The 58,707-nt window shown below is 33.0% G+C and overlaps 2 protein-coding genes across 2 annotated transcripts in view; one reads left to right on the forward strand and one right to left on the reverse strand.

The window, feature by feature from the left end:
• Window positions 1–1,128: 1,128 nt before the first annotated feature.
• Window positions 1,129–26,587, forward strand: LOC120349486 (cilia- and flagella-associated protein 58-like; the record flags this gene model as incomplete). Its single annotated transcript, XM_039419809.1, is given in 6 exon segments — window positions 1,129–1,307; window positions 5,286–5,458; window positions 15,725–15,887; window positions 19,602–19,826; window positions 20,721–20,831; window positions 26,409–26,587. Coding segments are annotated over 6 exon segments (858 nt in total). The 3' UTR covers window positions 26,544–26,587.
• Window positions 26,588–37,439: 10,852 nt separating this feature from the next.
• Window positions 37,440–58,707, reverse strand: part of LOC111047472 (anoctamin-7-like) — a 197,005-nt gene continuing 175,737 nt past the window's right edge. The window contains 9 exon segments of the mRNA XM_039419695.1: window positions 37,440–37,679; window positions 40,117–40,248; window positions 42,207–42,431; window positions 44,017–44,222; window positions 46,736–46,829; window positions 47,294–47,422; window positions 48,874–49,040; window positions 52,311–52,506; window positions 53,667–53,887. Of these exon segments, the coding sequence (XP_039275629.1) occupies window positions 37,440–37,679; window positions 40,117–40,248; window positions 42,207–42,431; window positions 44,017–44,222; window positions 46,736–46,829; window positions 47,294–47,422; window positions 48,874–49,040; window positions 52,311–52,506; window positions 53,667–53,887 (1,610 nt within the window).

Consider the following 58,707-nt stretch of genomic DNA (forward strand, 5'->3'; position numbering starts at 1 on the left):
TAATCACAATAAATTGAGATTGATTCCCAGAGGAATGCAAAAATTCCCCACACAAAGGCCCAGTTGCACAAAAGCCGGTTAAATTTTAATCCTGATTAATTTCACGTGAACCAAATCAGAGAAGACCATTTCAAGATGGATCTACTGGAATTACTCAGGATTGAAAATAACCCGGCTTTTTTGCAACCGGCACTAAGTACCTGATTGAATGATTACAAAAGTTCAACAGCTGAGTCATAATTTTGACACAGTCCCACACACATGAACTCGCCCACTCACTTCCATCACCAACAGACGACGAAATAATTATTATCAGCTGTTTTTCCAAGGATGATTAATAATTATCCTTTTAATGTCCTTCAGCGAGTTTTCCCAGGGATGAAACCTGGTGCAATCGATTTTTTTTATTATAAACCTACTATGTTCTGAATTTCGTGAGAATCGTTAGAGCCGTTTTCGAGATCCGGTGAAATACAAACATAGAAACATATAAACAGAAATTGCTCGTTTAATAGTATAGGATAATGTGAAATATTACGTTTTTGAACAATTTTCAAAGACACTACAGTCTATTTTTTGAATATTAGTTATTAAAACTAATACTCACTGTGGGGCGCTTTCGGATTTTTTAAATCCATTTTCAACACTCTTCTTTTGTGAAAAGGCTCATCTATTTCACTATTTAAAAAATCCGTAAGCGCTCCACAGTGAGTCTCAGTTTTAATAACTATTATTCAAAAATTAAGACTGTAGTGTAGTTGAAAATAGTTCAAAAAAAGATTATTACTTGCAGTTCATCATGGATAGTGGAATATTTCTTCCATGTTTAGTTTTGAAGCATTTAAATTTAAAAATCTAGTTTGTGAAAATAATCAAGGACTAAACATTTTGTAAAGTGAACAACTAGAAGACTAAATAGCCTTAACCTATTTCGGACTATGTGTAACTTCATCTAAACTTTGGAGAGGAATAGCACAAGGTTACCTTATTTTTTCTCTCCCTATCATTTTGATGATGTACTTATTGTATGAATCAATAAAGAATTTGTTTAATAACATAACTATGTTGTTCAATTTTTTCAAGGTTTGGAAAATTGGAAAAATAAACTAGAAAACTCTCTTTGTTCAGCGTTTAGGAAGGCACAGACAGAGAAAGAATGCTTGAGAGCGGACGTACAGCGTTGGAGAGACGCAGTGAGAGATAGCAAGAGAGCCGCCAACCTCCTGCAGGAAGAAGTCAAGGATATTAAGCACTCCATGAAAGAGTGTGACTTTGAAATAAATCGACTCAACGTTGAGAAGAAACATGTAGGTTTTTTTTCAATTTCTCGATACGAAATCTACATCTCATTCATTCATTTATTCATTTACATACATAAATATGTGGAGACAAATATCTTATAACATCAATAGAAGTAACTACTTTTTAATAAGAGTAAAGATTCTTTCATGTGGAGACAAATATCTTATAACATCAATAGAAGTAACTACTTTTTAATAAGAGTAAAGATTCTTACATGTGGAGACAAATATCTTATAACATCAATAGAAGTAACTACTTTTTAATAAGAGTAAAGATTCTTACATGTGGAGACAAATATCTTATAACATCAATAGAAGTAACTACTTTTTAATAAGAGTAAAGATTCTTTCATGTGGAGACAAATATCTTATAACATCAATAGAAGTAACTACTTTTTAATAAGAGTAAAGATTCTTTCATGTGGAGACAAATATCTTATAACATCAATAGAAGTAACTACTTTTTAATAAGAGTAAAGATTCTTTCATGTGGAGACAAATATCTTATAACATCAATAGAAGTAACTACTTTTTAATAAGAGTAAAGATTCTTACATGTGGAGACAAATATCTTATAACATCAATAGAAGTAACTACTTTTTAATAAGAGTAAAGATTCTTTCATGTGGAGACAAATATCTTATAACATCAATAGAAGTAACTACTTTTTAATAAGAGTAAAGATTCTTTCATGTGGAGACAAATATCTTATAACATCAATAGAGTAACTACTTTTTAATAAGAGTAAAGATTCTTTCATGTGGAGACAAATATCTTATAACATCAATAAAAGTAACTACTTTTTAATAAGAGTAAAGATTATTTCATGTGGAGACAAATATCTTATAACATCAATAGAAGTAACTACTTTTTAATAAGAGTAAAGATTCTTTCAAAGACTCTTTCTTCACAACTTTTTCCTAAAGACATTCTCTTCGAAAATTCTAATAAAACAAAATACCTACCTACTCATTTATCCTTGATATCGTTTTGTGAAAGCAAAGATTAATTAAATTTTTTTTAGTTCAAGTCACTTACTAAACTATTATTCTTGCTTATATTATTTTCAATTCATTATTTTATAAGTGATTTTTAGTAACTAGATTTTTCATTGTATCTAGTGTCAATAAAGAATAGTTATTCCTTTTCTTATCGATTGTCAGAAGACTCCTCCATGCACACGGACTTCGTCGTCCAAGCATGGAGTTATTCATTTACTTTCTACTTGTTACTTTCCTTGCCCTATTACCATAGGTAAGGAAAGTATTGCTTTCCAAAAAAAATTAAGGTACCCTAATTTCAAGTTTTGTATACGTTTCAAGGTCCCCTGAGTCCAAAAACATGATTTTTGGTGTTGGTCTGTGTGTGTGGTGTGTGTGTGTGGTGTGTGTGTGTGTGGTGTGTGTGTGTGTGTATGTGTGTATGTCTGTGAACACGATAACTCCATTCCTAATCAACCGATTGACTTGAAATTTAAACTTAAGGTCCTTATGCCATGAGGATCTGACAATAAGAAATTCAATAAAATTGAATTCAAAATGGCGGAAAAATGGCGGAAAAATGGCGGATAATTACTAAAAAACCATGTTTTTCACGGTTTTCTCGAAAACGGCTTCAACGATTTTCTTCAAATTCATACCATGGATAGCTACTTATAAGCCCTATCAACTGACATGAGTCTCATTTCTGGGAAAATTGCAGGAGCTCCATAATATTCTTCAGAAAATTGCGGATAATTACTAAAAAAACAAGTTTTTCACGATTTTCTCAAAATAACTTGACCGATTTTTTTCAAATTCATACTCTGTATAGTTATTTATCAGCTCTATCAACTGGCATGAGTCTCCTTACTGGAAACTAATGGGGGGTCCACCCCATCAATGAGAAATGGACTTTGTAACCTCCTTCTCGTGCATGAAATAGGTAGGTAGCGCAGTTCATAAAAAGAACACATAGTCGAGATATTTCATATGTAGAACAGCTGTTTTGACGACTTTAAAAAATTTCGACTAAAAAAAAATCTTCGAATTTCACATTCTACACAAAGGAAAAGTACTCTGAAAACAATTATATATACACATATACAAAAGTCTGATCGTAGTTTCAAATATGAGCAAGGAAAGTTGTGTGAGTGTACCACACCAGATTTTTTTTTATTATTAATGTTACAATCTAATGTATCGCCTTTATTTTGTTCCTACATACTATGTAATATGTATAAAGTTCTTGGAAAAATTGAATTGAATTGAAAAACTGATTCGATTCAAAAAGTGTTTTTGAATGCTTATACTCGTGAAAAAAATTAAAAGAATATTTTTAAACCCCAAAAATATTATTATAATGATATAAAGATGGCGCTATCCGTTTTGTTGAATGATAGACAAGGATAGCAATAGCATTGATAATCAAACGCTGTCATTATAATGTGGACCTCACTATAGTCTACTTGGTAGAAGCATTTATAGATTTTATGTCACTTTGAAACAAATATTACAAAAAATCCAAATATCTCATTCCAATATTTCAAACAAAATATCTTCTTTTTTTCTATCCCATTTCGGTTTCTACTGTTCCTTATATTCTGATCCACTCTACCTTTTTGTTTGAGAATATTATTTTTCCGAATCTTCATGAACAAACAAAAACAAATTCAAATTCTCTTTTAAAATTTAGGAGAGGAATCGTTCTGAGCTGAGAGCTTCTGTTTTTGTTTTGTGTTCGAATATGTTGCAAACTTATTATTTTTTGCATAACGGTGTGCATGATATTCATCTAGTTCTTCTATAAGTCTTGCTTCAAAGTAATTCGAAATTTTCAGTGTGATTTATTCTATACTATTATAGCCTACTAGTATTTATTTATTGTCTTATCTTAGCAAGAAAATGTACTACCTAATGACTTGATTTTTACTGTACCTACCAGTATTTATTCAATATGAGTACCATAGGCTAATATTATTGACCAAGAACTCATCATTCTAATGGAAAGTGTTTCAAACCTGTATACAAAAATTCATATTCACAATTTTTTATTCTAAATACGGTACAGTAGGCTACATACTATACCTTTTCAATAATCACGTTTCTTTTATTGAGGCATCGTTCTTAGTACACTTAAAATAATAATTCATAATTAGAATAATGAATTAATAAGTCTGTATTGAATCTATTGGTTAAAGGTTGTGCAAAGGCTGAAAATAAAGTTTTCCGATTCGTAAATCATGAAGCTATCAAAATGGAAAAGGTTTCCCAGGAAAACATTCTTTTCCGATCATTACTTTTTGAGATAAAAGCGTCTAAAGTTTAAATGTTTGGGACAGAACATTTCAAGTCCGGTAAGAGATAAATCCATGAGATCTAGAGGATAGATTCTTCATGGTATTGTTGATCTAGTAAAACAAAAGTTTTCTGGAAATATTGGTTTTTGAGAAAGTTATTGAATTTACCAAAAATGACAAAAAATAACTCAACTAAAAGTTATTTTTGGTCATTCTTAGTAAATTGGATAACTTTCTCAAAAATGTAAATTCTCAGAAAATTTTTGTTTTACTAGATCAAAAATTCCATGAAAAATCTATCCTCCAAATCTCATGGATTTATGTCTCATCGAACTTGAAATGTTCTGTCCAAAAATTTAAACTTTATGCGCTCATATCTCAAAAAGTAATGATAAAAAAAAAGTTTTTCCTGAGAGAACTTTTTTATTTTGATAGCTTGATGATATACAAATTGAAAAACGTCGAAAAATATCACCAGTAGTAAGTTCATTTTTAGCCTTTGCACAGCCTTAATTATCCATTATATTCAATAAGTGTCCCAGAAACCGGGGCTTAATGTATTAGGTATATGTTTAATACATCGCAATCTCATCAGTGGGTGATTCTGAAATACTGATTTATTCTATCAAGAGTGTCAATAATAAACATGAGACTAATAAGTGTCAATAATAATGAGAAAAATAAACAATTTTTCCTCCATTTTGCAGGTAATGAATGAGAAAATCGCCATCAGTAAACAGCTTTTGAACTCCACACAAGAAAACGACCTGCTCAATGAAAAAGTGAAAATATTTCAAGCCACTATTGATAAAGGCAAAACCCTCTACGCCAAACGTCTTCACGATATTCGACTGTTGAAATTCGAAATAGAGCAGTTACGGTAAGAGCCACACATTCTATTATTTTAAAATGTGTTTAAAAACTTACCTTTTATAATATACTGAGTGACCCAGAATAACGGGAACTTTAAAAAATGAATTTATTTATACTGATGTAAAGTTCAAGACTTGCCATCTGAGAATTATTAATAACATCTATCACTTTTTGACAATTACTTCTTCAAGATGGCTTCCTCCTGCATGAATACACTCTAGAAATCTATTATATAGGTAGGGGATAGGAAATTCACGAATGACGCATCATCTCGTCTGAACTACTGGACTGATTAACATGAAATTTCGCATATCGATTTCTAATTCACTGATGATAGTTATATGGGTTCATTTTGAATTAGAAACTAGTAGTTTTAAGATTATTGGTTTTTGAAAGGTCCTCTAAGTCATTTGAAAGTGTTGAAGCAATTAAAGTCTTCTATAACAATTATTATTAAACGAAAATCCCAATTAAATGCTGTAAATCACCCCGAAGACTTCTGCTACTGCAAATATTGACAACAGGGCAAACAGCTATATGGAAATTCGATGAGGGTTACTGTACAAAAATTATTTGTCAGCCTTATTTATTATTAAATTATAAATTATTTTAAAGCATTCCTGCTATGAAATTACTGAGATATTGCAATTATTCAAATGCTAATGAATTAATTATTATTAACGAAATACAAATTAAATGGTGCAATTCACCCTGTTGTCAATATGCTGTGCACCCTGTTGTTCAATGTTTGCAGTATCAGAAGTCTTCGGGGTGAATTGCAGCATTTAATTTGGATTTTCGTTTAATAATAATTAATTAGCATTTTAATAATTGCAATATCTCATTAATCTCTATCTGTAGACTGGCTGGCCGCTATGGCTTCGTATAAAATGAGCGCTGCTAACCAGAGATTGTCAGTTTGGTGTAAGGGTAAGCATTCATGGCCGGCAATTAGGAGGTACTGGGTTCGATTACCGGGCTGACAAATAATTTTTGAGTAGTAGCGCTCATCGAATTTCCATCTGGCTGTTTACCCTGTTGTCAATATTTGCAGTAGCAGAAGTCTTCGGGGCGATTTACAGCATTTGATTGGGGTTTTCGTTTAATAATTATTATTTATTAATTAGCACTTGAACAAATGCAACTTACAATTTATTTCCAAACACCGGAAATAAATAGACTGTCTAAAGACTGTCTATAGAATGTCTATAAATAATTAGACTGTCTTCTATAACAGTTTAATTAGGAGTAAACTTGAATATTGTAGTACTCTTTGGCTTCTATAACTAGAAAAATATGTATCCAAGATTGAAAAAATTCAAAACTATTTTTTAAGATACGTTTATTATAAAGTCAATGGTTTGAGTTGTGCTATAGAGATTATCCAACAATGTTATTGAGAGAAATTTTTTGGTCCTGCAAAATTATTTATTTAATATGTGAATATTTCCTATTTTAGTGATAATAATTAGAGATATTTTCTCTTTGTTTAGTTTTGAAGCATCTAAATTTGAAAATCTACTTTGTGAAAATAATCAAGGAGTGGAAATTTTGTGAAGTGAACAACTACAAGACTTAACCTATTCCGGACTATATGTGTAACCTTATCTAAATTTGGGAGGGGAATAGAACAAGGTTACCTTTTTTTTCTCTTCCTATTATTTTGATGATGTACTTATTGTATGAATCAATAAAGAATAAAGAATAGAAATAAAGATTTGTAGGTTTGAGTAGTTTGAAGCTAAGAATGAGGGTTGATTTGCTATGATACTACATTTAAGTTGTGCAATAATCTATTGGATTGTCCGAATTTGCTTGAAATGATATTTTTGTGGTAGCAAGGTCTTTAGCGCTCAAAGTTTATAGAGAATTATTTTATTTCATATTATAAAACCAAATACCACTTGCTTTCAAAATTCATAACTTTTCTATCCTTTATTCATAGTATCAGATTTATAGTAGCCTACATCATCAAAATGTTAGGGAGAGAAAAAATGAGGTAACCTTGTGCTATTCCTCTCCCAAATTTAGATAAGGTCACACTTATGCCTGAAATAGTACTCGTAATATTGTGAAATATAGTAAGGTCCACGTTATAATGGCAGTGTTCTATTAGCAATGGTATTGTTATCCTTGTCTATCATTTAACAAAGCAGATACCGCTATCTCTTCTTGCTTTGCTCTGTTGGCAGATCGTTGCTGTGCTACCAATTTTTCCTTAAACGGTGGAATAGCATTTAACACCTATCACCCTAAGGATAGTTGTCGGCTCCAATAAAATAGATTCTTGATAAACTGTGAACGGATCTATTGCCTATGAATGAGAAATCCAGTTTCACAGCAAATAACTTATAATCTTCAGATGAAAATACAACAAATACACAAGGAGAATATGTCTTAAGCCTAATTATTTCAGAGTAACTACGAACTAAAATACTTATCTAGTTTACAGTTGAAACACAGTGGCTATTGCTTGACTACACTAATAGCTATTATGAACAAAACAGAACGTAAAAATTTATATAAAACTCATTTAAAACATTAATAAACGAAAATGATTTAGAGCAAAACTCCACGACAACACTTGTAGCAGCCATTTTTCAGAAGAAGGACGGAGGACAGGAAAAGACATAAGTTGCAAGTCACGAAGCAACGCCTCGTTCAGTTCGATTTTACAGACACGTCACAAAAAAAATTATAACTTATAAGTTAGAATTCACATTCTACATCTGTTCTCAATAAACTATTTTGAAAATGTTATTTTAAATTTTTATATATATCTCGATTTAATAAACCATTTATCCAGTAATTTGTTAACCCTGCCTCGGTGACACCATGGAACAATGCAACAAACATTTACGATATAATTCTCGTCAAAAAGTTTGTCTGTCTATTGATAACTCTGACATTTACTATAAAGTTCCATAGATCTCGAATTGAAGATTCGATTCAATGTGAGAAAAAATGTAATATTACAAATACCCCCCTCTTGACATAAAAAATTTTACTGTTTGAAAATTCAAAGAAAAAATTTACATTGACCCTAATGAAAATTGTTGAAATTTAATTCGAGAACAGTACAATTTTTTCTAGAAAAACATTACATGTCATCCAAAATATTGAAAAATTATTATTAAAATTCATCAATAGATTGGTTATATGTTCCAAACAATATCTCAAATATAGAATATCAAATTACTTTGATTTAGCTTTATAATTTAAAGGAAATATCTCAACAGAAAGTTTAATATGTAAAGAATGTTTTTTTTTTTTTTGAAATGCACATAAATTTAATGATAGAAAAATTTAATTTTATTGCATAAAAAAAAATTTAGTATGTTGAATAAAAAAATGTATTATTATTATTTATATATATATTTTTTTTTAAATATGGATGAATTGTTACATTTAATTTTCACATAAAATTTCAATAAATCAAAAAAATGTTCATTTCTTTCACTTTGACGCGGTTGATTTTATTGATGCACATTTTGGAAAACAGTCCGTTAAGGCACTCAGTATGATTTTCAGTTAAGTGTGACTCCAATGTGATGACGTTAAGTGTTGGGCTGATCTGGATGCACGTAGTGTTGGGCTGATACTTGTAGTCGACTGATGCATATCAAACTCGATACAGGTGACATTCTCAGGTAGCATTGCTTCATGTTTGTAGTAGACGGCGGCTGCATACCAAACTTCAATACAGAGTCACATAAATTTTGTATCATATTTGTAATATACAATGTACATTTCAGGCTTGAAATGACAATGTAATTCATTTTTAAAGAAAGAGATAGACGCTGCATACAGGATTAATTTAGGTGAGGATTAATTTAGGTAAGGTTTGGTTTTTTGATATTTTCAGCTTTCAAGGTTTAGAGTTCTGCATACAGGAAAATATTAGGAGAGGATTTTTTGAATCAATTCTTTCATGATACTGTGACTGTGTTCTTCTGAATTCAAGTTGTGAATGTGAACATGGATGCAATTACCTCCAGGTAATGCAGTAGTGTTGAAGTTTGAGATACAGAGTCAGCAATAAGCATTGGCATTGCTATTGGCGTATGCTTTGGTGTCGGCTTTGGCATCGGCGTTGATATTGGCATTGGCGCAGGCATTGGCATTGGCGCAGGCATTGTCATTAGCATTGGCGCAGATTTTGGCATTGGCGTAGCTATTGGCATTGGTGCAGCATTGACATCAGCACAGGCATCGGCGTTGATTTTGGCGTTGGCATCAGCATTGGCGCAGGCATTGGCGTAGCTTGTGCATTGGCGCAGGCATTGACATCAGCACAGGCATCGCGTTGATTTTGGTGTTGGCATCAGCATTGGCGCAGCATCGGCGTGATTTGGCATTTTGGCGTAGTTATTAGTGTTGATTTTGTTGTAGGTATTAGTGTAGGCATCAGTATTGGCGCAGATATTGGCTTCGGCGCAGGCTGGCATAGATATGCGTTGGCATCAGCACAGGCATCGGCGTAGATTTTGGCGTAGTTATTGGTGTTGACATTGGCGTAGTTATTGGTGTAGGCCGCAGCGTGTGATTTGGCGTAGATATGTCACACTAGTTCGAAAATCACCCAAATGTTCTTAACACTCTTCATGGCGTTCACTTGTTACTGATTCGAGATTCACATGATAACTATTTCAATGTTAATGTCTGTGCTGTACCTGTTATCTTAAAATGCTTATAAACTAAAAAGAAAAACTTGATTAGGCTATCAATACAATCTAATACACATGAAAATTATTTTAAGTATCTATGAAATTGAAATTTGTTAACATCTTATTATACAGTCAGCAATACATAAATTGTGAAATATGGACATATCAATGATAAATTTAAAAAAATTCATTTTCATCTATTCACTGTTCAAATATCAAAATTGTAATTCATTTTTAAAGAAAGAGATAGACGCTGCATACAGGATTAATTTAGGTGAGGATTAATTTAGGTAAGGTTTGGTTTTTTGATATTTTCAGCTTTCAAGGTTTAGAGTTCTGCATACAGGAAAATATTAGGAGAGGATTTTTTGAATCAATTCTTTCATGATACTGTGACTGTGTTCTTCTGAATTCAAGTTGTGAATGTGAACATGGATGCAATTACCTCCAGGTAATGCAGTAGTGTTGAAGTTTGAGATACAGAGTCAGCAATAAGCATTGGCATTGCTATTGGCGTATGCTTTGGTGTCGGCTTTGGCATCGGCGTTGATATTGGCATTGGCGCAGGCATTGGCATTGGCGCAGGCATTGTCATTAGCATTGGCGCAGATTTTGGCATTGGCGTAGCTATTGGCATTGGTGCAGCATTGACATCAGCACAGGCATCGGCGTTGATTTTGGCGTTGGCATCAGCATTGGCGCAGGCATTGGCGTAGCTTGTGCATTGGCGCAGGCATTGACATCAGCACAGGCATCGCGTTGATTTTGGTGTTGGCATCAGCATTGGCGCAGCATCGGCGTGATTTGGCATTTTGGCGTAGTTATTAGTGTTGATTTTGTTGTAGGTATTAGTGTAGGCATCAGTATTGGCGCAGATATTGGCTTCGGCGCAGGCTGGCATAGATATGCGTTGGCATCAGCACAGGCATCGGCGTAGATTTTGGCGTAGTTATTGGTGTTGACATTGGCGTAGTTATTGGTGTAGGCCGCAGCGTGTGATTTGGCGTAGATATGTCACACTAGTTCGAAAATCACCCAAATGTTCTTAACACTCTTCATGGCGTTCACTTGTTACTGATTCGAGATTCACATGATAACTATTTCAATGTTAATGTCTGTGCTGTACCTGTTATCTTAAAATGCTTATAAACTAAAAAGAAAAACTTGATTAGGCTATCAATACAATCTAATACACATGAAAATTATTTTAAGTATCTATGAAATTGAAATTTGTTAACATCTTATTATACAGTCAGCAATACATAAATTGTGAAATATGGACATATCAATGATAAATTTAAAAAAATTCATTTTCATCTATTCACTGTTCAAATATCAAAATTTTAATCCATTCTTCAAATAGAAATAGAATTTCATAACACCCTGTATCATTATCAAAATTGTAAAAAAACATCAGATTATCACAACAAATTTAATTTCAATACATATTTCAATAATTTCAGACGATGGTCTTCTATTCACAATCATTTCATAATATATCTGCATTTCATTATCATTTAATATAACATTTCATTTATAGCATGTTCATTTCACATTATGATTTATCATTCAGGGTTTCAAAATTATTTAGTTTTAATTTTGTTCAAAATTGTATAAAAAGCAAATTATTAATATTGTTAATCATCGTTTGTTGGATACTATAGTTTATTTCGACTCTTCAATGTTCTAAACACAAACTACATTTCATGACAAAACTTTACTATCAATCATTAAACAAGAAACCATTCAAACATCAATAATATTTTGCTTCAAAGGCAAACAATATTCATAAGTAATCATCATTTTGCATCTATGGCAATCAACATAAGTAATCAACACAAAAAATATTATCTCATTACTGCCTCTCTAAGTCATAACCTCTGTTATTCCTTCTTTAGGCAATAATGGGTTTCCATCTCAAAAAACAATCACATACCAGCAAAATTCTAATCAACAAACCCACTAAAAATTCTACATACACTTCAGCATCCATTTCAAACGATAATCAATCATATCAAAATTTATAGAACAACAGTTTTAAAATTTTGAAAAAGATATCAATCACAAAACTTATTTCAATTAATAATATAACAAAACGTTTTAAATTGAACAATTATTTTTTAATAATTTAAAATTTAAAGACTGTATAATAAGTACAAACATTTCAAGATTATAATACAAAGATGATCAAGATGAAATATGGGTAAATAAGTTCCCTAAAAAATACAAACAAGAGAAAAAGAAAACTGGGTAAATAAATTCCCTAAAACAATACAAAGAAGAGAAAGATTAATTAGAGCCTATCCTACATGTCAGTACTGAACTTTCATGAGGAAGTATATTTAATAAAATATACTACTATGGAATTTTGTAAATTCCAAGTATGACTCTAATTTGTTATAATTGTGAGCTATCACTCCCACAAAAACAACTGGTGAAGGAAAAAAATATGTTGACTATTGTGACTGGGTGGAAAGTTCCTAGATGTCTGTAAGGCAATGTGATAGCAGACTCTAGTATCGGACCACAAAAACAAAAGTATGCAAAAGGTTTTACAAACATTTTGTGTTGCAGTCATAAGGTTTTTATATCGCAAACAAGTAGGTCAGATAATCGAGTCCAGCCATATGTGGTTCACGCCCACACCTCTAAAAAAATCACACCTACTTGTCTACCAAAAATCCAAAGTATTGGACAGCAAAGAAAAAATAAAATGCAAAATGGGTTAAAAGCCAGAAGAAAACTATAACCTAATTACATATGGCTTATGGTACAATATGCAATGAAAGATGAGAACATGGGACATAACTGCTCTGAAAACCTAATTACCTAATATAATACCTAAAAAAAATAGACATGATTAAAATATGTAATACATGATGAAAAAATATACCACAAGCAAACAATTATTTACACTACAATGGATAGATTTTAGAAAAGTTAAGTTTTATCAACAATCTAAAGATTAGGAAAATAAGCTACTATTTTAACTTCCAAAATTATTTCAGAAAAAAATACAAATTTAAATGACTATGGACAAGATGGTTAAGATATGCATCATAGAAGAAATTTACTGAATATTACACAAAGACAGGAAAGAATTGAAATTGAAAAGATTAAGGGCCAAGAAAAATAGGCTACAGGAAAGAAAAAAGACACAATTATGGACTCTTACCATACACTGTGTAGCGATTATGCTATTCTGAATCCCGGCATAACACAGGATTCCTAATCATTGTGTGTTGGGGAATACCCTTTCATCATGTGATTCATTGTCATCATCTTGTAAGTAAGCAACTTGAAACAACCTTTGAACACTAACACATCAATGGAGACTTTGCGTTTCGTTTTCTTCAAGAACATGATATTATTCATGGGTTCATTTGTTTCAACAAAGCTGTTTTGCCTACAAAAGTTAGTCATGTTCACTGAGAATGCATGCATACACCTTTTCAATTTTCAGTTGAAAGTTGAACTCATCAACTTGACTCAAAGCAACATTCATTTTGTTTACATTGTTCCTAACCTCCACAGAAACCTGTCTCATGTAATCATTCATTTATTTACTGTTTTCCTAACTTTCGATGTAGTAATCTGATCCATAGAAACATTCGATTTGTTTACTGTTTTCCTAACCTTCAATGTAGCAATAGTACTTTCTTGATAGTTGACTTTCAATGAAGACAACTCCCTACCTACTTCTTTACTCAATTCTACACTTTCACTATGGTTGACTTTTTCAACAACAGTAACTAGGCCTACATTGTCAGAAACTTGAATGAGTTGATCTTGTAACTTAACACTACTATCATCCTGCTTCAATTTGTTTTCATCTTCATGATTATCTTTCACTGTTTCATTTGCATTTCCAATAGAAGGTTTATACTAACCTGCTCTAGTCTAATGCTAGTACATTCTTGCTTCATATCATCAAACCTAGCATTTTGATTTTTAAACATTTGGTCTAACTCAGCATTTTGCTTATCAAATTAGCATTTAACTCATCAAATCTTTGTGTTAAGAATGCTATAAGATTCAGATCATTTTTAATGTTTACCATTTTGTAATATGCACTGATTCATTGAACTTGATCTCTCTTGAACCGACTTCCCACTCAGCAACAAACCATTCATAACCTATCAAGATATCTATCCACTAATAATTTCTATAACCAGGGATTTATGGTGTACCATTGGGACATATTTATTTTGTAATTCGGTCCCACCACAGGGCGTACCATTTGCCGTGCTACCAATTTTTCCTTAAACGGTTGGAATAGCATTTAACACCTATCACCCTAAGGATAGTTGTCGGCTCCAATAAAATAGATTCTTGATAAACTGTGAATGGATCTATTGCCTATGAATGAGAAATCCAGTTTTCAGAGCAAATTAACTTATAATCTTCAGATGAAAATACACAAATACACAAGGAGAATATGTCTTAAGCCTAATTATTTCAGAGTAACTACGAACTAAAATACTTATCTAGTTTACAGTTGAAACACAGTGGCTATTGGCTTGACTACACTAATAGCTAATTATGAACAAAACAGAACGTAAAAAATTTATATAAACTCAATTTAAAACATTAATAAACGAAAATGATTTAGAGCAAAACTCCACGACAACACTTGTAGCCAGCCATTTTTCAGAAGAAGGAGGAACAGGAAAAGACATAAGTTGCAAGTCACGAAGGCAACGCCTCGTTCAGTATCGATTTTTACAGACACGTCACAAAAAAATTATAACTTATAAGTTTAGAATTCACATTCTACATCTGTTCTCAATAAAACTTTATTTTGAAAATGTTATTTTAAATTTTTATATATATCTCGATTTAAATAAACCATTTATCCAGTAATTTGTTAACCCTGCCTCGGTGACACCATGGAACAATGCAACAAACATTTACGATAATAAATTCTCCGTCAAAAAGTTTGTCCGTCTATGATAACTCTGACATTTACTATAAGTTCCATAGATCTCGAATTGAAGATTCGATTCAAATGTGAGAAAAAATGTAATATTACATCGTCTTTTAACAATGTAGAATTAAAATTAATTAACAAAATATTTCATATCAATCATGAAAATTCATTGTGAAATTATTGAGAAATATGATTCTTGCTTAATAAAATATAATTGATAATTTTGACGAGAATAAACAGTTAATATTACATCAATAAACCTGCATCAGCTACCGTCTATAGAAGGCATTGACAAGACAGAAGATCGGCAACATCTTCGTATTTGTATTGTATTTTGACGTTTGTTACAACACTTTGTGTTTCGGACAATAAAGGATTATTGATTGATTGATTGATTGAACAATGTTCTCCTATCTTTCTCCAGTGCCATATAACGTGGACCTCACTAAAGCAGGTATCTCGTGCTCCACAAGACTCAACCTATTTCGGACTATGTGTAACCTTATCTAAATTTGAGAGAGGAATAGCACAAGGTTATCTTATTTTTTTCTCTCCCTATCATTTGATGATGTACTTTTTGTATGAAACAGTTCTAACCCTTGCAGAGCACGGTTACTACTAGTCACAGATCATTTTTTAATAACTGTTCCTTGAATTTCCAATATTTTGTTTGTAGGAAAGAGAAAGGTAACTTGTCCAAAGCACTGAACAACACCACAGACTTCCGTTCGGAGATCTATCACTTGGAGAGAGACCTTGCCAAAGAGAGACTCAAGTCTAAAGCACTAGAGGAGGAACTCCAAACACCCCTGAATGTGCATCGATGGCGGAAGCTTGAGGTATTCAATTGATTGTCCATAGAATTATCATTGATTACATCTTAATCAATCGAGATAAACTGTAATGGTGATGATTATTAGAATACATTTATTGATTGGGTTCATTTAAACAGGTGTAGAATTGGGAATTTTTCATTCAGCCTCTTGTGCTCATTTAGTTGAATTTTTTTGCAGTGAGAAATTTATTTTTCTGTTGAAAAATAATTTTCTCACATTAAGATTTTGCTAGCTTGCGTCCGGGAAGACTAAAATTTTATGCAGGGTTGAGGTATTCTCACGGAACTGTATTTCCGTTAGCGATGGAAAATACACGAGTATTTGGGAATATTTCAAACTTGCATTATTAATTTCCTTTCCCACAGAATTATGCTCCACGTGGACCGTTGTCTCGTTGGTGGAGGGGAACATAATTTGCGTGGAAAAGTTCAGTTCCAATCAAGTCGCGGCCGGAATAACATTGAAATCGGGCCTCGGGCCTCGAAGGCCCAGAATGAACGTGTTCAAATTTGGTGAAATACATTACTTTTAGCCGTGCATTATGTTGAAGTAGTTTATTAATTATTTAAAGTTAATGTGTGAATGTTTGTTGAAGATTTATATTAGTGAGTCGAAAAACCATTAGTGTTGTGAAGATTCCAATTGTGATGGATTTATAAATTGAACGGTTGTGAGTGCCATTATATTTTTTTCTAACTCATGTTAAAATCCCTATATTGACCCCAATTATTCATTGTAGTAGTAAAATGAATGAAGATCACGCTACCTTTGTAAACAGTTAGAATTCCCTACGAACAGTTAGCAAAATATTGCAGGCAGTTTCATAGATATGATCAATGAAAATGTTCTATGATTTTTGCCGCCATCCAAAATGGCGGCTGATTGAAGTTTTAAAAATGAAAACTAGAACTTCAATCACCCGCCATTTTGGATACAGGTGTAATAGAACATTTTATTGACGTCATCTTTCTTGTTTTGAGAAGGCCTTTAAAATTATGTACCACACAATGGGTGTTTACATTTGAAATATTAGAGTTACAACCCCTAAGTCACCCCCTTATATGAGAGGTTGAAATTCAGTTGTACGTCAAAGGTAGAGTAGGATACATTATTTTTCTCATTCTTCAGGGAAAAATAATATCATTATCAACTCTGCCTTCTTATGCTCCTCGATGCGAGAAATCCGAATCTGCAAACGGATTAGCTAAATTCTTTCCCGTTCAGGAGATATGACTCCTTAAATATATTAAAAATGCAAATTGGTCATCACATTATTTCTTTGATATTTTGGGTAAAGATAATATAATCATCAACTATGCCTTCTTATGCTTCTCAATGCGAAAAATCCGAATCTTCGAACGGATTAGCTGAATTCTTTACCGTTCTGGAGATATGACCCTTTAAATATACTGAAAAATGCAAATTAGTCAATACATTATTTTTTAATATTCTAGGGGAAGATAATATCATTATCAACTCTGCCTTCTTATGCTCCTCGATGCGAGAAATCCGAATCTGCAAACGGATTAGCTAAATTCTTTCCCGTTCAGGAGGTATTACTCCTTAAATATATTGAAAAACGCAAATTGGTCAGTACATCATTTTTCTCATTTTTTCGGGAGAGATATCATTATCAACTATGCCTTCTCATGCTCCTTGATGCGATAAATCCGAAACTGCAAACGGATTAGCGAAATTATTTCCCGTTAAAGAGATATGACTCCTTGATTATATATTAAAAATGCAAATTGGTCTGTACATTATTTTTCTCATTTTTTCGGGAGAGATAATAACGTTATCAACTATGTCTTCTTATGCTCCTCGATGCAAGGAATCAGAATCTGCAAACGGATTGGCAAAACTCTCCCCCGTTCAGGAGATATGACTCCTTAAGAATATATTGAATATTGGTCAGTACATTATGTTTCTCATATTTTGGGGGGAAAATTATCTCATTATCAACTATGCCTTCTTATGCTCCTCTATGCGAGAAATCAGAATCTGCAAACGGATTGGCAAAATGCTTTCCCGTTCAGAAGATATGACTCCTTAAATATATCGAATAATGCAAATTGGTCAGTGCATTATTTTTCTCATTTTTTTTCGGGAGAGATAATATCATTATCAACTATGCCTTCTAATGCTCCTCGATGCGACAAATCCGAATCTGCAAACGGATTGGCAAAATTCTCTCCTGTTCAGAAGATATGATCTTTTTAATATGAATGTAAAACGCAAATTGGTCAGTAGACTACTCGACCAATAAATTATCCTGAAAGTTACAGTATTATGTCTATAACAGTCTCCAACTTATTGAAGGGTTCCCATACATATGACTCATTCTAATAAAAACAATTATAAAAGTTTTCAAGTTGAAATGTTATTTCAACTTGAAAATTACCTATGGTCGAAACTATTCATTGAAATATTTCCAAGTTTTTAATAAAAAGGTACATAAAGTTTTTATATGGTTTTCATTTGAATCAAGTAGCCTATATAAACGAAGTGATTTTATATGACTCACTCTGTATATTTTTCTATTTTTCTTTAAAATTCTTTTCAGGAGATCATTCCCTTGTTTTGTTGTGATGTGAATGCATTAGAATCGTATAGGAGGGTTGAGTGGGAGAGAGGGCCGGCTGAGCCCTAACTTCCCCTCACAGGTTGAAAAAAAGGCAGCCTATCTATCTATCGATCTTTATTTCTATCAAACCCAAGCAACCTAGAGTTGATACAGAAGATTCAAAGTCTCCAAAAACGTCTGTTGAAAATTGAATTTATCTATAATTGGATAAATTTGATTCTTGAATACTTGCCTATAGATAGTCTCTTGAATATTGAGCTAAATATTCAATCTTGAGTCCATAAAAATTGTGGAATTTTCTGAAAAATCTCCACTGAAGCTTAATGCTATACATATCCTAATAGTATAATGTAATATGTATTATTATAATTCAAATCAAATCAAATTTATTTCGCCACAACAAAAATAATAATCCTCAATACAAAGTTGAAAAAAATAAATATTGATCAATATTTAAATTTACACGAAAAACAACTTTCTCAAAACAAAATAACATGTTTGGCGCTGCCTGCAAAACCAAAGTTTAAGTGCTGGCAGCGAGTATCGATATTAATTTTCTATATAAAATATTTCAATGAAGAAATGAATAGATGAAGCAAGAATTAATATACATATGAAAGGAAATATAAATAAACATAGTATGAATGAAAAGGAAAAGTAAATTCAAAAGTGTAATTTGAAGCACTAAAATATATAAGTATAGCCTAATTACTTAATGATGAATTCCATTATGTGGCTTAGAAGATAAATATTACAATATTATCATATTAAATATGATAATATTGTAATAATTACAAATTACAAATTACAAATTACAAATTTTTGTGGTCAGAAAAATAAATTAAAAATCACAGAGTAGAAGACAGAGAATGAATCTGAGAAAATATATTTGAGGTTTGGAAGAAAAATGAAAAGGTAACTGCAATAAAAGAAATATAGGATAATTAAGTGTCATCATCCATTCATCCATTCATAAGTTATCATCCATTCATCTTTTCATTCTTCTTGTTTCCATTTTATATTGAGTTGACGTTTCATACATCACTACTGTAGAGCTTTGCGCTATCAAGTGATTTCATGTGAAAATTGTGTAATAAATGAGTACCTATTGATAAATTCTTATTTATTTTCAGGGATCCGACCCAAGCAAACTAGAGCTGATACAGAAAATTCACATCCTCCAGAAACGTCTGGTGAAGGGAATTTCAACGATAGAGGAGCAGGAAAAGAAGTACGTAGAGGTAGAACAGAAGTACGAGGTGTTGAAGTTGAAATTCTGTCGTCAGCCGACTCCTCAGGCCTCTCAACAACTCTATAAAGTCCAGCTCATATTGAGGAAGAAGATACAAACTATCAAGGTATATGGTCAAAATCAAGCACCAAATAATACTAGTAGTTCTGTGTACAGTAGACCTCACGCAGATTTCTCATCCACAAGTATCTAATGTCACACCTGTTCTAGTTGATTCAGTTGATTCAGTTGTTCACAAGTGGATCATAATTTACTCTTAAAAACTGTTATTTGTTTTCTCCAAGATCAATAGAAAATCTGGTGTGGCGCACTCACACAACTTTCCTTGCCATTATAAAAATTGATCACCTGACGCTAGTGTTCCCGCACATCTCAAGTCTACTATTCAAAGATCCAAGCCAGCTGGTGACAGGGCAATAACGCTGGATACACACGAGGTCTGCTTTCTCTTCATAGTGAATCATTTAATAGAATCGACAGTTTGCTAACAGTTTGAAATTGAAATAATAACATTTTTTAGAATTTCGAGCTTATTTTGAACAATCCACAAGTTGACATGTTTTGATGCGAACAAACGAACACAAGAACAAACACAACCCTACTCTCTCTTATTTTATAGATTGATTAAAGGATGTAATCAATAAAACTCAGTTCACGTTTGAATTTTTATCCCATTTGACAATTTATCCAGTTCCGTGATAATCTTTCCATCTGATAAAAATATTTCTCTACTATTTTAATTTTTTTTCAATCAAGAATATTATAATTTCTTCAGCACTATTAAGTTCATTCAATCATCTTTTATTTTATTTTCAATCACCTATTGAATTTGTTTTTCAAATGTGAGATGTGAGAGACCTGAATTCAAACATTTTAAGTTTATTTATTTATTTAATATCAGTTTGCAATCCCTGTCTGTCATTAGGCAAAGCAGATAGCTTTATCACAACTTGTTTTTTTATTCAACTTTATCAAATAATTTTTTTTCCAAAATTTCCAGAGACTCACAACCAAAGTAAATGTTCTGGTCTCTCGAAATACGGAGTTGAAGCATAACTTGGAGTGCGCTAACACCGAACTCAATAATTTGAAGAAATCCTATTTTGATCAGGTAATAGCTAGATGATATTTCACTTATTACAGCTCTATTATGAGTTCCACGTTATAATGGAAGTAGAGAAAGATAATGGAGTAACTGAAATTGAAAGAATGAGAAGTTGATATTCTTTCAATTATGGAGAAGTACCACAACACCTCATAGGCCTACCATACAATCAATTTAATAGAATAATGCATTATAGACGGTAGCTGATACAGGTTTATTGATGTAATATTAATACTGTTCATTCTCGTTTAAAATAATCAATATTATATTTTATTAAGCAAAAAATTATATTTTTCGATAATCTCATATGAAATCTTTATGATTAATATGATATATTTTGTTAATTAATTATCAATTCTACATTGTTGAAAGACGGCCTGGCAACAGAGCAAAGCAAGAAAGGTATAGCGCTATAAGTTTTGTTGAATGATATCTCATATCAAATATTTATGATTAATATGAAATATTTTGTTAATTAATTATCAATTCTACATTGTGGAAAGACGATCTGGCAACAGAGCAAAGCGAGAAAGAGATAGCACTATCCGCTTCATTGAATGATGGACAAGGATAGCAATACCATTGCTAATCAAACACTACTATTATAATGTGGACCTTACTAAATGTTGAATGATTATAGGCTATACTATACATTGAATACATGAATTGCTTTTCAACAGCTATACGTTTTCTAATACACTATTTCTTCTCCTCTTCACTATGTTGAATAGTAACACTCATATATACTTTGAGTATATACTTTATACTTTATACTTATTACTTTCAAACACTCTCATCTATCTTCTCTGTTACACTCTACCTCCTCCTTTCAACTATTTAAAATAATGATATTAAACTTTGAGTAGAAGCATATATTATTTTCAACACTCCACTACCACTAGTAGTTCTGTGAACAGTAGACCTCGCGCTCAGTAAGTTACATTGACCCGTTGTTAAGTTTTCTCAAAAATTAATAAATAATTTATCAATATAGAATGTCTAGAAAAAATCAATATGGTCTGATCAAAATTATTTTTTGTCTAAAAAATAATTAATATGGAACATACTGTTAATCAATATTCCTCCATTGTTTAAAACGATCTGGTAACGTTGCAGTGCTTGGAAACGATAGCTGTATCTGATGTATTAAATAGGTACTGGTTATTGTTGTTGTTCAAAATATTATCAATCACATTCTATCCGTCAAAAGAATAAGTATATATTCTCCAATGATTAAAAAATGAATTTGTATGAATGAAGATTAAATATTCTGTTAATGAATCATTTCTCTACATTGTTAAAAAACGATCTGCCAATGTTGAGGAGCTGGAAAAGGATAGCGCTATTTGCTTTGTCGAATGATAGACAAGGATAGCAACACCAACGTTCTAAATACTGCCATTATAACGTGGACCTCACTATACAGTTATATTCTATTTTTATCATTCTTCTTAGTGAGGTCCACATTATAATGTGTAATGGTGGGAAAATGAAAAACAAGAAATGATCGTACTGGTTTTGATAATTAAAACAAAACAATAAATTATTTGTACAAAAAAAAATTAGAATTATAATTATAAATATGAAATAACAATAAATAGATAAATATTCAAGGGCTACTCGCTTGGCTGCTAGGAAGATTAAATTTGTTGTGGTTATGGAAAAATTAAAAACAATGACTCAGTAGTCACCTACCTTTTATGATAATGGCCCCCAATTTGGCATCCACTGGTTAATCGCGACGTTAATTATTAATGAAAAAAAAAAAAAAAAAACTGATCTAATGAAGTGGGTTCAGATCCCTTCCTATTCAATAATACAATTCTCTTTAAACTGCCCGAACTGTGACAGGAAAACTGTATTATAGAACAAGAACAAAATCTATCCCCTTCACCAGAACAGCCGGACTTTAACTCTCAGTCCTAACGAACGAGCTCACACACTACTAGTAAAATTTTTGGGTATTAATATATAACTCAGTCAATGCCAACATGAAGCCATTTCAAATACATATTTTATCAGTCGCACAAGCGAGCACGTTTGTTTTCAAAAACAAAAGAGAAACTACAATAATTTTGATAACAAGTGAAATAAACAATCTTTCTGTCGATGACCAACTGTTCAAAGGCAGAAACACCGTTCATTAAACTTTTCGTAAAATATAAAACTCTAAAATCTGATCAATATGAGATAAATATATGAATCATATATATGTCCCATATGACCAGGTGACAAATGTCAGTGCAGAAAGATAAGAGAACAGTGTTGCCGATTCTCCGCCTTGTCACAGCAACGCCAACGTTAATTAAATACTGTCATTATAACGTGGACCTCACTATATGTTCATCTTTCCTCATTCGGCTTATTCAGAGTATTTGTTTCATTTTGTAGGTATACTTTTCATATACCTGTAACCTGTATTTATTTAGTCATTTATTTACAACTATTACACTTATATGAGAAGGCTCAGCAGGCATATGCCCAAAACGGTTCCTTCTCAAATTTATACTACAGTAATTTATTATGATAGTCATAAAATAGAATGAAAATACAATAAATTACCTACTGATTTAATATTAGAGACAGAAAATAAATTTAAGGCTGTGCAAAGGCTGGAAATAAACTTGATACTGGTAATATTTTAAAGTTTTCGATTTTTATACCATCAAGCTATCAAAATGAAAAAGTTACTTTTTGCTTTTAGAAAGAACGACTAGCAGTCAGATATTTTACAATAAATGAATTAATCACTCACTGTGACAACGACATCTTTCGGCAGTTCCGCCATCTTCTTGGTTGTCAACAATGATTAATTCATTTATTGTAAAATATATGACTGCTAGTCGTTTTTTCTAAAAGCAAAAAGTGATTTAATAATAAGCAGTTTGTGATCGAAAACAACATTGAAGAATGAAAAAGTTTTTACAAGAAAACATTTTTTCTTGATCATTAATTTTTGAGATATGAGCGCCTAAAGTTTTAATTTTTGGGACAGAACATTTCAAATTCGGTGAGAGATAAATCCATGAGATTTAAAGTATAGATTCTTCATGGTATTGTTGATCTAGTAGAACAAAAATTTTCTTAAAATATCGATTTTTGAGAAAGCTATTCAATTTACCAAAAATTACTTTTAGTTGAGTTATTTTTGTTTATTCTTGGTAATTTGAATAACTTTCTAAAAAATTGATATTTCAAGAAAAGAGAAAAGCCAAATAAATGCGGTCCAAATGAATGTCTCCGAAGAATAGTTGGCAAAACAAGACGAGACAGAGTGAGAAAATGCATAAGGGAAGAATTACACATTAAAGCGGTTGAAACAACAATCGATGAACGGATACTCTCCTGGTATGGACATCTCCTGAGAATGGACGAAAACAGAAAGCCTTGCCAATACATGGAGGCCAGGGCACAAGGCAGACGACCGACAGGAAGACCTCGGGTGACATGGGAGGCAACTGGGGGACACGGATAGCAGCAGAAAGAGGCAAGACCGTGAATCAGTTGAAGAGAATGGCTACGGACAGATTGATTGATTGATTGATTATTGATTTTTATTATGACGTGCTAGGTCTCGATAGACCCGTTGCACTAAACAACAGTACAATACAAAACAAGTAAACAAGATACAACAGTATTCAAATGAACAAGAATATAAGTATTACAAATTAAAACAGTTAACTGTTGGAAGTTAAAATAGAATTAAATTAGATAATATAAATTAAGATAAATAGATAATAAAGATCATGTTAAGAAAAAGAGAGAGTAGAGAATGAAATAAGGAGAAAAGTAAGAGAGATGAGAAAGTAGAAGAAGAAGAGAAATTGAAGAAATGATATGAATATGAATCAATTCAAACAAGAGAGCAGTGGAGAAGATGGATCCGAGGCGACCACCCAACGCTGTGAAAACGGCACATTGGGATAGATAAAAAAGAAGAAGAAGAAGAAGAAGAAGGAAATTTTTATTTTTCTAGATCAACAATACCATGTAGAATTTATCCTTTAAATCTCATGGATTTATCTCTTAAATGTTCTTTCCCGAAAATTTAATCTTTAGCCGCTCATTTATCTCAGAAATGAATGATCGGGGAAAAAATGTTTTCCTGAGAAAACTCTCTCATTTTGATAGCTTGATGATATACAAATCGAAAAACTTCGAGGAGGTTTATTTTTAGCCTTTGCACAGCCTTAAGACAAGGTTATTGAATTGGCTTGTGATGAATCATTTTTATAGTGTTGGAGAGTTCTTCGAGAGTGAAATAATTGTTGCTTAGAGTTAAGAGGTTTCTATTTGTATTTATGTATTGTTCAAAAGGATCAAGTTGTGCTGTAAGGAATATGTTTTGTGCATTCAAATGAATATTTTAATACTAATGTATTTGAAAAAATCTAATTGACTTACACTTCACTTACTGTATTATTTTTCAAGACTCAGTAATGCAATTTTGTGTGTACAGTTGCTGTAATAGTATATTTCGCACCTAGGGCCGAAAATGAGACTTTTCCGGCTTGAAATCGGTTTTCCTAGTCCGAGGCCGTAGGCCGAGGACTAGAAAAGATTGAGAGCCGGAAAAACATTTTTGCCCGTGGTGCGAACGCTATTTTTCGCCACACAGAAAAATAAACAATAATATAATATCAGAATACTTGTTTAGTAAGCACTTCCGAAAGCAGAAGTGGAAGCTCATAGCTCTAGCAAATCTGAATATCAGGAAATTGTCCAAGTATTTTCATTTTTTATTCTGATTTGTCTAAAAAACCTAAATATTATGTTAAATTATGTGGGAGGTTGAGTTTATACTTTTTTATTCTTTCAAATGACAATTAGATGATATTATTATAAATGTTTTAATTATTGAATAATAAACACAAATAATGGAAAGTTTTTGATCAGCTGTTTTAGCACACTTGAAATTTGACAATCTGAATGTCAACGGAAGTTAAGGTTAGAAGTTCTATCCTACTCTGAAAATCGAATTTGAATATTTTATAATATATATCTCATCTGTATTTCATTCATCCAAATAAAATGATAGTATATTATTGCAGAATACTTTATTCAATTCTAGAAGCATAAACTGATTCCGTTTATCCACCATGTTTCGTGATAAACGCAGTACTAGGAGGTTTGAGGTTAGATTCTATTATACTCTGAAAATTGAATTTGAATAGTTTATAATATCTCATTTGTATTTCATTCATCCAAATAAAATGATAGTATCTTATTGCAAAATACTTTATTCAATTCTAGAAGCATAAACCGATTCCGTTTCATAAACTATTTTGTAAACACGTTCACATCAAATCAGAATCAGCTGACTTCAAGGTTATTTTACAGCCCTAGGGCCGTAAAAATGTTACTGGCCTGGTCAGAAAACAATCACTTTCGGCCTCCATATGACGCACGAAAACTAGCTCATTACATCCAAGTGGGGCGAAAAACTTAATTTTATCTTTTGTCGAATTGTATTCAATATTTGAGTTTGCCTATTGCTCTATGAATTTTGTTGGAAATAAAATAATATTCATTTATTTTATTTATAACAAATTGTAATTTTGTTCTCAAATTTTCTTTTTCCAGAAAAGAAAAGAAGACAAGTATAAGCAGCAAATAGCTGACATGAGAAAACTGAATAATCCGGAAAATGATGATCTCGCTCTTCCTCCTATCAAATCGAACGTCTTTGTCAGTTCAGTTCTAAGGCAGAGCTTCTAAAGTGTGAAACTTTATGAAATAAATTATCATTTATTATAAATTAATAAAAATATTCTTCAGTTTGTTTGCCTTGTATTGAATGCATTGAATTGATTGCTATCTCCATGGAATAAATTTAATAAAACTATTTTTAAGTTTTTTGCCCTTGTATATTGGATGAATAAAATAACCAATTCAAATTAAATTTGGACTATCAAATTGATCGAATCATATCAAGGTACCAATCAAATTCATACTTAATTTGACAGTGAACGTCAATCCAGTTATTGGCCTTGTATTGAATAAATAAATTTATCACTTCAAATTACTGAATATTTTTGAAGTGAATTTAACCTATTTCACACTATGTGTAACCTAATCTAAATTTGGGAGAGGAATAGCACAAGGTTGCCTTATTTTTCCTTTCCCTATCATTTTGATTATGTATACTTATATTTTATGAATCAATAAAGAATCAATTGAATAAATTGAATGTATTGAATCATATATATCAAGGTATCAAGTTGATTTTGAATTTGACTAACTCCTCAATCTCACGACTTACATATAAATTCAGTTCAGGAATTATTGGTCAAAGATTGCTAGGAATTGCTAGGGAAAAAAGCTCATTTATTCAATGCGGAATACGAATTAGTTGAAAGATAACTTTATTATTTTCAACAAATAAAAAACAGAAGACACATTCTTACAAAACTGTCTCAATAATATTACAATTGGAAATATTGAAAATTTGAATTGAAAACACTTCAAAAGTAGAAGCCCTTACTTCGACTCCTGGAAAGTAGACTAAGGCTCAACTCACACTTACGCGACTCAGGTGGAGAAGAGACTGGACTCTAGTGGAGAGCATGATTGTGTTTCCAAATGGTGACAGTCGCGAAGACTAGAGTCGACTGGTCTGAGTGTCACCATTTGGAAACACAATGGTGACACACAAACATGTCATGCTCTCGACTAGAGTAGAGTCTCTTCTCGACCTGAGTCGCGTAAGTGTGAGTTGAGCCTTAGTGTTTTCAATTCAAAGTTTAAATTAATAATTGATCTATTACTATATTATCAATTAAACAATTATTAAATGCACTTATTGTATGAATAAATGAATAATGAAGTATAATAAATAATAAATAGTGGAAAGGAATTGATTTACAGCACAGAAAATATTGATTAGTTCTACTATTTCTATGGATTATTATGGAAGTTTTCACACAAAGACACACTTCCCATTCAATAATTTATTCAAATACATTTTTTGAATGAGATCTTGAGAATTATCGGCATTCCAGTTTGAAAGTTACAAAAATTAGGACACAAAAAGTGCTTTTAATGATACAATTTTCAGGCGGAAATTACTTAGAAATTGCAATTATTCAAATGCTAATGGATTAATAATTATTATTAAACGAAAATCCAAATTACAATTTTAGATAAAATTTTCCAAGATTCAATTTTCATTGAACCCATGGATTTCGCAATGGAGATGAATGATTGTAATCAATCAAACAATTCTATCCAGCAAAACAAAGTTGATTGGTTTTACAATATATCATTATAACAATAATATAGATTGAATAATTGAGAAATTGGAAAACAATGAAATTAGAAACAGATGGAAATAGATTGGAAGTTTCATTTGGTCAAATGCTAATTAATGAATAATTATTATTAAACGAAATTCCCAATTAAATGATGTAAATCACCCCGAAGACTTCTGCTACTGCAAATATTGACAACAGGGTGGTAAACAGCTAGATGGAAATTCGATGAGCGCTACCTACTATACAAAAGTTATTTGTCTTTCCGGGATTAAAACAGCATTTGGGATTTTCGTTTGATAATACAAATTAGACTGTTGAAAATGATCGCCAGACGATTGAAAGTACTCCAGTCAGTAAGTAAAAGTTTCTAATATTTACTTAATAATCGACTGCATGTCGTGTTCAAATACATGAAAAAAGTGTACAAATTAGAAATTGTGATATAAAACTTACTTCAGTTGTAAAATTAACCCAACTATATTTTACAGTTACGGTAACTTTAAAAAATGGAAGTAACCAAAATGAGAAGTTGAATAATATTATGGTGTTCAGAAAGTATTATGATATTTTTCAATCCAGTATATTATTATTGGATTCAGAGTAAATTACTTTAGTTGTAAAATTAACCAAACTATATTGCACAGTGTCTTTTCTTCTTCAGGGCTATATTTGAATATCAATAAAAATAGAAATCTAAGTAGGTACCCTAATCGAAGTATTATCATTTGATAATGGTATCATATAGCCGAAGCATGTTGTGACTGAATACTTTTAATAAGGGTACTTTTTAAATGGGCTAGTCTACTTAGATTTCTATTTTTATTCATACATTTTACAGCTAACTGAGTTATAGAAATGAAAGTAATCAAACTTCAGTATATAGTGCTCATAGGGTAAATTTTTATTTTTTAATTCAGTACCGTATATTATTATTGGGTTTAAGTGACCTACTCACCCATTTTATAAACTGGAATGACATGGTGTCAGTTCCAATACCACATCCTGAATAAACACTACATTTCACATGATTTCATGGCTTTATGTTGTGGCTGTGCAAAGACTGAAAATAAACTTTCTACTGGTGATATTTTTCGGAGTTTTTCGATTTGTATATCATCAATCTATCAAAATGGAAAAGTTTTCTCAGGATAACATTTTTTCCGATCATTACTTTTTTAGATATGAGATCCTCAAGTTTAAATTTTTGGGACAGAACATTTTGAATTCGGTAAGAGATAAATCCATGAGATTTAGAGGATAGATTCTTCATGGTATTGTTGATCTAGTAAAACAAAATTCTATTAAAATATCAATTTTTGAGAAAGTTATTCAATTTACTAAAAATGACCTGAAATAACACTTTTAATCGAGTTATTTTTGGTAAATTGAATAACTTTCTCAAAAATTGATATTTTCATAAAATTTTTGTTTTACTAGATTAAAAATACCATGAATAATCTATCCTCTAAATCTCATGGATTTATCTCTCATCGAATTTGAAATGTTCTGTCCCAAAAATTTAAACTTCAGGCGCTCATATCTCAAAAAGTAATAATCGGAAAAAAAATGTTTTCCTGAGAAAACTTTTTCATTTTATAGCTTAATGATATACAAATCGAAAAACTTTGAAAAATATCACCAGTAGTAAGTTTATTTTTAGCCTTTGCACAGCCTTAAGAAAAAATCATCTGAGACTGTATAATGAGGTCCATTGGTGAGCTATAATGGCAGTGGAGAAAGGTGGGAGAACAGCGTTCCGATTCTCAGCCTTATTACTGCCTCCTAATAGGAGATAGCTGTCACCAGTATATCTGATGAAATATCAACTGGGGCTATCTGTTAATACCATTTGAAAATAATTAATACTATATTTTATTCGTCAATAAAATATATACTTTCAAATCATTAAATAATAATATTGAGGTTATTTTGTTATATTCCGTTAATTATCCATAATTCTACATTGTTGGAGAACGATCTTTTGTTGAGAAGCTAGTAAAGGACAGTGCTAGCTGCTTTGTTGAATTATAGACAAGGATAGCAACACCAATGTTAATTAAATACCGCCATTATAATGTGGACCTCACCTTAGTTTAGTGGAATATCTTAAAGTTATTCTAATGATGGAGGGGTATTACAACATCAACATTGATTAGTTTTACAAACTTTATTCTAATAATTGATAGGCTTTCACTGTAAGGGCACTTTCAGGAATTAAATTGCGTTCGTCAAAAATTTGATTCAATTTTGGTGTTCAAGGCTTCTATAGTGAGGTCCACGTTATAATGGCCGTGTTTGATTAGTAATGGTATTGCTATCCTTGTCTATCATTTAACAAAACGGATAGCACTATCTCTTTCTCGCTTTGCTCTGTTGCCAGATCGTCTTTCAACAATGTAGAATTGATAATTGATTAACAAAATATTTCATCTTAATTATGAAATTATTGAAAAATATAATTTCTTGCTTAATAAAATAGAATTGATTATTTTGAACGAGAATGAACAGTTAATATTACATCAATGAACCTGTATCAGCTACCGTCTATAGAAGGCATTGACAAGACAGAGGATCGGCAACGTTTTTCTCCTATATTTCCACACTGCAATATTATAACGTGGACCTCACTATATGTTCGATTATTAGTAATATTTTATTGCAACTTACATTGAAGACTTATTTATTATAATTTTATAACAACAATCACAAAATGGTTTATTACAAACACTTCACTTATCATGAGATTTCATTCCATGAGACTTATAAATTTTGAAAAATATTTTTATTCAGCAGAATTTTTTCTGTCTACCAGACAATAATAAATTATTATTCTTCTATGGTTTACAGATAATGATATAATTTCCCACAGACCAATTATGATTTATTCATAAAATATAATTTATAGTAGGCCTACCCTTTTTTTTAAAATAAATAAAATAATTTCAGTGTTATAATTTGTATTTTTAACGTATTATTTTATTTATTTTAAAAAAGGCGTACTATAATTCTATTTTATAAATAAAAACAAGAAGCCCTCGACCAACTTATACATTTAAATTAACAATTATGATTTATTTTCAGACTTAGGGCCGGTTGCACAAAAACCTGTTAAATTTTATCCATGATTAAATCAGCGTCAACCAATCAGAGAAGGCTTTTTGAAAAGAAGGCCCCCAGATTACATCTGATCACGGTTGAAATTTAACAGGCGTTTGTGCAACTGGGCCTTAGTTTCACACATATTATAATATTAGACTACGATACTATTTCAGATTAGTTTCAATTTATTGTAGAATAGTGTATGCTATATCTTCAGGCAATGAAGGCGGTAGATGGATGGATATTATTATTATTATTATTTCATTTATAATAAAATTAGTTATTCATTTATATAATCGTTTGAGAAGGATAGGCAAAATAGGTATAACTCTTCAATAATGTTTTTAAAATAGTCTTCAGATGGATAAATATTGGAAGTTGAATTTGTTCAAATGCTAATTAATGAATAAGTATTATCATAGAGAAACAATAGCGTAAGTAGATATCCCATGGTATAGGGCGTTTATGTCGCAACTTTTACTGTTATCTCAAGCCGATTACTGTTGATTATGTCGAATTTTACTGTTTTGTTGGGGTGAGAGTGTATGAACGGCACAATATGAGAGACTATCAGTGTCACACAGCTTCACGGGAAAGAATTACATGAACTATCGGCTTGAGATAACAGTAAGAGTTGCGACATAAACGCCCTATACCATGGGATATCTACTTATGCTATTGTTTCTCTATGGTATTATTAAGGCTGTTTGGTACACTTTTTTTCAATTGGATAATCTTTTTCAATATAATTGTTAAGATCATTATAAGAGTGAGAAAAAGTGGTAACTGAAATTTTTAAGTTGTCTAATAAGCGAGTTGAAGAGCTAACTCCGTTTTCTTTCCAGATCATAAACGGTTTCGACTATATTAACAGAACTTCTCTTAAAAATTCAAAAATGTATAAAAAGTAAAACATTTTATTCCCCATATCGTTCTTAAATAAAAAAGAAGCTTTTTTGTAAATTCGATAACTTGTTTATTTTGGCATTAATCTCGAAAAAATGCGTTTTAGAGCAAAGTCAATGATTTACTGGGATGTATTAAGAAAAAATCTAATGGAAAATTCGAAACCGTTTATGATCTGGAAAGAAAACGGAGTTAGCACTTCAACAACCCATAACTCGCTTATTAGACAACTTAAAAATTTCAGTTACCACTTTTTCTCACTCTTATAATGATCTTAACAATATTATATTGAAAACGATTATCCAATTTGTGAAAAAATAAAAAAAGTGTACAAATCCCAATTAAATTCTGTAAATCACCGCGAAGACTAAAATTAAAAACTAAATTGATTCACAGCATTTATAATTGGGATTCTCGTTTAATAATACTCATTCTTTTAAAATAGGCCTACATGTTCAACAAGCTTCTCAAATCGTGATTTTTTCTAAACAAGAATACTTCTATACCTCTTACTTTCTTTGCCCTATTACCATAGGTAAGGAAAGTATTGCTTTCCGAAAAAAATTAAGGTACGGTACCCCAGTTTCTAAATTTCTATACGTTTCAAGTTCCCCTGAGTTTAAACTTTGAATTGCTGGGCTATTACAATGGTGTATTTTAATAATAGCATGTGAGGATATCCCATGATATAGGGCGTTTATGTTCAAAATCCCATTGTTAACTCAAGCCCATAGTTCCAACAGTTGTTTTTGGTGAAGCTATGTGACGCTGGTAGTCTCTTATACTGTGCCGTTCTCAAGCTGAGTTTACACCAAAGTTATTAACAAAATATTTTTTTTCCTACAGTTACCTTGAAAAGTGACCATTCCTGCACTGATTACAGAACGCAAAGAATCGCAATTTCCGCTCCAGTGCGCAAAGTATTACTTTGCGTATTCTTAATATTTTGTGTATTATCTTGCAGCCATCCCAATCAGCTGTTGACATTGTTGGCGTGTATTTTGAATGCAAATTTGTTCTATCTATATTTTTTCTGATTTTCAAATGAATAAAAATGAGAACTCATTGAATTATACATTTTGAATATTATTAATTATTCATCATTTCAAATAATATTTTTTAATTCATAAATTTATTGGTTGAAAAATTATTTAGAAATTAAGATTTACTCAAAATTATTCAAATTTTCAAATCAATTGGATTAATTCAATTTTTAATTTGAATAAATTATTGATTATTAATTTTCAATTGTTCAATATTTATATTTTATAATATTTTCAATATTAATTATCAAGTTTAATATAAATAAAGTTGTTATTAATGACAAAATTATACAGACAAACATTTGATGGATTTCAGCCATCATTTTACCCATAATCAACCACTTCTCATATTCAATGGTAACTGTAGGAAAAATTCAATGTGAATACGTGCGCAAAGATCCTCTGCGCACTCAAGAAACGTTTACGCCCGAGCCGTAGGCGAGGGCGGAATGGTTTGTTGAGTGCAGCAGAGCAACTTTGCGCACGTATTTCACATTAAGTTTTTCCTACAGTTACCATTGAATATAAAAAGTGGGTAATTATGGGTAAAATTGCCTGAAATCCATCAAATGTTTTTCTGTGTAATTTTATTATTGATAAAAACCTTAATCCTAAAATCCTAAAGTCCTCGTTGTCCTTGGTTATAATATCTAATTAATAATTAGCGCGTTGTGCTTCGTTGCACGTCTGCTCACTATAGCAGCCACAGCAGTCACTGTTACCAACTTCATTTTGATTTTGCTGCACTGTTGCTCCATATAACCTACTAAGTATTTTGCGTTGCCATGTTGCAAATCTGGAGTGCAGAAAAATTTTTCCCGCACTAGAGCGGAAAAGTGATTCTTTGCGTTCTGTAATCAGTGCAGCAATGGCCACTGTTCAACGTAACTGTAGGAATAATATATTAAATGATATTCAGCCTACTATATATGCTTGATAATTTCCTTGCATCTATAGTTAGGTGGATAGATAACTAATTACTGTAATAGATAACCAATTATTCTAGATGTATTCTAGATTTCTCACCCACTTAATTTGGATGAAATCAAAATTTTGTTGAATGTATTTTCCAATATCCGGTTCATCAACCTCTTGTTCTTATGCTAAGAGAACTGAGAAATGATAATTAATATTAATAGCACCCTTCATGAAAATATAGAAGATGGAAATGAAAGTGTAAAAATTATTAATATAGATCTCACAATGAGCTATTTATAGATATAATAAAGAAAAAATATTCTGGTTTAACACTACTGATATTGAGATGAAAGGTTCAATTTGTTACAGACCCTAATGGATTAGTTTTTACAATGAACTATGAACTACTTTTTGATTTAAAACTACAACTATTCAAGTGGATCGTTGCTTGACGCCGATCAAATTTTGATCTCCGTTTAACACTGGAAATCTTTCAATTAATCAGCGAACAACTCAGTTAAACCTTATTTCACTAATCTGCAGTCAAATAAATTGCTTGAAGACTTCTTCAAATATATTTGTGAGGGGTTTTGTACAATATTTTTCTAACTTTAACTGCTTTTGAATTTTTTCTAAACTGTATCGAATTATTAGATTGTGTAGGCTATTGCTGAATTTTCTTTAGTATTTTTGTCTTCCTAATAATTGCATTGCTGAATACGTACAAGTGTAAGCGATATATAATATGCTATTTTATTACATTAATATCACAGTCATCTCTTTCAATAATAATTTATTCAGTTCTTACCTAATTTGATATTGGCTCAAATACAAACACACACATACACATCATAAGCTGGGTTTACACCAAAGTTATTAACAAAATGTTAATAACTTAATCCTTATAGATTCTATTTGATTGGTCGGAACTTGAAAAACACATATGTTCATCATGTGTATGATAAGCTATGTTCAATCTAATAGAATCTATCAGGATTCAGTTATTAACATTTTGTTAATAACTTTGGTGGAAACGCAGCTTTAGAGTAACAGAGAGGGTGTGAGAGGCAGAAGTTACCGACAGAAAATCTATCATATAATAAAGGGAAGTATAGGCTTATAAACAGAGAGGAAATTCACGAATGACGCATCATTACGTCTGAACTACTCGACTGATTAACTTGAAACTTTGGATAGAGATTCATAATTTTCCGAGGATGGTTATAGGCCTATATTCAATTCTTCAAGATTTCATTACGGGATAGAAAATTCACGAATAACGCATCATCACGTCTGAACTACTCAACTGATCAACTTGAAACTTTGGATATAGATTCATAATTTTCCGAGGATGGTTATAGGTCTATTTTGAATTGTTCAAGAATTTAAGTACGTCAATCAGACTTTCTTGTTCAATCAGACCCTTGTGGAGCTTGGGTTACCTGCAAATATTTATACAAATTCATTTATGAATTTTGTATTTTTATTTTATAATATTGTATTTTTAGAGTCTTCCCGTTACTGTGTACCCGTAGAGTTCCATAGAAATCGCTGTGGTGTATTTGGGAGGTCTTCGGCTTCTGTTGAACCTTTTGTGATGAACTGATGCTGGAAACAGATTCAATAATTATAACCTAGTCAAAAAGGCAAGATATAGGCCTATAAATAAACGTTAACATTCCAAAAACAGGTAAACTATTTTTGATAGCCCTCTCTGTTACCCTGTGACACCTCCCTCAAGCATTCCTATATGAGTGAGATTCTCGTTATAGAGTCAGTGCAAATGATGGGACAACAGAGTAGCCAATCTTCTGTTACCACCGCCTTTTATATTAGATTTAGATGGTTGTGATCCAAGTTATTCCTAAATATATGATGTAGGAAATATTAATATCAATTTTTGTTAATAATAATCAAAGAAAACATAATATTTTCTCAAGATTTGGTGATTGATTTCCAGAGTTGGGACGAATATTTTGTTCTTCATAGCCGAAACCGACTTTATAAGAATGTGTGGGTGGAAGAAGATAGCGCTATCTGATTTGTCGAATGATAGACAAGGATAGCAACACCTATGTTGATCAAATACTGCATTGAAACGTGGAATAGTATATTTCGCACCTAGGGCCGAAAATGAGACTTTTCCGGCTCGAAATCGGTTTTCAAGTCCGAGGCCATAGGCCGAGGACTAGAAAAGATTGAGAGCCGCAAAAACATTTTTGCCCATGGTGAGAACGTTATTTTTCGCCACACAGAAAAATAAACAATATAAATATGAGAATAATTGTTTATTAGGCACTTCCGAAAGCAAAATAGGAAGGTCATAGCTCTAGCAAACCTGAGGTAATCTGAATATCAGGAAATTGTCCAAGTATTTTTATTCTGATTTGTCTAAATAACCTGAAAGATTATGTTCAATTATGTAAGAGGTTGAGTTCATACTTTTTATTCTTCCAAATGACAATAACATGATATTATTATAAATGTTTTGATTTTTGAATAATAAACATAAATAATGAAAAGTTTTTTGATCAGCTGTTTTAGCACACTTGAAATTTGGCCAATCTGAATAATGTCAACGTCAACAATGCTTGTTGTTGTTGACTTTGGAAGTTTAGTTTAGAAGTTCTATCCTACTCTGAAAATCGAATTTGAATAGTTTATAATATATATCTTATCTGTATTTTATTCATCCAAATAAAATGATAGTATCTTATTGCAAAATACTTATTCAATTCTAGAAGCATAAACTGATTCCGTTTCATAAACCATTTTGTAAACACGTTCACATCAAATCAGAATCAGCTGACTTCAAGGTTATTTTACTGCCCTAGGGCCGTAAAACTTTTACCGGCCTGGTCAGAAAACAATCATTTTCGGTGTCCATATGACGCACGAAAACCAGCTCATTACATCCAAGTGGAGCGAAAAATATATATTTTCTCATGATTTGGTGGAAAATAATCAAAATTGAGATGAAATATTTTGGTTCATCAGAGCCAAAACTGACTTTGTAACAATTCAAAGGTGGAAGAAGATAGCGCTATCTGCTTTGTCGAATGATAGACAAGGATAGCAACACCAATGTTGATCAAATACTGCCATTATAACGTGAACCTCACTATAGAAAGCTGTCTTGTGGATCAGGTGCTGACGTTATAACGAGTATCTCACAGACGTGCGAGCCATGTGTTTACAAAGTGGACGCCCAAGGTCAGGAATGCGCGCTGTGCGGGCGCGGTCTTTGCCGGTGTATCGTCGCGTGCGACGTCGAGGTCGCGATCAGCTGACCGGCGTCATCTGCCGTGACTGCAGCAGCGGTGCCGGCAGCTGCTGCGGAGCCGGCAGCTGATGAGGAAACTGTAGCTTCGGTTTCTGTCCGCAGCGCAGCGCCACTAGAGCTCGCTCCGCCACCGATCAGAGCCTGTTGGCTGCTCGCTTGCGACAGCTGATGAGGAGACTGTAGCTTCGGTTTCTGTCCGCAGCGCAGCGCCACTAGAGCTCGCTCCGCCACCGATCAGAGCCTGTTGGCTGCTCGCTTGCGAATCGGAGCCGTCTCCCAGTTCGGCCGTTAGATCGAGCACCATTTTTTTAGACTTGTCTATCGCGTCGGGAGGTTCTACGCCGGCTACAACCTGTAAAGAAAAACACAGAAATTGAACTGCAGAATATAACTGATCATGAATAGTATCTTTCGTCACAAGGACGGGAAGGAGTCGTTTGCAGGCGATAATGATGTTTCTAGTCGAGGCGTTAGCCGAGACTAGAATTTCATTCGAGCACTGCAAAAGAAATTCACGTCCATGTAATGCACACTCTTTTGTCATAATAATCTAAAGAAGAATAATAATTCAGAAATAGGAAACATTACCTGCTTGTGCTGAAGTTACTAAATGCATTCTATAAACATAACCTAGTTTACAAATTCCGAATCAGGAATTTTGTGGAAGTTGACAAAACTTCCACCTGGAGTGCTGGAGGTGGTTATCTTTGTATAGTGAGGTCCACGTTATAATGGCAGTGGATAAAGATAGGAGAATAGCGATGCCGATTCTCTGCATTAATTAATTATATTTCTACACTGTCAAAAACATAATTGGTATCGTGAATATTGAAAAGGTTAGTACCACCGGCTTTGTCGAATGATAGACAAGGATAGCAAAACCAAAGTGTTGATCAAATACTGTCATTATAACATGGCCCTCACTATAGCAGTTTTGCTGTTCCTATTTCGGAACTAGGAAACATACTCGACTGTAAAGAAAACATATGGTTTCATCACAGTAGAGTATGCTGTAATGAGAATCATATTATGTTTATTTTTTCTGCAAACAGCTGTTTACCGGCTTGATTTCATGCATGGAAAACAGCTGAGATTGAATGACTATGACAAAAAATAACTGAACATAAAAAATTGAATACAGGAAATAACACACAGCACAATTGGTCAAGATGGCTGCTACAGCCTTCTGTAGCATGATGGCCATCTTGATGCTCCAGAACAGAAATTTCCCTTACATAAGGTATTATAAAAGAATTAAAAATAACAATTTTCTCCGTCTTCTTCTTCTTCTTCTTCTTCTTTTTATTCTCCTTCTCCTTCTTCTTCTTCTTCTTCTTTTTATTACAAAAATACTAGATTAATCCCTGAGAAAAGGACAGGGTTCTACCACATCAAGGTTTGACCAATAGCTTAGAGAAAATAGAGCATAAGAAGGTATCTCATGATATAGGTCGTTTATGTTCCAAATTTCAATTCGATTTTTGTCTTAAAATCTTCAAAAAAATGTAGAAAAATACTATATTAATCCCTGGGAACAGGACAGGGTGTTACCCTATGGACATTTGACCTCAAGCATAGAAAATATATAGCAAAAGAAGATATTATTTCATGGCATAGGTCGCTTGTGTTCCAAATTTCAAACCAATCTCCGCACAGGTTGTAGCAGAGAATGGAAAAAATCAAATTGAAATCTTACAAAGGATGTGAAAAATACTGTAGTGATCCCTGGGCATCAAGTTCTAACCAAGAGGATAGAGAAAATATAGTTATAAAAAGATATTAAATATCTTTTAATATAGTATTTTTCTAGTACTATATTTTTATAGTACTATTAATATAGTATTTTTCTATATTTTTTGTAGGATTTCAAGAGAAAATCGAATTTATATTAATCCTTGAAAACAGGGCAGGGTGCTAAGCCTGTTTAATTGGTACTATAGTGGGGTTCACGCTCTAATAACAGTGGAGAAAGATAGAACAGCGTTGCCGATTCTCAGCCTTCTCACTGCCTTCTAAGGAAGATGCTGATAACTGTTCATTATCCTTCGAAATAATCATTTATTCAGCAAGAGCATATTTCTTTCAATGATTAAGAATAATACATGACGAGATTGAATATTTTGTTAATTGATTATATTTCTACATTTTTGTAAAACGATCTGGCAACATTGTGGAGCTTGAACTGGATAACGCTATCTGCTTTGTCAAATGATAGACAAGGATAGCAACTCCGATGTTAGTCAAATTCTTCCATTATAACGTGGACATCACTATAATAATAGTAGATCTTATGTTTCGGGAGTAAGTTAGGCAACCCGCCGCACACGCAAATCCTTTCTGCTAACATAGAATAGAATTAATAATAAGAATATTATCTATTATTTACAGTATGGAAGTTTTCTCTGCTACTCCTGGATTTTCTTCTTCTTTTTCTTCTTCTTCTTCTTCTTCTTCTCTTCTTCTCTTCTTCTTCTTCTTCTTCTTCTTCTTCTTCTTCTTCTTCTTCTACTCCTTCTTCTTGTTCTGCTCCTTCTCCTCCTCCACCTCCTCCTCCTTCTCCTCGAAAATTGAACTTGGTATTCGAACAGTAGAAATAAAACCTATTTTTCTTGGACATGTTATTCATTATCAAAATTTGAGAATAGAACAGTTTTGGCTATTGTTCTTCCCCGTACATATTCATATGTTTTGTAATTGGATCTACAAATAATTTAATAGGTAAATATGGTTGTTCTCATTGTATTTTTGTGCGTTGTGGATGAATTGAATTGAATTAAATTGAAAATTACCTTGAGAATGGTTTCAGAATCCTGTAGGGCTTGCTTGGCTAGGTACCTTTCTCGTTTTATCTTTCTATCCAAACTCTCAGGGATGTCAGGCACAAGTATGTCAATCAGCCTACATACACCGAACACCACATGCTGCAAACATACAAAAATCAAGTAACCATCATCATACAAAAATCATTATAATTCAGTTACAATCAAGATAGTTCTTTCTCGAACAAGGGGATGAATAAAATGAAAAAGTCACTATACAATTGAGAATGGAAGGGTGACTGATTGAGCTCATTTAGCTCCACTAACTAAGAGCTTAGAATTTTTCAGTTATTTATCTATTGTAAGTTGTTGTTTATTGTATGTTAGAAGCTGATGTCGAACAGCTGTTCCTCTTTCAAAGCCTTTAGCCAGTTAAAGTTAAGCCTTTATCCTGTAACCGAGCTTGTTCACATGACAGCGATTTAAGCGCGGTTGACCAACAACAGAGCGATTGCCAGGTATAGGGAAACACATGGTGCCGTACACGTGCATAGCTCGGTTTCAGTAGTCGCCGGCGGATCGCGGCGGTTGTAGTCTCCAGTCCAACCGCTCGGTTGTCGCTCGGTTGCCGGGCGGCTCGATATACTAGAGCAGGCATGAGAGCGTACACATGTCAAATTCCATTTTATTCAATCTAGTTCACAATATTACAATTATGAGAAAAATAATACAGCTTAACAAATATAGAGTAATAAGTTAATAATTTATAAAGTACATAAAAGTCTAATTTATTAAACCATAACATCAGACAAGAATTCGAACATGCTAAAAAACCAGGACTAATTTGTGAATTGGATAGAAAAATACTGCTTGCTGAGAGTTCAAAACTCTACTTCTGCGAGCAGGAATGAATATATGATAATTATGAATTTATAGAGACGTAGAAAAAGAAGAAAGAAAGAAAAATTAGCAACCAATCACTCACACATTCACACGTTGTCTTCAGTCAACCGAGCGGTTTCGATCAGAGCAGTAATATAATAATGTGAAGAGTAATATAGTGATTAAGTACATAGATTAAGATATTAAGATTGAGTACATAGATGTTGTGCCTAGTAATTATTTATTATAACCGAGCGCAAACCGCTCATGAATCGCTGTCATGTATACGTGGCTGGCAAACCGAGCGATTTGCCAATCGAGCGTAAATCGCTGTCATGAGAAACAAGCTCTATAGGGAAACACATGGTGCCGTACACATGCAACGCTAGGTTTGAGCAGTCGCCGGCGAATCGCGGCGGTTGAAGTTTCCAGTCCAACCGCTCGGTTGTCGCTCGGTTGCCGGGTGGTTCGATATACTAGAGCAGGCATGAGAGCGTACACATGCCTTCAGTCAACCGAGCGGTTTCGATCAGAGCAGTTCACATAGTGCACATTCTATTACAATTTCAGTTCAATTAGAAATTCATTCTATTACAATTTTCAGTTCAAGTTAGCTAGAGGATCATAGTTCATTGTAGTATCTAGTTCCTACCTAACCTAACCCGACTAGCAAGGTTCACTGAACCCTCAACCGAACGCAAACCGCTCATGAATCGCTGTCATGTATACGAGACTGGCAAACCGAGCGATTTGCCGATCGAGCGACAAACGGGCGTAAATCACTGTCATGTGAACAAGCTCTAAAGGTGCGTACAGATATACGCGCCGCGAACATGAGCAATTCACTTATAATCAGCTGATACTAAGCTTTTTATATCTGTATCTTACCGTTTCTGTAAAATTACAGATATAGTCAGCTGATTAAAATTGAATTGCTCATGTTCGCGGCGCGTATATCTGTACGCACCTTTACACACACATCGATTTTTGGACGATTTCTACCACATGGGAAACCATAGTTGGCTAGGTATTTTTCCTCCTTTATTCCTTTCCAGCACACCCCACCATGGAGCCTGAATCTAGTATTTTTATTTGAAATTTGTATTTTGATTGAGTTGTTTAGTATTTTCATTCATTTTATGTATCTTGTGTTGAATGGAATAAAATTATTGATTGATGATGATAATGATAATGATAATAATAATGATATTATGATGATGATGATGATGATGATTTACCTCGAACATGATGACAAAAGCCAGTTGCACGGCTAGCAGTCGCCAGAAGAAGGGTGTGTGATTGCCCTCCTGGTCGCGCAGCCCACGATATCGACACTGTCGCGAAAGTGTGCCGTTCGGCGAATAGGCCAACGAGAAATTCACATAGCCACTCAGACTCCAGTTGTGGTCGTATTGGTAGACCAGCTTAGGCAGGAACTCTGACGTGAATGCTATCAGGAAGCCCTACGTAAAACCGTGGAGAAAATAATACTTTATTTAATATTTATATTATTATAATACTTTATATACTTCTTCTAAAGAATATATTTTTGTCTCTGGTAGCATGTACGTTAGATGATAATAAACAATTATTGTGCCACTACCATACCATCATTATCATGGAGAGAATAATACTTTATTGGTATTCATATCATTATAGTCAATGGATTTTATTCAAATCAACACAATACAATATACATTAAAGGAATCAAAAAACAAAAAAATCACAATAAAAAAATAAATTTCTAATGAATAATAAAACTTTATATACTTTATTTAAAGAATATATTTTTGTCTCTGGTAACACGCATATTAGATCATGATGAACAATAATAATTACTATATCACTAGTGAGCCCCCCGATCCGGAAAACTCGCTCATTGACAACTTATTTCAAAATTTGCAGCTTGTTTACTACGTTACACACACATTAATTTTTGGACGTTCGACTTTTTGCAGAAAAACCTTTTTTGATTAGTTGTCGAAAAATTAAATGTCATGATTGAAATTCAACAGCTTTTGTGCAACCGGGTCTATTTCTTGAGAATTTCAATTTGAGTGATCAAAGCGTTCGAAGTATCTGATTGGTTGATGATGCAAATTGCTTTTTTGTAGAGATTTTGTAGCATTATTATTATTATTAGCGTATGGCAAACAGATAAATACACACACGCAAATACACAAAAATATTCAGGTCTTTGATCGCTTGATAAGAAATAAAATAAAATAAAACTATATATGGCAAACAATAGACACACACACACAAATTCACAAAAATATTCAGGTCTTTGACAGCTTGATAAGAAATAAAATAAAATCAAACTATCTATCCAGGTTATAGCATACAAATAGAAATATATAACGAAGGAAAGTGTATATATGCACAAGGAAAGTGTATATTTATGATTATGCAAGTTACATCGTGAGAATCTACAGCATTCAGCAGTTTCTATACAACTTCTTTGGAACTCTTCTGGAACTGTTGGAGCCAGCTTGCAACCTGCTTACAACAACAAAGCGAGAGGTACTCACTTTATCAAAATTCACTTGTTTAAATTGTTTTATTCCAAGTTTTGTGTTTTTTAAAAATAAAGATTTCTTTTTAAAAAGAAATCTCGCGGAACGCATTATTTAGCTTGCATATGCAAATCAAGTGAAACTTAGATGTCCAGGTTTGTTTTGTAGTAGGCTATGACTTGCTATAAAATCATCTAAACTGCCCTGATAGGCTTGGATTGTAATTCGTGTAGCAAATAGGGTGAAAGGAGTGGAAAAGGGGAGAATGGGGGAGGGAGAAAGTGAAATGAGAGACACAAAAAGCATGCGAGTCCACTTTGAACAATAATATAGCTAAGAAATTTGTAATATTCATAAAGAATGCACTGGTTTTTGTGAGTAAAGTGATTGTTCCTTGAAAGAAAAAATAAATAAAATTCTTGATTCTTGAAAGTTTATTGTAGAACATACAAACGAATGTGAATTTGGTCTAGAGTCGAAAGTAAAAACTTGATAACGCTCGTTTAATTGCAGAGAAAATAATACAACTCACATTACTGATAACAGCCAGATGAGCGAGCATATCCAGAATTTTGAACCAAATTCCGATGTTTTCGGCGCGTTCAGCCACGATGCGCCGTGTCTCACAAACGAACTTCTGCGCATCCAGCCGAATTTCCACCCAATTGTTGAGGAGGGCGAATAGTGGAGCTAACGGAAAAGCCGCCACGAATATCGTGATGAAACCGAACTGCAAAACTAAATACAAAGATAAATTTTTAATCCAAAACTTGAATTTTAAAACACTTGTAAAGTAAAAAATGCACTCACCATTGGCAGTGACGATTGTTTCGACCTTGTTTAGGTCATAATTAGACATCCTATTATATTAAGCAAGCGATTTCTGTATTTTTATATTTGGTTATATTTATTTTTGTCATATTATATTAAGCGAGCAATTTCTGTATTTTTATATTTATTTATGGTTATTTATGTTCAACAGATCTCGAAAACGGCTCTAGCGATTTCCACAAAATTTGGAACATAGTAGGTTTAAGATATGAAAATTCGATTGCACTAGGTCTTATCCCTGGAAAACTCGCTGAACGACATTAAAAGGATAATTCATCATTGGAAAAACAACTGAGACTTTCGCAGTCTGTGGATAATAAAAAGTGAGTGAGCAAGTGCGTCTGTGGTGAATCAAAATATCTCATCCCTGAAATTCATAAGCTGACGTAAATAGCCAGCTGTAAAATATAAACACGATCATTTCAAAGAATTGTGTTCTGTTTATCAATAAATAAAAATAACGAGCGAAGCTCGGTGCCCGATATTTAAATTGAATTCTCCTCCAGACGGCACTTTGCCATTGAGTAAAAACCCGCGAAAAATGTTATAATATTGATTCCTTCTGTATTTCAATTATTGTGGAATTGAATGAAGGCCATTTTATTATTATTATCAAATCAAATTCGTATGGCTTCTGTTGGTGGGTAGTCCCTTGCGGGAAGGTCCCACCTCGCCTCAATATTTATAATTTAAGCCGTCAATGCGCCTTACAACCGTCACACTTCAGTCATGCATTAGGCCCGTCGCAAAGTAGACCCACGCTAATCCACAAAAAGCATCCCACGCCGTGGTATGTTTTGTAAACCATTGCTATAGAATTATTCACAATCAATCAGCTGACAAGTGGATTATAATTGCATGCATTACACAGATGTCTGGAGAAGCCTAGCAATGGTTTACAAAACATACCACGGCGTGGGTTGCTTTTCGTGGATTAGCGTGGGTCTACTTTGCGGCGGGCCTTAGAGTCTGATGATGATCTACACCAGGTAGAAACGATCAACACTGGAGTGCATTTTCCACTTCATGTATTCTAGATATTCAAGTTTCATATAAATAGTGGAACAGTATGTATATACAATAATCATTCTAAATCTAGCTCAATCTGTATGTACAGCTGTGAATAATATTCAAATAACACAGCATCTTTTGCAAACAGAAATTTCAACAATATTGGTAGTAATAAAGCAGGACTTCCTATATACTATCCGACCTGAGCCTAGAAAAAAAAATGGCCGCCGTATGTGGTGGTCTTATAGAAATTCCTACTAAAAAAATCACTAATCAGCTGTTAGAGAGCGTCTCAGTTTGTCGAAATCTCAGTTCGTCTAGTTCCCGTTTAAAATATCAATGCCGGCCACCACATATGGCGGCCATTTTTTTTGTAGGCGCAGGTCTGGTATATAGGAAGTCCTGAATAAAGTCACCCACTAATAAAAATAGCCAATGAGATTATGCTCACTGTTGGAAAACGGAGATCTGGGTATCTGGTGTTGGTCGAGTATCTGGGGCACACTATAAGGGAAGGAGCGATGGTAAGATTCACGTTATAATGGCAGTGGAGAAAGATAGGAGAAATGCGTTGCCGATTATCTGCCTTGCCACTACCTTCATAGACTATAGCTGATTGAATTTCGACTGTTTATTCTAGTTAAAAATGATATATTATGAATTTTATTCGACTAAAATGTTTTTCAATGATTCGATGATGAATATTAATGATTGAGTTTGTGTATCTTGGTAAATAACCATAATTATTTCTACATTGTTTAGAAACAATCCGGCAACGTTGTGGTACTAGGAAAGGATAGCGCTGTCTGATCTTTCGAATTGTAGATAAGGATAGCAACATCAATGTTAATCAGATACTGTCATTATAACGTCGACCGCACTAATCAAAATAATTGAAGAGATAACGTTCACTGTCAGAATACAAAACATTTGAGTATCTAGTGCACATGATATGAGGAATGGAACTAGATATCGTTTGCTGAAATGTATCACAATCTGAAGCTTTTGGCAGGAGAGTCTTTGGTAGGAGGCAAATTTCTTGGTTGAAGAATTTGATGACATAATTTGCATCATGAAATATTTTTCTAACAGCTGCCAACAACAACAAAGTTATAACTATTGCCAGAATGATAGGCAACATCCGGCAGAGAATATCCGCCTTTCCAGACTTCTCTGTCTTCAGTTATCTACTCTCAAAATAGAGATAGTTAGATTCCATTAGTTTCCATAGAAATATAAACATGATACAGTATCAACACAGTATGATACAGTATCAGCTCAACTTGATACACAACACCGTGATTTGACACAAAACTTTCAAACTTTTAAAGAATTCTACAAATGATGGGATGTCCTCCTATGCTATCTTTTCACTATATATCTTTCCACTTCAATAGAGAACCACTCACCCATTTCCAAGTACTCCTCGAAGAGGCCTTCATTATCAACTAACTGATAATCTTCTTCCCATCTTGTTTTTCTATTCTTCTTGGATAATTTCACCTGGAACATTAAATATATATATTATGTATATAAGTATATTCATACGTTTATTTGTCTAAAGTTGCGTATATACAGACTTATGCCCACGAACACGCACATTTCTCTTCTCATCAGGTGATGTCGTACAGGACCAGTGAGATACAGATATAATAAGCAGAGCATCAGCTGATTAGAGGCGAGATGATCGTGTTCGTGGTGCACGAGTCTGTACGCATCAATATGTTCCCCTAGCTCCCATGCAATCGATTCTGGATAGTCCATAGCACCATATTGGAGTCAGGAGCAAATTCAAAAATATTGAGATACTTGAAAAACTTCTTCCCAGTAACATAAATAGAACAGCTGATATTTCAGCCTTATTTTACTTGAGTTCAAATTGAAATTGAGTTTAAATTGGATCAATTATTGGAATATTGAGGAAAATAAGTATATAAATAGAAAAGTGATAAAATATAAAAGAATACCTGTTTGTTATGCCACCATGCCTTCAATTTCGGCACCAGAATTTCCTGAGCATTATTTATTATCTGCTTTCCAACCATAATAACAGCCAACTGTTGAGCCAATTCTATTAAACATCCTCCAGCGCTACACTGAAAACAAGAACATGCAATAATTATGATATTATATTCTATAATAATGAATAGATAATATTCTATTGATATTGATACTTGATCATATATTCTATTGCGTCTCAATACATTCAGTAGCCCTTGAAATTAGAGTGAGTATTCATGTTTTATTGTATGTTTTTTTATGATATGTATTCGACGTTGCTCATGTCTTCTTTGTTTCTTGACAATGGAATGTTATTAATTTTATTCAATTGCTAGCAGGTAACCCGTGCTCCGCCAGGATCTAACTGAAAACTTGACAAACTGAAATCTTGAAGAATCTTAATCTAGAACCAGTTACTATATACATTGGTGCTTGCAATTTATATTGTAGTTCTGATTTTTTAATATATTATTTGGTTACATGAGACAAGTCCAGAATCAAATTCTTCATGCTAATCTCTTTGTGCTATATATACAGAGTGGCTCAAAAGCCCCGTAGAAAAAATTCTCATAGATCATAATCTCATGAACTTATATCATTGTGAAGACAAAATATATCACTGTGAAGACAATATAGATGGTGATGATGACTGAAGCTGAAAATTAGGTGTTTCCACAATACAAGAAGACAAAAATATCACTGTGAAGACAATATAGATGGTGATGATGGTTGAAGCTAAAAATTAGGTGTTTCCACAATACAAGGAGCATTGTTGTCAGGTGTATCTAGAAATCTATATGAGATAGAGCGTTCTACCCAGTTTCAGATTGTAGAACACAAAATTACGCCCAAAGAGATTTTGAATTTTGAATCTAGATTGTAACAATCGGGATATATTGTTGATCAAATACTTAATATCATCAGAATTGATTTTTTTTCTTTAAATTACACTCATTTTTGAAAAATCATAACTTAGTACTCATTGGAGATAGAGAGTTCCGGATTATCTCATTCCATTCAGACTTTTATAATCTTGAAAGAAGCGAGAGCAAATTGTTCTGTCCGATCACTGGATTTGGCGGAAATAGCTGAAAACTGGAAAATGAACCGAAAATACGAGGTTTTTGGGCCACATGCATATAGCCCAAGGAAATTTTGCATGAAGAATTTGGTTCTGGACTTCTCTAATGTATACAAATAATATATTGAATAATCAGAACTACAATATAAATTGCAAGCACACCCCCTTTTTTATGTCTATATTTGTTGGACTATAAATACATCCTTGGTGATAAAGAATCTATAAGCAAAATTCCAAGTTGATCAGTCCAGTAGTGATGCGTCATTCGTGAAATTCCTATCTCGTACGTGTATAAGCCAGTTCTTTCCTTTATCATAGTATAGATAAGCCATTTGTTTCCTCTATTACATTATAGATTATGATATGTATTTGACGTTACTTATGACTCGTTTGTTTCTTGACAATGTGATGTTATCTATTTTATTCATCTATTCAATTTTCCCTTGTAAAAATACTTCAACTTACATCTTCATTTCGAAGCCTAAGTATGAGAGTATAGTTGCCGGGGTAGCCGACAAATCTGCCTTTGAAAAATGCAATGTAGAAAATGGAAGAATAAAAATTGACGAACTGGAATATGAAAACCTTGAACGTCAGGTTGTCATCGAATTCCGTTTGTGTACGATGCATTTCTGCAACAGAAATAAATGGTAATGTACAGATTATACTATTGAGTTCCAACAAACATCATATATTAAAAATTGGGTTTTGATGATCTTTTATATGGTTAATCAATAATTTTATTCAATGAAATGCACTACAAAATTGGTTCCACTGAACCCAAATAGATTCTATAGCAGGTGCCTACAAACAATCATATATACATAAATAGAAAGACTTGCTAACTTTGAACAATAAACTAAGGAGGAATTGTTTCCTTGGGAGTGAGTTTAGGAATTTAAAAGGTATATGAGGTATTGTGTGGTCTTTAATACTATAGTGAGATCCACGTTATAATTGCAGTATTTGATTAACATTGGTGTTGCTAACCTTCTTTATCATCCGATGAAGCAGATAGCGCTATCCTTTTCTAGCTCTGCAACGTTGCAGATTTTCTAACGATGTAAGAATATATTGACAATGGTGTTGCTATCCTTTACTATCATTCGACATAGCAGATAGCGCTATACTTTTCTAGTTCTGCAACGTTGCAGATTTTTTAATGATGTGAAAAATATAATTAAACAGCTATGGTAGGCCTAGCACACGGTATTTGCTGCCATCTACCAGCTAAATCGAGAACTATTTAGAACTCCCGATTGTGAGAAAGTGGGTGGAGCTTAGAAGTGTAGAAAGACGTGCTTCACTGTGATTGGCCCGTAGTTCCCTCTCCGCAATTTCAACTTCTTCTCTCCTACATTCACTCTCTATCATTGGTAGAGAGTTAGTGGGAAGGAAATTTTGAATATTCCTTCCAAAGAATGGACATTTATTTATTTAACAATGACAAAACAACTTAATCATAAAATGATTGGAAACGAAAAAACAGGCTCTTAGCCCTTACTATTCCATTCCCGAATGTTGATTGCATATTAGTCCAAAAGAGGTAATGATTCTTCAGTAGTTTTAAACACATACATTTTGATCCCCAAAATAATCAAATAAGATTTTGAATTTAGAATGTTGATATAGGAAATTAACCAAAACAAAACACTGTATATAGTATCAAGTCAAAAATTTGGGAAATATTAAATAAACATTGAAACTATTGAGCCATAATAAGAACATTGATATGTCCAAAGCTCCGCCAATTTATGTAGATGCAAAACAATATTATCTATAGTTAATTCAAATTGATTTTTTCATATCATATATAGTTCAATCATTATTTTCTTAGTCTATACTAGTAGTTCTGTGAACTAGACCTCGCGCAGTTGTAAACCACAGTCTCTTCTAATACTGTCAATCAGAGTAAATTTTGTCCAGTCCTGTCGTGTCGGTGAGATATCAGTGTATAAACGACTAATGGCTGTTTGGGTTGTTGTATCGACAATGCTAATAATCTGATGTAAACAGCTATATGCTACTATCATTAAAAGCTTACCGAGTTGAAAGCAGAGAAAAGTTGGGAGAAAACACTATGCTACTTCAAGTTATCAATTGCATGCCTCACTGCATGCAATTAATATTCGACACAACAGCTGTTTTCTCACTAAGTTACATTGAGATATTGAATCGCAGAATCGCATGCGTCATTGCATGCAATTTATAATCCACTCGACAGCTGATTTATGATGAATGATTCTATAGTCCGATTTTTGCTCTAATATTGGCGTATGAAGGAGGCTTCTCTTCCTTTTATATTATCCTTGAAAATAGAAACTTTCAAAAGCCTTGTATATACGTCGACGCGCAATTTAAAAAGGAACATACCTGTCAAATTTCATGAAAATCTATTAACGCGTTTTGCCGTAAATGCGCAAGATATAAACATAAAGAGAAATGCAAAACCGGCGATTTGAATCTTAGACCTCACTTCGCTCGGTCAACTATGTAAATTCATCTATAATTTTGCTGTATTGTAAGCTATTGTCACTATTGTTATGTACATAAATAAAGTACTCAATAAATCATTGAACTAAGCAGATAGCTCTACCCTTCTCTAGCTCCACACCGTTGCTAAATTGTTTTTTGACAATGTAGAAATATAATTAATAAGCAAAATAACGAATTCTAATCATGAAATGTATAATCACATCATTGTAAAATATATATTTTTGCGAATAAAATATTCTTGAATATTCCGAACAAGAATGAACAGTTAATATTAAATGAGATAGACCGGTATCAACTATTCTCTATGGAAAGCAGTAGTAAGGCAGAGAATCGTCAATTGAATGCTGTTCTCACATCTTTCTACTCTGTCATTATAAAGTGGACCCCACTATATTAGTTTCTCCAGGAACGCGGAGCTCAGTGTACACACATCCTTCTTTCATAAACAACAATACTTCAAACAGAGAATGCCATATTTTTAGGAAAATGAAATTCTAATAATTATACTCTCTTGTTGAACGAGCGTTAACGAGTTCCTGCTCTCGACTCTTTTGAACATATCGAAATTATAAATTTTGAACAGATAGAGTGATTCTTGATTATGGTATAATAATTTAATACGTGATATTACATATCCATGAACGCTTCATAAGCGAGCTATACAGGGTGGAAGATTTCGCCTGGAATTCAGTTCCTCTGGTGAAATACACCGATGCTGAAATTGTTTGGGGACTAGTTTTTGAAAAACTTATGCTGGATTCATATGGAAAAATATCTGAAAAATTGGATAAAACTAGTCTGGAAACTGTAGTATGAGTAGTTTTTGAGAAAAAAGTTGAAATATACAAAAGTAGAAAAACACAGACTTCTACGTTTGATGCCCAATAACTTTCTTTAATTACCAGTAAACAAATCATTTATAGAAATAAAAATTGTAGAGAATTTAATTCAGAAAAGAATTATGTAAGCTGTGTAAACTAAATTTAAATAAAATGTATTCTTATGTATTCCGGGCGAAATCTTTATTAATCTGTATAGCTTGCTAATGAAGCGTTTATGAATATATGTTTATAAGAACTTTTTTCTTAGTTTTACCTCTACTATCACGAATTGAATTATTCTACCATAATTAAGAATCATTCTGTATTTTCTTCAAACTTTCTCATAAATCAAGTTCGTTGGACATCAAAATTTACTGATTTCTTCGTCCATTCCCAAAAAAGGAAAGGCTCTCTAAATTTGAAGCTGATTGATCAATTGTTTTTAAAGTTATTGTAGAATATACAAATGACTTTGGAACAATGCAACGACTTTGGCCTTGAGTGAGTCAAAGTGAGAAATCGCTAATGCTCGTTCAATTAGAAATTTAATTGAATAATTTTGAAATAATTAATTAATTAATTTACCCCAGGACGTGAGACGATAGGCGAGCTTCTCGTAGACACGTGACATGGCCATTATGAGAATGAGGTTGACAACTGCGCCGGACACATTGGCGATCATCTGCGCCTGCGCACGAAACGTCGCGTTCTGGAAGAGTGGAATCGACACCAGCACACGGTAGATGATCACCGCTATTATGAAGATTATAACCAGCGAAATCTGCAACAATACAAATATTTTGCAATCAACTATTACCATAGAGAAAAGATAGCATGAGAAGATATCCCATGGTGTTGTGTATCAAGTTGAGATGAGATATTGTATCATTTTGTGTTGATACTGTATCATGTGTGTTGATACTGTATCATGTATGGTGATACTAATTAATAAAACAATATTGAAACTTGAAGAACCCTTTATTATTCAAAATATTACGACTATTTTCGACTATAACTTAGGTCATTTTCAAGTTGAAATGTCAACTGAATAACAACTGAAACAATATCAAAACTTGAAAACCCCTTTATTATTCAAAATATTACGACTATTTTCGACTATAACTTAGGTCATTTTCAAGTTGAAATGTCAACTGAAAAATAAATGGTACTTCAATTTTCCATATTGTTTCATCAATTAGTGAAAGTAGCCCATTCAAGTGAATTGTTTTTATGGTGATACTGTATCATTTATAGAGATACCATTGAAAAAAGATAGCATGAGAAGATATCCCATGGTGTTGTGTATCAAGTTGAGATGATTCTCTATAATATTGTGTTTATACTGTATCATGTGTGGTGATGCTGTATCATTTATGGTGATACTATAGAGAAACGATAGCATGAGAAGATATTCCATGGTGTTGTGTATCAAGTTGAGATAATACTGTATCATCTGTGGTGATACTGTATCATGTGTAGTGATACTGTATTATTTATGGTGATGCCATAGAGGAAAAATAGCATAAGAGGATATCCCATGCTGTTGTGTATCAAGTTGAAACTATACTGTATCATGTGTAGTATCATTAATATAGGATATGAGTAGACCTATATAAAAAATATGATGACTTCTGGTAATATGAAGTTGACTATATAACCACAGAGAAACAATAGCATAAGTAGATATTCCATGGTATAGGGAGTTTATGACGTAACTTTTACTGTTATCTCAAGCCGATTACAGTCGATTATTATCGATTTTCACTGTTTTGTTGGGGTGAGAGTATATGAACGGCACAGTTTGAGAAACAACCAGCATCACAAGTTTCACGGAAAAGAAATACGTTGACTATTGGCTTGAGTTGACATTGAAAATTACGACACTAACGCCCTATACCATGGGATATCTACTTACGCTATTGTTTCTCTAGTATAACTGACCATGAGAAAAATGATTCCAATTCCTGCCGCTATCCGTTTGTTGCGCAACGATCGCGGGAAGCTAGGCTCCTGTATCCCCGTGACTGGGTTTACTTCGAGGTAGGGCGCCCGCGCCGCGAACTCAGGTCGCGGTCGTTCCACCTCGTCCTGGAAGCCCATGCAGTCCCAGTGATGAGCCAACGAAGCCGATTTGCGCTTCCAGTATTCCAGAAATGTCACCGCTGCAAAAAATCAAAAATTTGATGAAAACACAATACTTTCTGAATAGTTCTGATGAAAGCTTTATTCTTTAGTATACAAAGAGTTTTGTATTTTTAGGATGCAAATATTACAACTTGCTCCCTACTGACATAAGGAGAATCAATTCTTTGACGCAATTCAAAGTGAAAGTGAAGAAATGGCTTTTGAGTTTGTCATTTGAAGATTTAATGATGTTTATAGAACTATAATACTTTTATTTTTTACCTTTATTGATTTATTTTTTATTTGTTGTACTCATTGATGAGTTCTACGACTTTGTCTATAATTAAACACCATCTCAGTGGTGTTGATGAACTTAAATATTTTTGTGTAGGCTACTCATTAATTAGGGTTTTTTTTTATATATACAACCTTGTCTTTAATTTGATATTATTATTATTATTGCAATTTTTTCACAATTTTGTCTGTACTGTGATACTGTTGTTTTAATGCCTTACTTCTAAGTGAGGAATTTATTTTTCCTTGTTGACAGTCTGTGTGTTATTTTTAAAGCTAGTGTTTATCATTTTTTGCTTTTCTCTTCATAATGTCATCTATACTTGAGCAATCTAAGCCTTGTTTTATTACCATGGAATGAATAGTTTAATCAAGATCTAGTTGTTGGTTGTGACTATTTATTATTGAATTGTATGGTAAAGCTCAAATTGATTCCCATATGCATGTGTGAGAGTGTGTGTGTCTGCGTGTGTGAAAGTATATTTTGATAAAAATTAGCAGTGTTGTCAGCTCCTACTAACGGGCAAAAGACTTTGTTCTTTTTTGTTAGTAGTAATTTTATTTTGCTCTGTGAAAATCATGTTTGTTTTTTTCCTTTTCTCTTATTATATATATTTCTTAGTTTTAAATTACAGTATGTTATTATACTCAAGAGAAGGAACTTGTACTATAATATGTTGTATTTGTTTTGATGCAAAATAAAAAATTATTTGATTTGATTTGTTTTGATTTGATTTAGTGATTAATTCGAACAGACTTTGAACTTTGATATACAATGTATTGTGCATGGGAACGTGTTTGATACACTAGTTGAAAGTGGTTATTTTGCAATATTTGTACAATGTATGTTGATTGGTCGAATAAATATTATTATTGTAAGTACATCATCAAAAAAATCTGGTGTGGCGCACTCACACCACTTTCCTTGCCATTATGAAAATTCATCACCTGACGCTAGTGTTCCCGCGCATCTCAAGTCTACTATTCAAAGATTTGAGCCAGCTGGTGACAGGGCATAACGCTGGAGACACACATGAGGTCGCTATCTCTTCATAGTGAATGATTTAATAGAATCAACAATAATTTGCAATTGAATAATCACATTTTCTCGAATTTAAAGCTTATTTTCAATTTTAGGTGAAAATATTACTGAAGATTAATTGTAGAGATTTTCATGCTCAATCTACTCCACTTGAATTTTTTCGTTCCAATTGTATCTGAAGCCTGATAATTGGGAATCTATCTGCATTGATGAGGCGGAGCTCCTGAAATTTTTACAGATATGGGACTTGTGGCAGTTGATAGAGCTTATTGATGACTATTTTAGGTATGAATTTGATCAAAATCGTTGGAGCCGTTTCCGAGAAAATCACGAAACACCCTGTTTTTGACAACATTCACGCCATTTTAGCCGCCATTTTGAATTGCATTTGATCGAAATTGTTCGTGTCGGATCCTTATAGTGAAAGGACCTTAAGTTCCAAATTTCAAGTCATTCCGTTAATTGGGAGATGAGATATCGTGTACACAGACGCACATACACTCATACACACACACACACACATACAGACCAATACCCAAAAACCGTTTTTTGGACTCAGGGACCTTGAAACGTATAGAAATTTAGAAATTGGGGTACCTTAATTTTTTTCGGAAAGCAATACTTTCCTTACCTATGGTAATAGGGCGAATAGGGAGAGAAAAAATAAGGTAACCTTGTGCTATTCCTCTCCCAAATTTAGATACTGTTACACATACTCCGAAATAGCTACTCGTTATATTGTGAACTAGCAGGTAACTCTGGCTCGACAAGGGTCTATTTTAAAACTTGACAAACTATAAACTTGACGTAATGGAATGTTGAAGACTTGAGAATAGGCCTATAACCATCTTCGGTTGATTAAGAATCTATATGCAATATTTCAAATTAATCAGTCCAGTAGTTGAGACGTGATGATGCGTCAAATATAATTTTCCTATTCCGTACGTGTATCCACTTCTTTACTTTATTTCAGTATAGATGAGGAGACTAGATTATGTTGCCCAACAATAGATTTTATGAAAAATAGAGATACCGGTTGCGGTTCTTACACCATCATCAATCTCTTGTGAACAACCAGTATCATATCTATTTGTTATAAATCTGTGGTTGGACACATATCTTAAGAGGTCCACTTTATAACGGCAGCATTTGATTAACAATGGTATTGCTATCCTTGTCTATCATTCGACAAAGTGGATAACGCTATACACAACCACCTCTGCCGAATCCGACGTTGCCAACTTTGCCGAATCCGTTTTTACAATGTGGAAATATAAATTAATTGAGGCAGACAATTGGCAACGCTGTTTCCTCATCTTTATTCACTGTCGTTATAGCGTTCACCTCACTAGTGAGGTTATTATCAGTCATAATGGCAGTGTTTGATTAACAATTGTGTTGCTATCCTTGTCTATCATTCAACAACCGGATAGCGTTATGTCTTTCTCGCTTCGCTCGGTTAACAGATGGTTTTTTTAACAATGTAGAAGTATAATTGATTAACTAAATATTGAATCATGATTATAAAAAACTATTAATTAATTATCGAAAGAAATAAATTCTTGCTTCATAAAATGTAATTGATTATTTTAAACGAGAATGAACAGTTAATATTACATCAATAAACCTGTATCAGCTACCGTCTATATAAGGCATTGGCAAGACAGAGGATCGGCATCGTTGTTCTCCTATCTCTCTACACTGCCATAATAACGTGGACCTCATTATAGAAAAGGAGACCAGTATCTGTTTTGTCAAATGATAGACAAGGATAGCAACACCATTGTTAATCTAATACTGCCATTATAGCGTGGACCTTAATATAGGTGTAAGTTTGCGTTCATTTTCAAGCTTCAAAATTCTTCAATCAACTCAATATTTCCAAGTACGTATTTTGTTATAATTTATTGTTTATAATTATTTCAATGTAGTTCGATTCTAGATCTATGTAATTTTGAATTTCTAGCTTGTACATTCTTGGACTACACCAATGCTAATCAAATACTTCATACACTATGTCAAAATAATTCAATCAATATTAATTTTACAAAGTTCAAATCCATGGACTACACCAATGTTGATCAATTACTGAAACTGTTCAGCATGGACCTCACCAAAGTCTGACAAATCTCAAATTATGTATAAAAATGAATGAATTTAGGACCAACTCACCCCAGAACGACACGAATACAGCATAGAACACCGTCCCCGGATGGTCGAATAGGTAGGCGAGTTTGGCATAACCGCAGATGTCGCTGAGGTCCCAGTAGTCACAGCCTATCTTCTCATCGCAGAGCGGACACATCAGGTATTCCCCGCTACTGTTGCAGATCTCCATCGCCAACCGGTCTGATTGCATCGTTGCCACGCCGTACAGAAACACTAGCAGTCCTACCAAGGCAGCTGGTAGCAGCCAACCGGTGTAGAAACCTGGCAAACCACAAATTCTATGAATGGTTTATGTCTCGAAACTCAAAATTTATTCAAGTTTACAGTATCGATCCGTTATTGATTACAGATCTGATTACATGTCAGAAAAGGTGATTCAAACTATAGACTGATTTAAACCATTACACTTAACATATTAAGGGGTATTCACAATGTAGGAGTTAGCTGGCTAAGTCGAGCTATTTGCTATCTCCAGCTATTTGCTAAGTCTGTGTTAACTCAATGCTATAGTGGTACGTTAGAAAAAAATAACAGACGAGATAGCAGATAGCGCAGGTTTGAATCCGCTATCTCTGTTAAAACGGCAGCCTATGTTTATAATCCTTATTTTTTCAAACCTTAGACCAGTATAGAATAGACCACGCCCCATGTTATTCATACTGAAAGTTGATGAAGCCAACATTACTGCCATATCGCTCCATCGTGATGTCAGCATCGGATAGAAAACATTTCTGTGGAGTTGTTTTACATTGATTTCCATAGCAGATTGCGTCTATTTCAGTGGGAGCGCAGCGGGAGTTCACCATTCTTATGAATAATCATTTACTTTCATCCGAAATAGACACAATTTAAAAGATTTCTATGCGATGATGACGTCACGATAGGGCGATATGGCAGTAGATGTTGGCTTCAGAGACTTCCCAGCGTGTCTATTCTATAACTGGTCTAAGTTTCAAACTAACTTCAAGTTACAAAATTATCCGCTTGGATCGCTACTGCAGTAGCTAATAGCAGATAGGGTTCAAGATGGGGCGTTCACAATCCACAGTTATCAAATAGCACTTTAGCTGGCTAAAACAACATTGTGAATACCCCTAATGACTCGATGATTGTTTTACCTCCTAGAAGTCAAACAAATTCAAAAGAGTTCACAGTAATTGATATGAATTTCTCATAGAGAAGGTGCTAATATTATCATAGACCAGGTGAAACCTCTAAAGTAAACTATCAAATCACACATTCTTTGAATGGTTCATGTTTTGTGTAGGTGAGAAGTTGATATTGTGGTAATCATTCATATTAGATGAAAATACTAAGAAATTGTCAAAAAACACAGATTTATTGATAGATAGA

This window comes from Nilaparvata lugens, chromosome 1, assembly GCF_014356525.2.
Source record: "Nilaparvata lugens isolate BPH chromosome 1, ASM1435652v1, whole genome shotgun sequence".
NCBI lineage: Eukaryota > Metazoa > Arthropoda > Insecta > Hemiptera > Delphacidae > Nilaparvata > Nilaparvata lugens.